Raw genomic sequence first — 72,089 nt, forward strand, 5'->3', positions numbered from 1 at the left:
AGTAATAACACTTGTCCCTGTGAGAACTATAAAATACTAGTATTTTTATCAGTAATAATATTACGAGAATATAAATTTAATAAAATTACGGTCTACTTTGTTCTGATACTATAAATTATAAATAGCACAAAAGATTTATAAAATCAAATTATTTTTATAAAAAAAAGTCATAAATTGACAAAAATCTCTAGCTAAGAATACTAAAATATATGTAGATAAAAAATTAAATAATAATATTTTTAGTTACTATTTTTAAATGAAAAAGTCTAATTTTTTATTAATAATTAATTTTAATATTTATTATCTAAAATTTAAAACAATTTAACGTGTATACTTTTATATTTAATTAGGTGTTAATTATTAAGTCTGTTTCACAAATAAAAATAATTAATTTTTATACTTGCTATTTAAAAATAATATTTTTTTCTCTATGTATATAAAAATATAATTAGATATTAGCATAAAAATTATACTAATAATTATAAAATTAACTCAAAATTAATTTTTTTTAAACTAATTGAATCTTGATTCTAAATTTTAATTATAACATTAGTATTCTCTCAAAATTATATGTAATAAATATTTAAAAAAAAAGAAAAATAAAAATATAGATTAGAAAGATAAGCGGTAAAAATTTAAAACTAAACAAAAAACTAAAAAATTATGTATATAATAACAATAATATTTTTTATTTAAATTATATTATTTTATTAATTGTTTGTGTAGAAAAGAAAGAAAGAAAAGTAGAGAATGAGAGAAAAGAGAGAGAAAGATAAAGATGAAGAATGAAAGTGAGAGTGAGAGTTTGTTAATTTTGAATGAAAAATTTTTATTTTAATTATAAAAAATATCAAATGACATATTTTGATTTGTCAAATTACTAATATATAATATAAATTATATATAGAGTAAAAAATAGAGAGTAATAGAAAAATGGAGAGAGGTAGATGAGAAAATTTAGGAAGAAAGTTTATTAATTTTGATCAAAATATTCTCTCAATTTTAATAAGAGTGTCATGTGACACATTTGATTATTAAATTAGATAGTAATATATGATACATAATATAGGTAATTAGGTATATTTCAATTTCAATTTTAATATTTTAATTTTAATTTTAATGTAATTAAAGAATGTTATATTACACATTTTGATTGTCAAATTAGTAACTAATCATTGATATTGATAATAATATATAAAATAGATAGAGTGGTTGAATGAATGAGAGAAATAGAGAAAGGAAGAGGGAGAAGGGGAGAATTTTTTAATTTTGGAGAAAAATATTTGATTTCAATTGTAATGAGGAAGTGACATGTGATACATTTTGGTTGTAAAATTAGTAAGGAGAAGAAAAGAATTCTTCAATTTTAGAGGAAAGGATTTAATTTTAATTATAATGAGAGAGTGACATGTAGCACATTTTGGTTGTAAAATTAGTAAGAAAGAAAGAAAAATTCCTTAATTTTAAAGAAAAAAATTTCATTTCAATTGTAATAAAAGAGTAATATGTGACATATTTTGACTCTAAAATTAGAGATATATAATAGACTATGCCCATATTTAAAGAAAATTCCTTTCTAAACGTTTATGCCTTATGTTTGGAGCCACCAATTGTTTGTTAAATTATTTTTCTTTACTAATCTAATTATTCACATTTTTACGCAACTCATGATTACGCCAATTCTAGATGAAAAAGTTCTTTTGTATTCCTTTTTATCAAAATCTGAGGTGAGAACTGGAATTGCGTTTGAAAATGGCAGAACGGAGGTGTCCAATGTTTTTTTTTTTGCTAGTGCGTCTTAGAGAACTTATTTTTGGAAAAGTTCATGTTTATCATTTTTGGCATATTTCGTTTCGTTTTTCATCTCGGACTCAGTATTTGGAATGTGTTATGAGAATTTTTGTCTCCTTTGTTAACCTTCTCTTTTACTTTCCTCCAATGAAGCATGATATTTCATTCCAATTGTACTTTTACTTCTATACAGTAAAAACTTTCAATTGACACCCTGATTAAAACCATGAAGGCATTATATATGTTACAATGATTTCGGCAAACAAACTTTCTAGGAATTGCTTTAAGGGAAGTCCATCTTTAAGGTAGCAAAATGGTGCTTTTTAATTTGAATATGGAATCAAAGGAGGTGTTGGACTCGTGTATGGGGAGAAGAGGTGCTTCACCTCGTTATGAGATTAGAGGAACTAGAATTCGGACCCTGCGAGTTGTGTCCTTCAAAATGGACGGTCCGAGTTGCATTTGGCAAAACGCACGGTTCGTGTTGTGACAGGGAGGACATGTGTCGCACAGACGCTTCTCCCCAAACGGTGGTGTTGCACCCAACATAGCCCCACACTCACCATCCGTGTTATTATTTTCACCATTCATTCTGAGCTTAACTTTCACGCTTCTTCTTCTTCTTCATTTCTCCATTCTTCGAAGCTTTGCATGGTGGAAGCAAAGTAAAAATGTCAAAGAAACACAAAATTAAAGATGTAGATCGACCTAAGCTTCATATTATATATTATCTTAGTCATCCTGATTATGTAATTTTTTTTAATTTTTAAATATTTTATATTTATAATTATTATTGTTAGAAATTTAATTAGTATGATTATTGTTAGAAATGCAATTTAAGAATATAAATAGAGTGATTATTAGTATTTTTCAACGTTTGTAAGTTTTTTTTAATTATAATTATTATTTCTAGAAAATTAACTATTATTATTCTTGTTAGTTGTTGAATTTTAAAATGTAAATAGAATGATAGGGATTTTTTATAAAGAACGTAATATTTTTTGTTGAAATTTTTTAATATTTTTTATTATAATTACTATTGAAAACAACGTTAATTTTTTTAAAATTTTTTTAAAATTATTAACTATAATTGTTATGAATGAATTTAAATGTTATTGTTGTTGTGAGAAATTGTTAGTACTGAATGATTAGTAGTATTATCTTCAAAGCATGTTAATTTATTTTGAGAATATTTTAATTTTTTTAATTATAATTATCATTGTTAGAAAGTTAATTGTTATTATTGTTGTTAGAAAATGAATTTAGACATATAATGAGACTTATTATTATTATTTTTTATAATTGAGGAAAATATGTTTAAATAATAGTAAATAACTAATTAATATTAGATATTATTCTAGATGTTGTAATATTGTTGAGAATTTTGATTAGGAATTTATGTATTAGTTATTATTATTATTAGTAGTTAGTTATGAATAATTTTAAGGATTAATAATTAATTTTAGAAGTTAGAGTTATTTGTTTTATAAGGATTTAGTAAAATAATTATGATAGTTGTGTGGTTTCAAGTAATTTGTTTTTTGTTGAGTTAGTTGTGCAAATTTTATAACCATGACAGTTATTTAATTTTGGTAGGAGTTTATTATTTTAGTTGCTGTGGTTAAAAAATTATTATCTTTTAGTAGTAAGTTAGTAATTGTTAATGAGTTGACTAATAATTTGTTATGTTTTTTGTAGAAATTAAGAATGTTGACATGTGACCACCCAGTTCATCTGGATCGGTACAACGATAGGGTGGAGGAGCATTTACAAGTGACTGGTTTTTATCATGCATCTCAGATTGGGATAGTCCAATGTCAAAAAGGACTGGTGAATGCTCTAATCGAACAGTGGCACCCAGACACACATACGTTATACCTTCCCATTGGTTAATGTGTCGTGACTCTTGAAGATGTGGCTCTAATTCTTGGTCTTCTAACGGACGGTCTTCTAGTAACAGGGATGACAATGAGTAGTTTCGAAGCCTTGGAAGCGGAGTATTTGCATCAATTTGGAGTTGCACCACGTAAGTCGGACTGTAGAGGAAGCTGCATAAAACTGACGTGGTTGCGGGATCTAAAAGAAAATTTACAGTTGACTGATGAAAACAGCATACAGAGGTATGTGAAGTGCCACATTATGTTGCTGATCGGGACGATATTGTTTGGGGATAAATCTGGGGCAGGTGTGCATTGGAAGTTTCTACCATTGCTTTATGATTTTGGCAGTATTGGACAGTACAATTGGGGATCGGCATGCCTAGCACACCTCTACAAGGTGTTATGCAGGGCATCTCGTTTTGATTGTAAGAAAATCGATGGTCCACTAACACTTCTGCTCAGTTGGGCTTGGATCCGACTGTCATATCTATCGCCGCTTCCTAGGAAATCCCATAGTTTTTTGCTAGCAAACAGGTAATATTATGTTACAATATACCCGTATCTTGATATTTAGAATCTCAGTTGAGCTAATTAAATATATCGTATTAGGTGGCGTAATTGGGAGCGTGGTGACCGACGATATAGATACTGACGCTAGCTCACTTTAGGAAGGCCTTTGATGAACTTCAGTAAGGCCAGGTGTATTTTCATTAAAGAAGTATTAGTTTCGGGTTTAGGGTCTGGGTAAATCTTATAAAGCATTGTTATTGTTACTATTATGCGGGTTGTAATCATGAGTTTCCTTTATTTTTCCCAGTTTGTGTGGGTTGCCTATGATGTGGATCGCGTGGATCCGAACATCATTCCTGCCGAAATCTACATGCAGTCAGTTGTCTGGAGCACTACAGTGCCGTTGGTGTCATTCGAATGTATTGAGTGGCATGCTACCGATAGGTATAGGCGACAGTTCAGTTTTGTTCAGGGAGTACCTCATCAGGAACGGAATCTGGACAAGGTTCATGGAGGTGTGACTACCATTATACCTCCTTATAACCCAACAGTACTTCCTGCTGATCATGCTAACCCTGATAAGCCAATCACACCCTGACCCATACTGTCTACACTTGGCATAAAATGTCAACGGCTCATACTCATACACCCGGTAGTCTACGCTTCGTCGTATGGTATACTCTTTTATCGCCTTAATAACAGCTTCCCTGGGACTGAATTCCATACCAACGGCAAATTCACCATCTGCGACAATAGAAATTTCTGCCGGGACAGCCACCATACAAAAAAATTAATACACACATATTTAAACACCGAAAATAAAGGTAAATCAATATTTACTGCATTAAGTATGATATAAATCCAAACCTTACATCATGTTATTATATCACTCTAAACAAAATAATCACATTAGCCTCAAATGCAAAAACCGGACCGGACCGGACCGACCAAATCGATCGTCTAACCTATTGAACCGGACCCTAACCGGTCCGGTCCGGTAAATGAACCGTACAAGGCATCGAACCAGTGCAAACAATAATTACAAACTCACTTATTTTTTAATAATCATATCATATCTATTAATATTATTTTCTAATAAATACTTGTAGTATATAACAGTATAAAAGATATAAACTAATTAATAAATTATTAAAATAAAAAAATAGTTACTTTAATATAAAAAGAAAATAAAAACATTCATGACAAGGTAAAAATAATAAAATATTTATTGTTCATGTTTCATATTGGTTTAAAGTCACTTGATATTTTTAAAATGCTAGTAAACAAATGTATTTTGAATTTTGATTTTAAATTTCTGACTATGTTTTATTTTTTATTTACATAGGACCGGGTCAGTCGGTTCAATTACTAACCCAGCGGTTGAACCAGTGACCTAGTGAACTGAACCGTTCGATCACCGGTTCGGTTCTGACAACTATAACATCAACGCATGATTAAATAATGGTTAATAAAACTAATTTATTCTTAACTAAATCGATAACTAACTAAAAAAATTACTATCTTAAACTTAAATAAATAAACATATACACAAAAACAAATACCAATTGAGTATATTCCAGAAACTACGTACCTGCACTCATATATTCCGGAAACTCCGCTACATGCATGGCTTCCAAATCCAAAACTCACATGAATGAAGGCTCCTCAAACGGCTCTTCGTTTGCGAGTGCATTTGCCACCTCTGTCACATTTGGAGCCATAGTTCTGTCACCTTGATTTTCATCTCCGTTTGGTCCAACAACTTCGTAGTTGCTTTCAAACTCTTCTTTACTGTCATTATTATAATCTTCCCATAAAATATTCCGGTCGGCCTCAGATTGTTCAAACTCAACATACAACTCGATGAACGAGATCTAACCCCGGTTTTCAATATACATCGAAAACATCTCTTGCATGCTCGCTTCGTCCGTCACATATTTGGTTTGAAATTGGAAGAATCCACCAAACACCGTTATGGGATATCTGTACAGAATACAAGATATTTTTCTTGTCCTCTCACAGTCAATCTTTTCATAGATCACGCCTTTGAGCTCTTCAAAGGAGATTGTGAAAGGAATAACAACATCTAATGGATTTTCACAAACAAATTTCACTCCTTCAGATGTTTGTAACAAAATCTGACCAAAATAATAACTTTTAATAAAACTTTGTCACTCATTTTTCTCAGTCACTTAAAAAAAATATGAACTTGACTAATAAATTTCTTGGTTTTATGAAACACAGCAAGAAAAAATCAGGAAAAGAAGCCGTTGAAGAAGGAGAAGAAGACGTTGCAGAAGGAGAAGAATACGCGACTAGATCTCTTCTCTAAGTTACACACTTTTATATATGTCCATAAAACAAAATCGGACCGTTCGATTAGCTTAACCGAATTCAAAAAAAATATAAAAAAACCAAATCATACTGTTCGATTTGATCCTCCATAACGTTAAAAAAAATTATCCAAAACAAGTAAAATGGAGGGTCCGAATTCTACGTTTTAGATTGCAAATTTTTCTAGCTGCAAATCGGATCATGCGATTTGTGAAGCAAAATTTTATGACCAAAAAACTCGCATGATCCGAATTATCTACCTTAGACTCAGAAAAAACTATCCCACAATTTTATCTTATACGCCATAAATTTATATTTGAACAGATCACACCTAAACCTTCTATATCCATAAAATTGAGCCGCAAAATGGCTACTTGGAAGAAAAATTGAATGACAAGGACTTGCAGACATTTGTCGAGGTTTAAGCAGAGGAATTGACAAGGAGGACAACTGTGAGCCGAGGTTCAACACCAACATGGGATGCAACGCTTAAATCTGTTACATCTATCATTAAATTAGGCAAAAAAAATTATCTATTTTGTTGTCTAACTTCTTTTGTTTTTATCCTTTTGTAATATTTTTGTATTACTTTATCACGTGATTAAAAATTTAAGTTCAAATTAATTTAATACATGAAAAATTAATTCAGTCAAAACTTTTTTAACAATTAATGATAAGATAGGAATCATAGGATGACAATAATTTAAATTTTAATGTGTTATTTCCTCTATCTATAAATCTGTGGCATCTATCTATAAATTAGGATAAAGTCTAATTTCCTTCTTATGGTCTAATTTCTTTTTTGTTTTTATCCTTTTGAAAACTTTTTTGTATTTTATTTAGGATTTAAAGTATAAGTAGTTCAAATTAATTTAATAATTAATACATAAAAAATAACTTCATAGACCTGGCTTGGGATTGTCTGATGACGTTTTTCTTAATATTTTTTTTTGTTACCGTTAATATTATTTATCTATTACTAATTTGGTTCAGACTTGAGAGATTTCCGGAACGAAAATTAAGGATGGTTGTTCTGGTATTATTACTCTTTCTTTAACAGCCATGCTAACGTAACAATCATTATTACGATTATTTATCTAATTAAATTTATTTTTCAATTCCTATATAAATATTGAAAATATAAATTCTAATTATACAATTGAATAATTGTTATGGGAAGTCAAGAAGGTAGTAACATAGACACATAGTAGTATTAAGGTTGAAATGAATGCAATTAATTAATATCATCAACTTGCTTTGCAAATTGAACTGCATGAAAACTTGTCTTTCCAAACGAACTAAGCCATGTTCATTAGGGATATAAATAAAAGAGAGTTTTTAATTACTACTAACTAAAACGTAAAAACGCACATACAAATGATAGAAGTAATCAATGATTAGTTAGCAGTGATGACCATAGACATTCCCATTCCAAGACAGGGGGCAAAACCGTAACTACAGAGACGCTAAGATAGATCAGAAGAATATTTAACTTAATTTTCAAAATTCAATTTAATTTGATTTGGTGAGTGTTTTTCTAACTAACCACACACAGTGACTATGACAAGGTCGTAGCTATTAGAGGCTGCATGGTTTGCTTCAAAAAAACACACACTAATCACTCTCACAAACACTCATACCATTTTAGCATAACTTTTCCTTCCAATCAGCCATGCCTCGCCGTAGTGCTCCGTCCTCATCATCGCCGCCGAGGCCAACACCTATTCCGGCCAAATTCTGGCGTGCATGTGCTGGAATCTCTGCGCACGCACCAGTAGTGAACTCTAGGGTTTACTACTTTCCACAGGGACACATCGACCAAGCTGCTTCGCAACCGCTTAACCTTTCACCTCTAGTTTACTCCAGGCCGGTCATCCCTTGCCGTGTCGCCGCCGTCAACTTTTTCGCGGACCCTAACACCGACGAGGTCTTCCTCAAGATTCTTCTCCTTCCTGTCACCGATGGATCCGCTCAGGATTTTCTTTCACCTGCCGTCGCCGCCGAAGGCAGCGGCAACGGCAATGGCGACGATGAAAAGGTTGAGTCGTACGCCAAGATTCTCACGCGGTCCGATGCGAACAATGGCGGAGGGTTTTCGGTGCCGAGATTCTGTGCGGACTTGATCTTCCCGCCGTTGAACTTTGAAGAGGACCCGCCGGTGCAGACGCTTCGCATAACCGACCTCCACGGCGCCGTTTGGGAGTTTCGCCACATCTACCGAGGGACGCCGAGACGGCACCTCTTCACTTCTGGCTGGAGCAAGTTCGTTAACAGCAAGAAGATTATCTCTGGCGATACTGTGGTCTTCATGAAGGACTCCGATGGCAGGATGTTTGTCGGAATCCGTCGCAATATGTCACCGGACGACGGTATCTCAGACAGCGGATTGGATTGGTTATCAAAGATCGTTGGGATGGACGAGGGGGAAAAGGAAAAAGAAGAGGAAGATGAAGAGGTGATGATGGAAGGGTTTGCAAGAAACGGGAAGGGGAGGGTGAGTTCGGCTTCAGTGGCGGAGGCGATGGAGCTGGCGGCTCAGAACAAGCCGTTCGAAGTTGTTTACTATCCAAGCGTGGGTTGGGGGGAGTTTGTGGTAAAGGCAGAGGATGTAGACGTGAAGATGAATGGTATTCTCTGCAGTGTTGGGATGAGAGTGAAGATGGCTAGAGAGAACTACGATTCTTCACGGATGACTTGGTTTCAGGGAACAGTTTCTGGTGTTACTATTCCCGGTGAAGCTCAACCATGGAGCGGTTCTCCTTGGCGCATGCTTCAGGTATAACATTTGCCCGCTTTGTGAATTTGATTTGTGTGTTTATATAGTGATATGGAGACTAAATCCTCATTTGTACAAGATTATTCATTTTTTTTCAAAATTTAAAATTATTTATAATGGTCTTTTAGATTTAAGTCCGTACATTAATGTAGTTCATTAATTTTGCGATAACCAGATAAATAGAGTGCTGAGATAGCACTCTTACTGCCACGTTGGATGATGAGTAAAGGAGGTCGTTAGCATCCAAACAAGTTGTTTTATATATGAAAGGAGAAAAAACGATGGAGTCCTAAATCAGTTGTTTTGGTGTCCATACTTAACTTTAGAGGACTACTATAGCTAATTTTAAATTTGGGAATCAAAATGGATAATCACGTTAATTTTAAGGACGGTCGTGATATGGACTTTGAATGAGAATTTGCAAGAAAGAAAAAAGAAAAAGAATGGAATGAAAGAAATAAGGTCGAAAATCAATTGCAGTTAATTTCACGTAAAATTGATAATTGAGAATTAGTACATGATACCAAATTTTTATCTAATGATTTCTTGTGGTGTGTTCTTGTGGTGTGTTCTTGATTTCTCAATCTTAACGTGACAGTTGTTTAATAGTAATTATATAATGATAATAAATAATAATAACAAAAAAATTGGAAAGAAAGCACCATTTTCTTGGTCTGTTATAGTGTGTCAGCAATTTGTTTGTGTATTGTTGTAGTTTGTTACTTGAGTATATACTATATAGCATAATGGATGAATTTTTACTGAGATTGTTTTGGTTGCTAACTAGAAAAAAAAAATACGAGAGAGTTTCTTGGCCTTTTGTGAAGGGAAAAGAAAAAGAAAAAGAAAGGAGAGTTGTTTTGGTCTGTTATGTGAGCGAGTGAGTCATATATATTTAATAGATTTTGATTGAGAATTATTTAATGATAAATAGATCTATTTAATGTTATTTCTTTTGAGATGATAAAATAATATGTCTAAAGAATGAAAATTCGGTCCTAATATTTTTTCTTGAAGCTGATGTTAGCTTTTTTATTTTTTCCTTTTCTGATAATATTATAGATTACATGGGATGAATCTGAAATCTTGAAGAATGTAAGCCCCGTTAGTCCATGGCAGGTGGAGTTTCTTTCTGGCACACCTTCACTTCCTCAAGTATTTCCCCCAACAAAAAAGTTCAGAACTGCAGACGGTTCTAAAATTTTCAGTCATGAAGTGGAAGAATCCTCCTTTTCCATGACAAGACTTGCTATTCCTGATTTAGCAATGGGAGTGCTGAATCAAACATTGTTGATGAGTAGTTATAGCACCCCTTTTCCTGCTAGCATTCAGGGAGCCAGGCATCCTCTACTTTCTGCATCTACATGTCCCATTTTTCCGATTAATCCTCCTCTGTCTATTGCTAACTCCTTTGAGAATAACATTAGACCAAGGTTAAATGCTATGTTGCCAGAGCCTAATATTTACACTCATAAACCTGAAAGCTTATCTCCACATAACAAGTCTAGTTTGACCCCTAACAGCAACTCAACCAAATCTGGGACTGCTTCTTTTCAGCTATTTGGTTGTACTATTCAAACAGATCAAGCTTCTGATGAAATTGATGACCATAGCACCGCTAAAAATGACGCAGGAGAAGACAACGTATAATAGAGGCATTGACAAACCAATTACATAGAATTTGACTTACACTGTTAACATTATTCTGAATTCAAATTGATCACTAGTTAAGGAGAATGAGTATCTTCTACTCAAACTAATCACTGTTAGTGTATGCATATAGTTTATTAGTTCTTAAAAGAATAAATGATTAGTAAAATATAGAAGTGATGATTCTATTTTTTATCATTGTATTCTTTTTTTAACAAAATAATATTCTGTAAAATTTTATGTTTATTTGTGTTGTTTATTAAATAAAATATATTTGTATTTCTACAATTTATATAAATGAACTTGTACTAATATACAAAAAATTAGTAAAAATGAATATAAACAACATAAACTTTGATATTTAATTTATTTAATGCTTTTATTTTGACTACTGAATTAAAAGGCAAGCAGTTCACATTTCGTTTTTAATTTTAAATATTAATCTTTTATGAGCATGCGCAGCACTTATAAACTTCTATTGCTTTTGATCAAATTAAATTCAAAACTCAAAAGTAATATATATATATATATATATATATATATATATATATATATATATATATTACATATTTAAGTTTTTTTTGACAACTAAATCCAATTAAGTTGGCCAAAACTTAACAAAAAACATTTTTATTAGTGGAGCGTGAATACATGCTCCTACTATGTAAATGTTCTCCCGTTTTTTTCTTTCTCCTTTTTTTTCTTCTATTTCTTCTTCTTGATTTTATTCTTCTCAAAAGAGTAAATCAAAAAGAATTTTAAGAAAATAAAATAAAGAGAAGATGAAGAGAAAAAAAGATGAAAAAAGAAGAAGACGAAGCGGAAAATAAGAAGGAGAAATTCAAGTAAAATGAAACTAAACGAACGTAAACTAAACTAGGAAATGAACCAAAATTTATTAAAGAATAAAAAAATTAGTCAATACTTAAAAGCAGCATCAATTGAACCTAAGTTAATTCACAAATAAACCGAAATTAGTTCAGATTTGAACAAAAACTAACTAAACAACCACACATAAACAAGTTCAGCAAATTCAAGCAAAATGAAATCAAATGAACCGAAATTTCTTAAAGAATAAAAAATTTAGTCAATACTTAACATCAACATCAAGTGAACCTTACGTAATTTACAAATGAATCGAAATTAGTTCATATTTGAACAAAAACTAACTAAACAACCACACATAAACAAGTTCAGAAAATTCAAGTGAAACGAAACCAAATGAACCAAATTTTCTTAAGGAATATAAAATTTGATCAATATTTAACAGTAGTATCAAATAAACCTCAATTAATTCACAAATGAACCGAAATTAGTTCATTTGAACAAAAACTAACTAAATCATCGCATATGAACAAGTTCAGCAAATTCAAGCGAGGCAAAAGAAATGAATTGAAATTTCTTAAGGAATAAAAAATTTGGTCAATACTTAACAGTAGTATCAATTGAACCTTAGTTAATTCACAAATGAACCGAAATTAGTTCAGATTTGAACAAGTAGTAAAAACATTCAATTATCAACAAAAAGACACTGGATTCATTTTTGGATCCAAATGAGCCTCAAATAAAATAAGAAATGAACCGAAATTATTTAATAATGACATTAAAGAAAATTAGAACCAATAAAATTGTTAGCAAAATATTGATTTTGTTGGTGATTACAATAACAAGAGAGAAAGATAACGAAAAAGAAGAAAAAGAAGAATAAAAAAGAAAGAAGAAAAATTGGTATGCACAAATTTAAAAAAAGAAACGATGACCATAAACATACACGCGTGAATTTAAAATAATTAATTAAATATAAACTTAATTAGATCATGACTTAAATGTAAAGATTTATTCTAAAGTAGTACTTATTGCTTAGTCTCAAATAATAACTAGGACAAATGTAAGATTTTTAAGGGAGAATAATGGACAATAAAGAGTCCATTGCTAAAGCAATTCTTTTCTCTTTTTTTCCTCCCACAATATTTGAATCTCGTATATTAAAAGAAGATATAAGATAAATTTAAATTATTATCTCCTCTTCTCTTTAACTTGATTTAAAATGGATAGAGATTGTTGCCTCCAAATAATGTGGGTGGAGTCAGCTTATGAATGAATGAATATCATTGCAACTCAGCTAAAAGACAAGTTTCAATATATACACTTTCTGTCTGAGGATAATTTTGTCTCTAAGAGAGTACATAATATTATCTAGTCCATTCTTCTTTCTTTCTTTCTTCAACGATCATAACATCCCATGCCAAAAATAAGAGGTATTACTATTTTGATATTCCACTCCTTATATAACCGTATGCTTTTTTTTTTAATCCATTGAATAATTGTATTGATGTACTGAAGGGAAAAAAAAAAAAACTTAATCACGGGAAGACAAAGCATGTCGTTTAACTAAATGAGTAATAAGTTTCAATTATTTATATGCAAGTAAATGAAATATAGTATATACTCTTAATTTTGTTTACGTTAATATAAGTACAAAAAAACTTCTCTTTCCAAATCAGACCATGTTATAAATGTTGGTGAAGTAAAGAAAGAGGCGGGCTTGGAGGTAGTTCGGGTCTGAGCTTAGAATGTTGCATTCTTCTGCTTGTGGAGCTTGGCTATGGACACTGTTTGCATATAGGCATTGGGCTTGGCTAATAGCAACTCATATTTGAGTGTATCGTTAAGCCCAGCTATGAAGAGTGAGACGATCCAATTCTTGCTGAGTTCACATACATGGTTAGTCAGCTCTTCAAACTCTATTTGGTATCCCTCCACCTTATTGAATGTAAAACTCGATAAAATTATAAAAAAAATAATTAGATAATTAATCATTGAATTAAAATAGTTAAAATGCATTTAGACGGGTCAAAAATTAAAACTTAGGAATTTGAGAATTTAAAGATAATAATTGAATTTAGTGAATTTTTTCGAGTGGGAAGATGTAGATATTTTAAAAAAAATAAACGTGTAAAACGCATATTGGTAAATTAACTGGCAGTATCGGCTTAAATCTGTCCGACACTGTGAGAAAGACTATTAATTATAAGTGAAGAGAGTTAAGAAATTGAAATTTATAATTTGGCGAGATGAAAATAATTAAAATATGAATTATATGCTAATCTTAAATGTTTTGGCATAAAATTAGATCAACGGGCTAAAAAGAGTGAACTGGGCTAAAGTGGGCCTAAGCCCACATGCATATATAATCCCTTAACTCAGCAAAGTTTCAACACTCAAACCCCTTTTCTTGTGAAATTCACGCTGAAATAGAGAAGGGAGGAGAAGAAGAACACAAACCTTAATTCCACAAACTTTAATCCTCTATAACTTTTGATTTGGAGCTCCAATTAACAAGCTGTTTGTGGCCAAACATTCGTATCAGAACTTTTTTCGATTCTATCCGAACAAAGTGGTAAGAAACTCTGTATTTCTCGCCCAATTTCCTATTTTGTCTAGTTTTGCCTTTTTAGTTTGGTTTTTAAAAAAAATCTTGTAATTTTGGTTGTTTAGGAGTGCTCTACTATGAGCTACTGTTGGATTCCATCACTAATCTCAGTGGGCAAGGTAAGGTAACTCTAAATCTTTGTGGTTTGTTGAAATTGTGAGTCCCAATATTGATTTTTAGTAATGTATGATATTTGATTGAAATTGGTGTTGATTGGAGTTGATTTGGCTAATTGGAGTAGTTAGATGTGAGCTTGGTGGCTGAGACTTGGTGTTTTGAGCTTGGGAGAAATCAACCAAGATACGGTTTAAGTTTCATTTAAATACTATGTAATGTGACATGAAGTCCTAGGCTAGATGTCCCTAGGAATAGGATTGAATTGTATGATTTGATGTGTCATAATGATGAAGTGTTGGATTTGATTTTGATTTGGTGATTGGTTGTTATGAGTTGTGAGAATGCGGTATGAATTGTTGATTGAAATTATGAACTATTAAATTGTTGAAATATTGATTTGAATTGAATTAATGAATGTTGGGCCAGAGGCCGTAAATTTGGACTGGAGGCCGTAAAAGATAAGTTGGTGAATGTATTGAATGTTGATTCATGAGCTTGAAATGGTAATTACGGAATCGAATATGTGGAATGCGGTAATGATTTGTTAGAATAGCGGAATTGAGTTAAGATGTTGAAATGAGAATTTAGAGTTGTAATAGGTAATTTAAGTAAGCTTGAACTTGGTTGATATCAAATGAGTGAATTGGGATGATTGAAGACATTATATTGAGTAGAAATTGATATGACTTGTGAATATTTGAAAAAATTGATAAATTTTATTTTTGGGCAAAAACTAATTTTTGGTCAATTTTAGCAGGCCGAAACTCGGTCCTCAGAGTTAAAAATTTAACAAAAAAATATTTTTATGAAAGTTTTTTTATTGATCTTTCCAACGGTTCAAAAATGGTTGAAAAATGATTTTTAACGAAAAATTTATGTGCATTTAAAGTTTTGGTAAAAAATTGCATTTCTGCAGCATATCAACATATCAGCTCTTTATTTATTCATTTTTCAACGGTACTCAACGTTTTTCTTGTAATGGAGTTCCGGCATCGACGACTCACCAACAGAGCTAACAGAGCTTCGGTCAGGTCGTCCAAGTATACTATGGCTTAGCGACCTTCATGAAGACTAAGGCTAGGCTAGTATGTAAAGTGACTGTAATTTTGTTAATAACATAGTTATATTCTTTTGTATATCATTACTAGGTATCCTAATCATATTATTCCAATGCAACATGTGTAGTTAAAGTTATTAGATTGTGAGGCGACATTGGTGGAGACGTTCAAGTACTCAGGACTATTATGTGAGTAAACATAAATCTGATTATCTTCTGCTAAAAAATTATTAGTAATTAATTGTATATCTGTCGTACTAATCACAATAACTTGTGTTAATTACACAGGAGTCCTACACACATAGACTAAAGGCCGCTACTCAACAGTCCCAGCAAAGTAGGGAGGACGCCACCAATGGCTCTGTAGCTTCAGTTGTTGATTCCGATGCGGATTGGCGTGAGACCGCCTCAGCGCCGTACAAGAACTACATATACAAGATGGGGTTGTTCTTCGCTAGCAGCCTCCGTACCTCCATGTTGAGGCCGTTGTCAGGCTCCACCACCAGTCGAGCCCAAGGAAAGCGTGGATTTGATGCTGCAGGTACAGGAGCTCCAACGCAGCCTTCAGCAGCAGGCTCAGGAGTTTAACAATTATCGGGAGAGGTATCAGGAGATCCTCACCTGCGTGACGTCTACGGATGAGCTTAGGCTGGAGTGGAGGGAGTTGCTGGACTGGATGCAGCGTATGGAGGCTCAAATCGAGGTGTACAAAGCCCAGATGCGCGCCGCTGGCATCGACCTTGCTGGTGGCATACGAACATCACCGCCTTCTACGCCGCCGACTTAAGACCGCGGGACTGATGACAACGACGATGACTACTTGGATCTGTAGTTATTAGTTTTTTTTGTTTTATTGGTTCATTGTATTTATTTGATGTACTTGACTTTTAATATATTTGAAAATTGTATTATTTATTTTAAATAAAACTTTTTTATTATTTATGAATTGACCACTAATTATGTGAAAAAATTTAAATTTAAAATTAAAATTGACCATTTATTTCAAATTTAAAAAAAATTGACATTACCGTTCAACGTAGGAATAATCCGACAGTAATAGCGCGTGAAATAACATTTTTTTGCGCCAACAAACTGTCGAAAAAATCTGCCAGTATCGTCGGACAAAAAATTTCTGACAGTAAATATTTACCAGCGAGATTTATACCGTCTGATTTTTTTTCGACGATAATTAACTTACCATCCGATTTTATTCATTTTTTCGATAGTACTCAACATTTTTCTTGTAGTGATTAAAAGTGTAGTGTTCTTTGTATTTGTTGCTTATAAAATTCAACAATATATCTATCGAGTTTTTATATTTTGAATTGTTTAAAGAACGCGACTTGATTTGTATCGTGTTATGCTTAATCTAAGTTTAAATTCATCAAATTTTTATAACCTAATATTAAATGTCACATTTTTGAAAGTTTGAATGATTTTTCTTATGTCATGAAAAATTTTCGTAACGAAGACCCATGTTCAAATTTGTGTCTATGAATTAGAGATATTTTGCTGAGTTGTCATATTTACGTATCTGATATATTTTGGACACGACATTTATTAACATTCGTTGATACATAGGTCTTCTATATCCAACAATATCTTAAGAAAAAATAAAAAATTCTTTTTCGGATATATTTGGACACATCTAAATATTATTATGTGTCAACGTGTCCAGTCTTATTTTTAACGTGTATTTTTAAGACGAGTTTAGAAATAATATATATTATTATTTATTAAAATAAAAATATTTTAAATATTTTATATAATTAAAAAATATTAATAAAATAGTTTAAATTAATCTATATTTTAATATCAATAAATACAATTTATGTAAAAAAATTCTATATATTTTTTATATATACAGTATCCTGAATTTAAAATTTGTGTGTCCGCGCGTCAGTGGTTAAATGCCGTGTGCAATGTCTGTGTTTCTCTACATCATAGTTAAACTTTAATTACCAAAGTTTTGTCTTCTCTATCTCATTATATGTAAGCTATTCGTGTCATACTCTATGTTCAACTAAGAAGGAAAAAATGAAACACTTTTTTGGATGTTTATGGTTTGAGTTATGAGTAGGTTTTGTCACTAAATTAATTGAATTGAATTTCTCCATTAAAGTTGCAAGTAGGTTATAATTTTACAATCTTCATAAAATGCTTAAATCTCAAATGAACTCTTATAGTTACTCCAAAAATAGATCTCCGGGTGAAATTTCTAACCTTTTTTTACCTTGATATTCGATTATGATAGTTCACTGTTCACTGTTCACTTACCTCTCACATGTTGATAGTGTTAATATAATCTAAAGTTGCAAAATGTATTGAGTCAAAATGATAAAGTTTTTCGAGATAATTCAAAACTACAAGGATCAACTCAAGAGATTGTGATAATAAAAAGTGGGGAAGCAAATTGCGTTGGTTAGAATTATGAGAGAGTCATGTGCTTTGAGGTTTATTTAGTGATGATAGTTTTCATCGTGTCTTTGTTCTCAGCTATAATCTCTGCTGAAGATCTGCTTCAATACATCTTGTCACATATCAACAATGCTCATGGTAGCTTGTAAATGGGTCTTTAAGCGATGAAAAGATGCAACTTCTTATGTTAAAACCCTCTATTTTACTCTCACTTCATTTGATAACTCTGGATGGTGAAATTCAAGACAACATTGCAATGAGAATGATTTCATCTGTTATAAAATTAAAAAAGTTAGTGAATATATATATATATATATATATATATTCAAAATTTTCAACCTCCATTTATATATATAGATTTAATATTTATTTTATTTATTTAAAAAAATTCTATAATTACTAGATTTTATTAATGATGATCAGATTTTTAGTTGTGTGTGTTTTTCTGGGTAAGTAATAGTCTAAACTCATGGAGGATTTTGTATTGAAGAATTTTGTTTTCTGCGAAGGCTTTGAATTAAATTCTCTCTCCCATTTTTTTTCGAGAAGTGTTAGGAGTTAGTAGAATTTGTAATATATAGTTATCAATTAGCAATTATCAATATTTTTAATGGTACCAGAAAACATCTAGTAGTGTAAGATTATTCAATTTTTTTATGGTTAAATGTTGGTCAAATTTTAATAAAAGTGTTGGCTCTTTAGAATTTCTCTTCGCTTAATCCCTCTCAAGTGCATATCGATCCAAACTTATGGAGATCAATGCTTCAAATAAACATAACTTCTCTTCTTTGTAAAACACTAAAGGACGATATACATAATAGAGGGGATGAAGTTAGTGTTATAAAGAGCTGCTGCAAAAAAATTTTTCACAAGGATGTTGAATGTATATAATTTTTAATGTACATTATATTATATTTAGGTATTTTGATGCGTACCACATGGACATCAACACTAGTAGAAATCAAAATCTCGACCAAAGATGTATGCAGCCATGCATTAATATTACATGAGTTAACCGTTGCTACAATGACTAATATATTTTCACAAAACTACTACATGACCAAATGATTTTCTTAACCAAATTTCACCAAATTTTTTAAAAATAAGAATATCATTTTTCTTATCCATTTTTTTTGAAAAACACTAAAAAATAGAATTTATTATAGGCTAGGAAAAGAAACAAAAAACAAAACTAAAATACTCAACACAAATAAAAAACAAACCAAAGTACAAAACACAAATAAAGAACAAACTAAAATACTCAATACGTTCTCTACTTTTTCTCCTGTTTCTTATTCTCAAATTCTCTTGTTTCATTCAAATAATCAAATGTTCTTTTTTTTCATTTTTTTTGTTCCATTGAAATTTGCTATTAATTGAGGAATTCATTCAAGCAAACAAGTTTTGAAATTAAATTGTACAGAAATATAATACATCAATTATTTTAAATTATACATATTTTTAATTGAATGCTATAGAAAAATAACACTTAAATTTTAATTAAGAAATAGAAATATAAGCAAACACAACTAGAAAATGGATTAATACAGACAGATTTACAGACGGATTTAGTCTTTATTACAGACGGATTTTTGGTTACCGACAAAATTACCGACAGATTTTGTCCCTCTGTAAAAGCCCCGTCAGAAATTATTTACCGACGGATTTTTTTCTGTCGAAAAATTACAGACGGATTTTTCTCAGTTACCGACAGATTTTCCCTCTATAAATTTTCTATCCATTTCCCAAAGGCGACGAACTTTCCGACGGATTTTTCGTCTGTAATTACAGACGGATTTTCAGACAGATTTTTCGTCTGTAATTACAGACGAATTTTTCGTCTGTAATTTGAACTTTGGAAAATCATCTTACACTCTAATTACAGACAGAAAATCCGTCTGTAAATCCGTCAGTAAGGTAAAATAGATTTTTTTTTATTTTTCTAATTACAAAATAAACTTATTTTCATACAAAATAAATATAAATTTAATAAATACAAATTTTATTGATGGTATAAATAGAAAAACACACCAGTGAGTACAAAACGCTTTCTTTATAATAAGAAGCAATTATTTCCATGCAATAATACAATCTAAATACATTAGATGACAAATAACTACTAGTGGACTCATCGAGATTCAATATCCTAATTTATGGATAGCTTCATTCTTTCTTGAGCTTCTTAGTGATGATGACAATATACTTGCTTCTTGAGATTCTTGGTCCATCAAAATTATTCGATGCTTCCCACTTTCTGAACAGAGGATGTCTACCTTACTATATCCGATCTACACTCAGACAACAAATAAGGCAATTATTAGAAAAAAGAACCAAAAAGCTTATACCTTCCTTTCTTGTCAATTTTTATTCAGTCAACTGTCAAACAAGAACACATTCAAATAATTAGAATAAAGCAACAAAATTTGGTTTAATGAGGAGAAATAAGCTACAAGACATGTCCTAAATATTAAATTAAATTACCTTATCCATTATTATCTAAGAAACCTAAGAATACAACAGATAATGTGTGCACAAGAAAGATAATGGTAGCAGAAGGGGCAAATTCCAATAATGGAAGAAAATGTACTTGGCACGTTGCAAGTGTATCCTTACAGTTCTGAAGGCTGTCAATAACAAGATTCGAAAGAATGAAAGGAAAAAGAAGGGTTAATAGTAACTATACTTAAAGGGAAAAAGGGAAGAAGTCTCATTAGACATTCAAGCCAGTAGCAACTAAGTTGTTTCACTCATTATGACATGACGAGTTGCCCCCTGCTCATTCTAACTAACAGCAAGTTATTTGAAGTTTTCTGTATCTATCTATAAATGCATACTTGTGAAAAGTTTCAGCTTAGGTCTCTCCATTTCTACTAGGGTTACATAAATAACATGGAAAAGATAGACCTACCTCCAGAAGCTGTTTGTTTTGAGGCAAATTCTTTATGCCATCTACCAAGATGTCTCTAGCAGCATCCATGTTGTTTGTACTCTTGAAACCAAGAAAGGAACATGGAAGTAACAGGATTGGTTAACTACACCTCAGATCAGCATACAAAATGAGAATGATCAATATTTACTCTGTTTATGATTATGATATGTTAGCTGCAACAAATTTTCAGGCACTTCATACAGAAAACCTTGTAGCTACTAATTGCTAGTAGTAACCATAGCCTAAAAACTTCATTTACGGCTTTTATAGAATGATGCTTAGCCTTTTAGAATGAAAATTCAACAAAAAATGATAAATATGCCACGTACCATATATTTTAGGTGAGAGAAATGTGCATATAAATTAGGGAGGGCATGCTATAAATTCTCCTCAGCTACAGCCATCTCTATTGCTTCTTTGTATATACCACAAGCTGACTCCAAATTTCCCTGCAAAAAAAATGTAACAGGTAGCACATGTAGTCATCTTTTCTGTATCAGCTTATCATCAAAGAGTAAAATTTATCAAAACCTTCAGAAATTTCAAGTCAAAGATAGCGAAGCTTTAATCTTAGCAAGTAACCTCAAACAAGAAAAGTTTATACCTTCCTTTCTTGTCAATTTTTGTTCAGTCAACTATCAAACAAGAACACATTCAAATAATTAGAATAAAGCAACAAAATTTGGTTTAATGAGGAGAAATAAGCTACAAGACATGTCCTGAATATTAAATTAAATTACCTTATCCATTAAACTCCAAGGAAGTAGTAGTAGTAGTAGTAACAATAAACAAACATAATAAAAGTTGTTGAAGTTGAAGTAAGATATGGCCTAAGAAAATTAAATTACCTTATCCATTAGAGGAACTTTTCCATATGGAGTTGATCTCTCAAAGTATTGGCAATAGAGATGACCTAATCTATCATTAAAATGCAATTGATGAGAATCTTGTTCTACATTATTCATTCCACCTTCTTCTGAGGAACTCCCATCCCATCTCCATAACTTCTCACATTCACTCTCATCGCTCAAGGTATCACTACATGAATCCCTTGTTTCACACTTCCCTGTCTCAAACTCTTCCCTGAAATTCAATATCAATTCATCAATTAACTAACCTACTACTAAATCATTATGCTCACAAACATAATCCCCTAAACCAACAAAAAAAGAAAAAGTTTTTGAGAGAGAGAGAGAAACCTGAATCTGTACTCAACAACTCTTGCACGTTATCAAGTTAAAGCTGAGTCTGTACTCAACAAAACAAAACAGCACTAAATTCTTGTAAATATAAGGTGTAGCAGAATATCAAAGGCTCATAAACAACAGAAAAATTGTGGCATTTCCCTTATAATAGAAAAGGAGCATAAATACCTGAGCATTGGCTTTAAGAGTGAGATTTTCAGAGACGTCGCACTTGACTCTTGCATTGAGCCTTCCATCAGTCAGTATTCTCCCCAACAGCATCAACTAAACCAAGCACAATAATATCATCGTCAATGAGTGTTGGAACTTACAACAACGAAACAAAACTAAGCAAAATCAGCCTTTGTTACAACAGCCAAGGTTCTCAAACCAGTTTTATCCACAGACTGAGCCTTATTAGTACATGAATGAAGCAAAGAAATAGGCTTGTAGTGTTTCTATTTGTGGTATGAGTTGCACTTTTATAATTATGGTGAAAGACACATCATCAGCTTATGATTTTGAGACAAGAAACTTAGCATGACTAATGCACTAGCAAAAATTTGTGGTAACCATCACATTTTTACAATTATATGTAAATACGATATCACATTTTTACAATTATATATACATTTTACATTTAGATTTTATTCCATTTCTACTTCACCTTGTTGTCCTTTCTCTAATTTTAAATCCTTATTTTATTGAGGGAACCAATGGTTGCAATAATACATTAGCCAAACAAGAGAGAAAACAAAGTCAGAGATTCATATAACTCATCTAAAAGAAAACAACGTGGCAATAAGCAAGAGCAGCAAGCAAAGACAAGTTAGAGTAATATAATATTAAGCAGCAGCCAAGAAAAGATCTTCCTACCCAGCCAAGAATATTAAGCAAAAACAAGAATCAATGATCTTCCTACCCAGCCAAAACCAAGCCTACTTGCTAATTAGCTTACAGTCACATGCATTCAACTAAATCAATTAAATAAGAATATCCTACCAGAATGTCAACATGGTTCCAGAGAAAATCAACATGAATCAGAAGCAAAATGAAAAAATGGAAGAGAAACTCACTTTTTCTTCTCCTTTGGAGGCAGAGATCCAAATCCAGAAACAGGGGAAAGATTGAAGCTTCTTGCTGTTGTTCAAAAGCTGCTGCTGCTGCATCATCTTTTAGATTCTGACAAAGAAAAGAAGATAGCTATAACTTCACATCAAATATCAGAGTACACCATATATATATATATATATATATATATATATATATATATATATATATATATATATATATATATATATATAGTAATCTAACTATGGAAAGAAATGCATGCTTTCTTCAAAAATTACCTGAATTTCCACACGAAGGGCTGTGATTTCCTTATCTCTTCCATCCTGTGTTTGTTTGCGAGCCTTGAGAGCACCCTATGACAATAAATAAATAAATAAAAAAGTGAGTATTCCACGAAGTGGGCTGTGATTTCCTCAGTTCATATTTCTGCCACATATGATATGATTAATATCCATTCTTCTGGCATACCTCTCTTTGTCGCAAAGCAGCTTCCTTCCTACATAAATAGCAAACAAGCTAGCTTACCTGCTCAGAAGTTTGGTTTCTAGGGATACACCTTCTCTAAGAGAAGCAACCTGCCAAAATTAAAATGAACAAGGACACGAAAAATCAGCAAAGGCAGCACAAGGTGTAAAGTAGTTTCTATTGGTAAGTATTAAGCAAATGAAAAGTCAAATTCTTTCACGGATGAAAATAGCAAAGTACCTTTGAAAACAAATCTTCTACTTCTCTTTCACGAATATCACCAGGGAGGTTCCCAACGTAGACTATTCTGCTCCCACGCCTACTCATTTTCAATCTGCGGCAATAAAATAATCGAAAAATAAGGAACAACAATAAAACTGAAAGGTGATTAGAAGACTGATGAGCGGATAATTTATACGCTTTTTGGCATTGTTTTTAGTATGTTTTTAGTATGTTTTAGTTAGTTTTTATTATATTTTTATTAGTTTTTAGTTAAAATTCACTTTTCTGGACTTTACTATGAGTTTGTGTGTTTTTCTGTGATTTCAGGTATTTTCTGGCTGAAATTGAGGGACTTGAGCAAAAATTTGATTCAGAGACTGAAAAGGACTGCAGATGCTGTTGGATTCTGACCTCCCTGCACTCAAAGTGGATTTTTTGGAGCTACAGAAGCCCAATTGGCGCGCTCTCAACGGCGTTGGAAAGTAGACATCCTGGGCTTTCCAGAAATGTATAATAGTCCATACTTTGCTCGAGATTTGATGGCCCAAACCGGCGTTCCAAATTAGCTCAAAACTGCCCAGCGTTAAACGCCGGAACTGGCACAAGAATGGGAGTTAAACGCCCAAACTGGCACAAAAGCTGGCTTTTAACTCCAAGAAAAGTCTCTACACATGAAAGCTTCAATGCTCAGCCCAAGCACACACCAAGTGGGCCCGGAAGTGGATTTTTACGTCATTTACTCATCTCTGTAAACCCTAGCTACTAGTTCTCTACAAATAGGACCTTTTACTATTGTATTTTAATCTTGGTTCTTCTGGTTCCCTCTTTGGGGCCGAAGCCAATGATCACTTTTGTTCTTATGTATTTTCAATGGTGGAGTTTCTACACACCATAGATTAATGTGTGGAGCTCTGCTGTACCTCGAGTATTAATGCAATTACTATTGTTCTTCTATTCAATTCAACTTGTTCTTATTCCAAGATATTCATTCGCACTCAAGAACTTGATGAATGTGATGATTATGTGACGCTCATCATCATTCTCACTTATGAACGCGTGCCTGACAACCACTCCCGTTCTACAAGCAAACAAGGCTTGAATGTTTATCTCTTGGATTCCTTAATCGGAATCTTCGTGGTATAAGCTAGAATTGATGGCGGCATTCAAGAGAATCCGGAAGGTCTAAACCTTGTCTGTGGTATTCTGAGTAGGATTCAATGATTGAATGACTGTGACGAGCTTCAAACTCCTGAAGGCTGGGCGTTAGTGACAGACGCAAAAGAATCAATGGATTCTACTCCAACCTGATTGAGAACCGACAGATGATTAGACGTGCCGTGACAGGGTGCGTTGAACATTTTCACTGAGAGGACGGGATTGTAGCCACTGACAACGGTGATGCCCAACATACAGCTTGCCATGGAAAGGAGTAAGAAGGATTGGATGAAGACAGTAGGAAAGCAGAGAGACGGAAGGGACAAAGCATCTCCATTCGCTTATCTGAAGTTCTCATCAATGAAATAATTTATGTTTTATTCATATATCATCTATAACCATTTGAATCTGCCTGACTGAGATTTACAAGGTGACCATAGCTTGCTTCATACCAACAATCTCCGTGGGATCGACCCTTACTCGCGTAAGGTTTATTACTTGGACGACTCAGTGCACTTGCTGGTTAGTTGTGCGAAGTTGTGAAATTATGTTTAGACCATGGTATTGAGCACCAAGTTTTGGAGCTATTACCGGGGAATGTTGAGTTGTGAAAAGAATGAATCACAATTTCGTGCACCAAAGACCTAAAATTAAGCTAATTCGGCCAGCAATTTCAATTCTCAGCAGAATAAAAATAGAACATCGAAAGGGAGAGAATAAAGAGGAAAATAAAATTGTACAATTGAATTAGAGAGAGTATATAGAGACTGTTGGGGGCGGAGAAGGGTTGAAATGGGCGAAAGGGATTTTATTTTACCTCTGATGATGAGACGGAATTAGGGATCGGTAGGTTTGCAGTGGAAGGCCTCCAGGTTAGGGTTTTTCAATTTTGTTTGGAGGAAGGTGAAGCCACGGCGGCCATTGTTGAATTGATTCGAATTGGTGAAGCCACTGAGGGGTTCACCTTGTCGAGATCCTCACGAGAACGAGAGGTTCTCATAGTTCTTGTACTGCTTCAATCGACTCTCGCGGTACTTCTGTAGCTGTGGTTAAGCTTCACCCATGGAGGAAGGAGCGACGTTTGAAGGCTTACGACAGAGTGAGCACGACGGAGGCTTTGAGACGGAGGGAGCGTCGACGGAGGGAGCAGCGAAGCAGGGGTTGGAAGCGCGACGAAGTTCTGGGATTAGGGTTGGAGGCGCGACGAAGCTCTGGGGTTAGGGTTGGATGCGGCGGCGAAGGGAGCCCGTACGACGCAAAGGACGACGGAGAGGGATCTGTGACGCCAGCGGCGGAGGAAACTGGTGCGATGGAGAGAAGAACCAACTCGGTGACGGCAATTAAAATGACATTTGATATGGGTGGAGTGTAAATGGATCGAGTGGATAGAGATAAGATTAGTGTTATCTCAATATTTACGGACGGAAAATTTAAATTACAGACGGATTTTTCGTCTGTAATAATTTAATAAAATGTAGCGTTTTGTCTATTTAATTACAGACGGATTTTCCGTCTGTAACCATTTTTCACGGAAAAAAAATTAATTTTTCCGACGGAATTATCGACGGATTCTATTTTCCGTCTGTAATTTATGCTAATCTATTTTTTTTGTTTTCCGACAAAAAATCCCTCTGAAATTCCCTCTGTATTTCAGTGGGATAAAATCCGTCGGAAATATCTATCTATAATAACTAGTTTTCTAGTAGTAAAAATAATATAAAAATTATTTTGAATGATGCCGCTTTTTTAATTATTGAATAACACAAATAAAAAAATCAAATGAAAAAGCATATAAACATTAGTTGGATAATGCAAAAACGTAGCTTGAACAACACAAACTATTTCGTGTTTATCGTCATAAAATTATGTATTTGCTTACAATGTTTCTCTTAAAAGATTTATGTGTCTACATTTAAAAAATTTATGTGATTATCACTAATAAATTTCGGTATTTATTTCTTTTTCTCTTAAAAGATTTGTGTGTTTACATTGAAGATTGTAGTGTTTTCTTATGTTTTTCTGTGTGGTTGCTTTAAAAATTTTGTCTTTATCATTAAAATTTTTTTGAATTTATTGTCAATAAATTTGTGTTTTTTCCCCTATGTTTCTTTTAAAAAAATTTGTTGTGTTTACTTTTAAAATTTTCTATGTTTATTGTAAAAAAATTTATACGTTTATCATTAATAAATTTCTACGTTTGCTTCTTATATTTCTCTTCAAAAAGTTGTGTGTTTACTTTTAAATTTTTTATTTATTTATCGTCATAAAAGTTTTGTATTTATTATAGACAAAAGTTGTGTTTATTTTTTATATTTCTCTTAAAAATTTATCTTTAAAAAATTTATGTATTTATCATCACAAAATTTATATATTATTATCTCTAATAAATTTATACGTTTGTTTTATATGTTTCTCTTAAAATATTTGTGTTTATTTAAAAAAAATTGTAGTGTTACAAATTTTTTTTTAAAAAAATGCATTTTTTCTTTTTTTTTTTTGTTACCTCTTATTTATTCTTTTTCTCATAAAATTTTTAAAATACATAAAGAAATAAAAAAAAAAGTAAAAGAGTAGAAGACAACGATACACAAAGAAAAAAATGCGCAAAAGAAAGAAGACGACAAAAGCAATATATCGTAGAAGAAAAAAAAAGAGTGGCGCATATAACAAGTATAACAAGATTTGATAACTCAAAAGTTCTCATTTTTATTAGAGTGATCCATACATATATAAAATTTTAGATTTACTGTACATTCAAGTTTTACTGTCATTTAAATCTAATAAAATAGGTCTAATACCAATGAAAATCGTTCTTACTAAAAGAGCGTGGAATATGCACCCAAAACCCCAAACATACGTTACCTCTTGCTTCGAATTCTAATATGAAAAATCGTTTATATCTTCTACTCAAAATTGCAATAAAGGAATTTGAAATCTCTCTCAAAATCTCTCAAAAAATTCTTTCAAAAAACTACAGGAAAATCCAGTGTTGCGTTTGAGATCATCAACAAAAAAACACAAAAATAGAATAATATAGATTCCTTAAGGTACTAACAAAACTAATTGTTCATTATGTTCAATTTTTTCCTTCACATTTCTTGCATTTCTCGCATTTCTACTAGTTTGGTTTAGGATTTAGTGGATTGAGTTCGTTTATTTAGTAGATCGAGTTTCTCTGATTTAATTTTTTCTTGTTTTTCTCTATAACTATGACATCGAAGCAGTAGTTATGGTGCATTTTAATTAAGGTTCATTTGGTTTCGTTTCATGAAGTCATTTCGGTTTATTAAGTAATTTCGGTTCATTTCTTAGTTTAATTGAGGTTCATTTGGTTTTGTTTTGCTTGAATTTGCTGAACTTGTTCATGTGTGCTTGTTTAGTTAGTTATAACTCTGATATTTGTCAGCTGTATACACTTGAATAATTTATAATAAGATGCAATTTTTTCTTACAGTGTATGTGTAACACCCTACCTACAGAGTCTTATGCTTAAGTCATAATTCAGAGATGGCAAGGCATTACGACCTCTAAAATAAAAATTAGTACGTACAGTAGTATGAATAATTGATTATAACTAGGAGCCTTTGTAGAAAAAGGGGTAAACAAAAATCGCAACTCGAAAGTGCAACACTCCGATCGATAACGCAACGAACAAGGATAACCAACGCGAGATTATATATATACAAAGGAGTGTCAAAAACAGGAATATCAAGACTCAAAATCCGGCTGCGAAGAAAACCGGTCCGAGCATAGCAATATATACATATGATAAAATAAGGAAAACCCCAAAGGAAACCCAAAGGGACACAAATACATAAAACCTATTCTCCAAAATCTCCCATAAGAGGAGTCATCACAGTTTGTATTATTTAATGGAGATAAAAGTATCTAAACAAAACATATAAACCAAAACATAGCCCCGAGAACAAAGGATCTTCGCAAATCTAGAAGTCTCCAGCATGCCTCAGCGGGAAACCACACGTCCTGCATCTGAAAACCACAAAATCCGCATGGGTGAGAACCAGATGTCCCCAGCATGGTAGCAGCTTCCACATATATAATACATAATAATAGAGGAAAATCGAAGGCAATCCTAGAACTTCCCCCAGATAATATCAAAGCTTATAAACAGGCTAAACCATAAAAGGGCATCTGACTAAAGATTCTTCAGTCTAACTAATACTTCCCTTTCCAATTCCTTCAAACCTCCCAACCACCAGCAGGAGTATAATGTAGCAAACACAGTTATATCAAACAAGGAATATACAAATAGGAGCAGTTAAGGCATTTAGACAATTAGCAAGTAATATGCAGTCAAATAGGCAATCTCAAACAATTCACATAGTATGCATATGATGAATGCCTGTCCCTAGTGGTTGATGATATCATCTGTCGGTTATAGAGCCAACCCGACAAGTCCTGGCAGTTAACCATTGGACTGTCCCTCTGTCACGCATCCCCAACTCGAGTTATACTCATCATAAACTTGATCATAATCATGATCTATATCCATCACCTTTACTGGTGAATATTTACGGGGGCGAGCTCATCCGGGTCTTTCACAGTGCCCGGCCACACTTATGACATAGGGTCAAAAGAGCTTCGAGTCTCAACCTGGAGCATGTGGTGGCTAGCCACTGCTACTACCCAGGGAAACTCGTATCTCCGATAGTGGAAGTGCAAATCACAATTATTAATAATTCAGCATAAACATGCATGAATCCTTATCCATGGATCAACATCCATATCAGCCATCCGGCTCACGGTTAAATCCATAACCAGCCAATATTCATAGCATACACAGCTATTCCGGCTCACGGTTCAATCCAGAACCAGCCAATATTCATAAACAATTACGGCCCTTCGGCCAATGGCATACAAGCACTTCCACCACCATCCTCCACATCTCACATAATCATCAATGATCCTCATTGATCATTCATTTTCCCCTTGCTTCTCTCGCAAGTTACCACATTCACTAGCCTTTCTTCTCATAGCTAGACATATCATAATGATTTAAGATATAAGTGGTGAGATCAGAGGCTTAGAAGTATGAGATTTGGCTTTTAAAACTTAAAAATCAACTTTGGGATGAAAACAGGTCCACGCGTACGCGCACCCCACGCGCACGTGTGGATGGCCTCAAAAACTCATCGACGCGCAAGCGTCATGCATGCTAACGCGTGGATTAAAAATTTGCCAATCGACGCGCACGCGTCAACCACGCGTACGCGTGGGTGTTCTCGTGCCCCAGGCACAACACTGGCACAGTTCTGGCATAACTCTCTGGAAAATGGCTGGGCATTGGGTGCAGCACAATCGGCGCGCCCGCGCACATCACGCGCACGCGTGGATGGCATTTTCTGGAAGATCGGCGCGTACGCGCCAGGTGCACCTACGCGCAAGGGGTCATTCTGCTAAAAAATTTCTAAGTTAAAAGCTGCAGAATTTACAGATTTGGACCCCAATCTTCCGACGGACATAACTTCCTCATTTTAAATCATTTTTCACCCGTTCTTCGAACGGCACGGACATCCCGGATCCAATTTCATTTCTAAATATATTTTGCACAAAACAAAGATCCGTAGTCCAAGTTATGTCCCGTCAAAGTATACCCAAAAACCATATTTTTCATAAAAAACCACAAAGTGCCATTTTCAAAACAAGCCATTTCCAACTCTTTTCAAAATCAATCAAAACATGTCATTTTCATCCCTTTCCTTTGAAATCAATCAAAATATATCAATTTCAATATCAAGCCTCCTCAACTCATACATTGACACTTTACCACAAATTACAAAATCACTATCTCATCATTTTAACCCACTTCACCTAAGTGGCTCAAACTCAAACATATTGACATATCATATACTCTTCCTCATGCCAATTCCAACAACACCAATCCCAATAAATCATTATTGTACACAATCAACATCATACTCACCATAAACATGGTTCAACCCACAATTCAACCATAACCAATCATCAAGCATATATCACAACATGCATATTTCTCATACATCATACCACCAAGGCATCATTAATCATCATCACATATATGACCACATCATATATATCAACAATTCAATAACATCAACCATTCAATGCCTATCTTAGGGCCTCTAGCCTAAGTATTTCCTACCACATTACATATTAGATACGGGAAACCGAAACCATACCTTAGCCGATTTTTCCAAGCTCCACCGGAGCACTTCCAAATCACTTATCCACAAGCTCTCAAGGCCTCAACACCTCCAAGAACAGATTTTTCACCACCAAATCCCTTTTTCAAGCTTTTCAAAATCACCAATCAAGCTCCAATACTCACATATACACAACCTAAGCCACAATCATCATACCCATACACAACATCTCAATACCCAAACATCATAGAACAACAAATCACACTAGGGTTGAGAATCTTACCACACCCAAGGTCCAAGAAGACAAGATTAACCTTCTCCTTCAAGAGAGTTGGGTCCTATAACATCAAAGAACCCAAAATCTCAACATTTCACCCATGAAACTCGAAAATAAGGGCTGGAATTTCGAACAGAAACTTGTGGCTTACCTCAAGATTGATTGTATGGGTTTTGTAGAGCTCTCTGTGGTGAACGCGTGGCCGCAAACGGAGCGACAATCGGAGCTCTAGATCAAAAGTTATGGTGGTTTGAAGATCAACCAAGGGAGAGAACTTGAGAGAGTGTTCTTCCTCCCTTTCTCTCTAATTTCAGCGTGTTTGAGTGTGTTGTGAGGAGAGAGAGTGCTGAAAAATAGGGTTTTGGTTTAGTTTAGTTGGGCCAAGGGCCCACTTTGGGTCTGGTTGGCCCGGTTTGGCCCGTTCGGTCCAATCTTGGTCCGAATTCTATAAAATTGGTACCGAAATTCTCGTCTCAATCTCCTCTATCACATTTAGCCATAAAAATCACATTTTAGGCTTTCTAGAATAAATTCTCATTTATGGATTAATTAGACGTTAATTAACCGGGTTTTACAGTATGTGTTAGTTATGATTTTCTTATCACTCATTAGTCATTACTCTAATCGTGTTTTGTCAAGGGATGTGTTTAGTACTTGATAACTATTTTTGTTCTCTTTTTTAATGAATGTTAGGATATAATTTTTTTTTCACTGCAACATTTTACTAACATTTTTATTGGTTTTGATTTTCTTTGCACTACAAGAAAATATTGATTTTGCCATACTTTTAAAGCGTGGCAAAAGGTTGAAAAAAGCGTGGCAATAGTTTTTCGCCACGCTTTTTGAGCTACTGGAACGTTTTTAAAAGGGTCACATGTGCAAGCGTACCGGTTGCACTATCGCCATGCTTTACTTTTTGCCACACTTTTAAAGATCGCCACGCATAAATGCATGGCATATATGCCAGATATGGCCACACTTTCAAAGCGTGTCAAGAGAGAAATATGGCCACGCTTTTAAAGCGTGCCAAGATTGAGAGATATGGCCACGCTTTTAAAGCGTGCCAGGAGTGGAAAATATGGCCACACTTTTAAGGCGTAACTTGCCCGCTAGAACCTTTTGCCACGCTTTCAAAGCGTGACCTATTCCTTTGTCAAATTAATAAAAAATGGAGAAAATAAGAAAATATAAAAAGAATTGCTTTTTTTATTAATTTTCATGAATTATTTGCATGATATTATAATCGGTGAAACATCTTAAAAAATGACTCTGAAACTTCATTCTTAATGCAAACCCTTCCTAAAGCAGCTGCAAGTTCTTCCATCACCGTTCACACTTCATCCGGCCTTATATCTATCTTCCCAGTCAATATTGTCTTCCTGAATCTGAACTCTTCACACCTCTTTGGTTTCCCTTTGAATATCCCCGTCGATGAGTACTCGTGAGCCCAAAATACAAATTCCATATCTTGCACTCGAAACAACAAAATTTCAAAACCAAAACCACACAAATATATAAGAAATATAGAGCCAAATCCATCAACTTATAAGATAATATGATATCATTTTGCAGTTTTAATAAATGAAATATGTCACTCTCCCTAGTCACAACCATTGAAAGTTTTAGATATTCTAAATTGAAATTAAATTATGCAGTGATTAAGGTATTCTAAATTTTTCTGCAGGAGTCTCCACTAGTCAAAATTGAGTGAAAAATTAAGGCAGCTTTTTAACTGAAAAAAAAAAGAAAAAAAAGAAAAAAGAGAGTAATGAGGGTACTAAAACTTCTAATAATAGATGAAAATCAAGTAACATAATTACATTTCAGTATCGAATGGCCAATCTAATAATAATAAAGTGTCATTTTTTTAGAAAATGTGGTCAATGTTAATAAAGAGCTAATCTTTCTGGCACACTCAAGAGAAGTGACACTAAAGCAATATTTCTCATATCGAACAGGTGATATAAAAGAAATTACCACTCACTTGGTTAGGCAATGCACCCTCTTGCACCTTCTTTCCCATTCTTTTTACTACTACAGCTGAACCATGAACATTGTTAATACTGAAACATAAAAAAGAATCCTTTGTCCATGCATAAATTTAATAAAATGCTAGGTAGGTTTCCTCCTATAGAACTATTAGAGGGTATGCTAATGCAACTATGCATCATGGTATAGTCACCAGGCAGACAATCATACCTTTAAATCTTCTTTTCTTGTTAGCTTTCATTCTCTTCCTTTCTTCCTTTGTAAGCTCTGTTTCTTCTTTAATATCTCCCTTGCCTTCGAACACCTCCTCAGGTGCCAGCATAGCTGTATCTGAGGCAGCCACAAGTGCAATATGTCCATGAAAAGTGTATCACCTTGTAAGACACTATTTGCTGGAAGAAGCAGAAATTAAATTGATATTGCAAGATAATAACTCTTTACTTCTTCCATTGTCAGAGCAGGCACATTAATTCGAATAGACATGTCCTCTATAACCTGTCAAGTTCAACATAAGCAAATTTAGAAGGCGGAATAGCTAGTGATGTGCATATCTATCAAGGGCAACCTGTAGTATGATATAATACCAATTTTGGAGCAAAATTGAAATGAGCAAGGCATCCAATTCTAGTCCAAGTTTCTTGAATAATACGCTTGCATGATCACAAATAAAAGGCATTCAATAGAATACATCAAAATTCAGAAAAAAAAAGAAAAAATTACAAAGTAATGGAAGCAGAAAATAATGTAAAGCAATTGAGACTTTCACTCATAGTTGTAAGAACCGGACCGGACCGGCCGGTTCGATCGGAAAACCGGTGAACCGGACCCAGAACCGGTCCGGTTGAGTGATGTAACCGGATAAGGAATAGAACCGTTTTGAACCGGGTTGAACCGGCCGATTTTGATAAAAATCAGAAAACCAGCGGTTTCTGGTTAACCGACCGATTCAGGAAAATTTTTTTTATTCTTTTTCCAAAACGACGTCGTTTTGGTTTATTTAAAAAAAAAAAGAAAAGCCCTACGGGCTACCACCCCCACGCCCCACCCGATCCCAGTTTGCAGTTCCAATTTCCCTCCCCTTTTGGCTATTCCCCCCAACCCTAACGGCGAAATGGCGAAACCCTACTAGCCCTCCTCCAGTCCGCCGCCCTCACCTCACTCACCCAGCCCCCAGCCCGTCATCCTCTTCGTCTCACCGGCGGTCTGAGCTCTGAAAAAACCAACTCAACCAACTCAGCCCGTCATCCTCTCCGAACAGCAGACCCGCCACCCACAAACTCGCCGGTCGGCCATTGCGCGCAGTCGAACTCGCCATTCCAGCGCCGTCGCCCTCGCCCAGTCGCCCTCCCCGTTGCCCTTCTGCTCTAGTGCTACTGCTCTGTGACTCTGTCAACAGGTAAGCTCCACTGCTCCAGTTCTGTAATCTGCTTCTGCTCTGTTCTGCACTTGAAGTTTAATGATTGTTGTGTGAAATACATTACACTCTGCTCTGTTCTGTTACTGTAAGTTCTGTTAAGCTGAATTTTCTTGTTGAATATGCTTGTTGAAATTTGAAACTGTTGAATACATTACACTTGAATATGCTTGTTGAATTTCCTTGTTGAATATGCTTGTTGAATTTCCTTGTAAATTTACTGTTGGATTAGGACATGAAATATGAAACTGTTGGCTGTTGCATTTTTCATGTTATGTAAATCAAATTTTTCATGTAAATCAATTTATGTTTTGTTGATTTGTACTGGAAATATGAAACTGTTGGATTATATGCTTGATTTGAATCTATGAAATATGAATTTGCTTGTCTTGCTGAATAGGGAATTTAACTATTTAAGAATTTAAGGTTGCTGTCTTGCTGAATAGGGAATAGGAACTAGGGAATTTAGGATTGCTATTGTTTTATAATTTTGCGGTTTTGCTACTCTATATTCTTTTAGAATGGCTTCTGCGAATACACCATTAGAAACACCATCTTCGCAAGAACAAGGATCAACTCCTGATGCATCAATCGCAACCCAAAAAAACAATAATAGAGCAAAAACCGATCCTGCATGGGGTCATTGTAAACAAGTTGTGGAGTCTGAAAAAATAATTCTGCTATGCATATATTGTGAGAAGCTTATTAGGGGTGGAGGAATTCATCGGTTTAAACTTCATTTGGCTGGAAAAGGAGGAGATATTGAGTCTTGTCGAAAGGTGCCAGTTGCAGTGAGACACCAATTCCATGAAAGTATTGAAGAGCTTCGAAGCAAGAAAAGAAAAACTCAAGAACAATATGCCAAAAGTTATAATGCTTGTGATGATGTTGAAAGAGAATTTGACGAGATCGAACGTAATGAGATGCAACAGCAACAAAAATCCAGGGTTCCAACACCTATCTCTAGAAAAGGAAAACAAGTCAAAGATTTACAATCCTATTTTCCATCGGCAACAACACCCGGAGCTCAACCAACTATCAAAAGCGTTCTTCAAAGCAAAGAAATTGTGGAGAAGTGTGATATTGCTATTGCGAAATGGATGGTGGATGCCTCTGTTCCATTTAATGCGGTTAATTCAGCTTACTATCAGCCAATGATTGATGCTATTGCAAGCATGGGTGCAGGGTATAAAGGGCCAAGTTATCCAAGAGTCCGTGGGTATTTGTTGAGTAAATTAGTTGAGGATGTGAGGAAGATGATTGATGGTTATCGTGAGATTTGGAAGCAAACTGGATGCACTATTATGGCCGATGGATGGACTGATCGTTGTAGGCGTACTTTGATTAATTTTTTAGTTTATTGTCCTAAAGGAACTGTTTTTCTAAAGTCAGTTGATGCTTCTAATATCTCAAAAACTGCTGAAAATTTGTTTAAGTTGTTTAGGGATGTTCTATTGTTTGTTGGTCCTGAGAATGTTGTGCATATTGTAACGGACAATGCTGCAAACTATGTTGCTACGGGAAGATTGTTGGAGGCTGAGTTTCCTAAATTGTATTGGTCCCCTTGTGCAGCTCATTGTGTTAATCTGATGTTTCAAGATATTGGGAAGTTACAAGAAGTGAGTCAAACTGTGTCACAAGCTTCACTGATCACTAAGTATATCTATAATCATTGCTATCCACTGTTCTTGATGAGAAAGTTTACAGGTGGGCGGAAAATACTTCGTCCAACTCCAACTCGGTTTGCTACTAATTTCATTGCTTTGCAAAGTATTTTAGCTCAAAAGGATCCTCTGAGAGCTATGGTGACTTCTAAAGAATTTACAAGCTCAGCTTACTCCAAAGAAGCCAAAGCTAAGAAATTTGTGGATCAAGTCTTGGATTCTAAATTTTGGAGTCAATGCACTGATATTGTTAAGCTTACTTCGCCACTTGTTCATGTTTTACGTATTGTGGATAGTGAAGACAGACTTGCCATGGGTTATCTTTATCAAGCTATTTATAAGGCTAGAGAAGAAATGGTGAGGAGGTTTTAGAAAAGAAAGAAGGTTGTTGATCCTTATCTGAAGATTTTGGATACCCGTTGGGATGCACAACTTAAGAGAAATCTTCATGCCGCTGGTTATTGGTTAAATCCAGCTTTTCGATTTAATGCTGGAGAATTTGAAAATCACAAAGAAACGATTTCTGGCTTGTTGGATGTCATTGAGAAATATGCTTATGATGATCCTGTATTGAATTCTAAGCTGACAAGTGAGAAGAGGATCTTTAAGAATGCTGAGAAAGATTTTGGAAGACCCTCTGCAATACGTGAATGAACCACTGTTATGCCAGGTGAAATTTCTTCATAAATTTGGTCTTTTACTATTGTGATGAATTTATTATGTGATATTTATGATTGTGATAAATTATTTATCTGTTTTTTATGTTAAGATCAATGATGGGAATCTTATGGTTGTGGAGCACCAAATTTGCAAAAGTTGGCTATTCGTGTTTTGAGCCAGACTTGTAGCTCTTCAGGTTGTGAGCGTAACTGGAGTATTTTTGAACACATTCACTCAAAGAAGAGGAATCGGCTAGAGCATCAAAAACTTAATGATCTTGTTTATGTTCACACTACAAAAAATGAAGTTTAAAATGGCATTTATATTATGGCGGTTCTTTAAAACCGCCATAATATTTAAATATTATGGCATTTTATAATGCTGCCATAATTAATTTGAATAAAATAGCAATTTTTGATAATTTTGGCGGTTGAAACCGCCATTATCAGAGCACAATGTAAAAAAAATAAGGCCCAAACGAAGGAAAACTGAAAAGCAAAGAAAACCCAAATATCTTAAATCCAATTCCCAACAAGGAAAACCCTAACACGCGTTGCCACCACTGTCAAATCCAAAACCGACAATCTGTGCTCTGCTCCGGCAACGTTCTGCACCAGGGACTGCTCCGGCAACGATCTGCTCCAGCGAATGCTCCAGCGACGATCTGCTCCAGCGAATGATCCGACGACGATATGCTCCGGCGATGATATGCTCCAGCGAATGCTCCGGCAACGATTTTCTCGGCGTTCACCTCCGACGAGATTTTGTGCTGTGAACTGAAACGCTGTCTCCAGCGACGATCTCCTCTGGCGGCGCGTTCTCCTCCTTCAGCGAGCTTCTATGATTTGGATTTGATATGAAGATTGTCACTCATCTCATCACCGTCATTCATCTCTGCGCCATCGCAAGTAACACCGTTTTCAATCTGGCTCATCTCCTCACCGTGGCAAGCAACGCCGTTGTTGCTGCCTTCAGCAAGCTTCTAAAGTTTGGTTTCGCAATCCTATCACTTCTAATAGGTAACTCTTCGTTCTTTTAGATCTACTTCATGCTCTAGTAGGAAGAAACAAAGAATGCTGGTTCTGTTTTTATTATTGTGTTTTAACTTTCATTGATCTTTTGTGATGTTGTTGTTAGCTTGTTACTGCTGCATTTTCTGTTGTGTTGTTATTTTTTTGCTTTTGATTTTATTTAGTTTGAGACCTAATCTGTTTTATTGAACTGATTCATTTGCATCATTTGTCCGAAATTAGTACAAAACATGGCATGTGTGTATTTTCTGATGTAAGTGTTTGAATGATGGATAAATGCAATAATGAAGAGACACAAAGCACTGCTAATCTGTTCCATGAATGTTGTGCTAATGTTTGAATGATGTAAGTGTGTATTTTGGCTTTCAATTTTTAATTTTCTTGCTGATGCAGAGGTATATAAAAGATCATAAAGGTGTTTGAACAATTTTTCTTTTGGATTGGAAGCTTTTGCCCCTCAGAAATTCTAAAGGTGATGCTTACTATCTAGTTAAATAAAAGATGTTGAGAAAAAGCTTCCTCATTGTGAATGAGAGCACCAGCTTTGCATGTAAATGGTGATATGATGCATTATTAATAATAAAAAAAACTGTTTTGATTGCAGATTTTGGTCCCTAGGATTGAAACCATGACAGATTCTGTTTTGACATTTTCACAGCCTTTGCTTCACGTGACAAAATATTTCTCAAGGGCAGGGATAATTCTGAGCTTGCTGTAGTCTATTCATCTTACATATCAAAACTGTTATCTAGATATAGAGGGTCCAATAATATTGGAGCATTGATTATGGAACCAGGCAAGAATTTTATGAGCTTGCATAATTTGAAGTCCTCATTTTAATTCCAAACTCTCCTCCTTTCCCTCTAATGATCTTATCTGTTGATATTACTTTCTCCAATGAATAAATATGAATGAGAAAAACAGAACAAGAATCAGTTACTCACTTAACACACATCAATGTGATAATATATTAGAGCTATGCTCACAGTAATGCAACTTTCTGTGTAAGGAAAATATTGCATATGGTCTCTACTCTCTAGATCTTCCAAGAAGAAAATGTTTCTTGCTTTTCTGTCTTGGTTTCTTAAGACATTTTCATTCTTTAGTTGTTCCATTGTCTATTGAGATTTCTAAATTAAAATAGTTGCACCTATTTCCCTAAATTTCTATAATCTCATTTGGACCTGAACTTTTCTTTAGTTATACAAGGTGCTGGAGGAATGCATATGGTTGATCCATTGTTTCAGCGAGTACTTGTTAATGAGTGTTGGAGTAGAAATATTCTGGTTATCTTTGATGAGATTTTATAGTCAATGTTTTATTTTTATGCTACTAGGATTTATAGTTAATTTAAAATTTAATATTTAGGTTTAAAACGTTGATAAGTATTAGTTAAAAAATATTATAAATATAAAGTAAATATTGATTTTGTAAGTTTTTATGTATTTAATGTATTGAGAAAACTAAAATTTTCTTTGTTTAATTTACTTCCTTTACTAATACTCTTAATTCACTTTTTAGTCAAATGATAGATAATTATACAGCAAATTTGTGAGGAAAAAAATAAAAAACTTTGGGTTATTAGCTAACCTTTATAATTATATACGCACAACTATATTTAAGTTACTAAAATCTTTATTGACAACTATAATTTTCCTATACCAGGAGAGTATGATAAAGCTGATTCATTTTTCCCCACATTCTTTTTATATATTTTTTTATTATTTTTATTTTTCAGTGCTTCTCGATGCAACAAATAATGGCTTTTCTAATTTTAAGTTCCAAATTTTATAAATATTTGATATTTGATTTAGCCATTTAGCTTTTAGTGCTAGTATTTTGTGTTTATGGAAAGCCATGTTCCTCAACAGTGTCTTGATGTCATATTAATGTGATATGTCCTCTTGTTTTGGTTAGCTCAAGGCTCTCTTGCATGGACATTCTAACTCTGCACATGCTTTGGGTTGCATGGCTGCTGTTAAATCAATCCAATGGTTTAAAGATCCTTGTTCCAATATGTTGTTCCTGTTCATGCGGAAGTTGCCCAGAGGAAAAAGAAAAATTGGTCAGAACTTGAGGAACCACACTTCGGTGAATATCTTAGTTTCAATATTCTGTTATTTAAACCTGGTGTTTTGATGGCTTTTACCAAGTTATTAGTGTGTGTTTCTGTTCTATCATAGGTGAGGGTGGTCTTATGGATGTGGATCATGAGGACATTATGCTTATTGTGCCTCCACTTTTTGCTCTGAAGCATATGCCAGAAAATTTAGTGTTAGTTTCTCTCACTTTCTTAAATTGAATTTTTTAAATTCTCATATCTTAATATCTTTTCTCAACTGGTGGAGTGGGAGGTGCCAATGAGGTTCTTAGTTCAGCTATGTTTTTCCTAGCACTATGCTATATTTAACGGTCCTGCAGCTATCATCATGGCCTCACATTGTCATCGAATTTTGTTGTTCTGCAGGTAAATAACCTCACTGCTATACAAGTAAATAACAGGTGTTGCAGGAGAGAGCTGTGAGCACATCACGGCATGGACGAGCTACATTCTCTGCCTAACTTTTTCAGGTTACTTTATAGTTTGTAGCTTGGCTATATATCTAGAGACTGCGGGAAATTATCTATTTATTAGCTATAATATGAGAATGAAACTCATCGAATCTTGCATAGGTACTTGCATATATTGGAAATAATGATGGGAGAAAATTTTTATATGATGGTGAGGTGACTGTTGACAATATTAAGGTACGCTTCTTTCTACTTGTCAGGGGCTCTGTTCATTTTGTTATCATGTTAATGAATATGCATGAATTCTATCTTCTATCTTAGTCGTGTTTGAAATTTTGGTTGTGGCTGAAAATTCCATGTATGCTTTTTTTCTTAGGCATTTGGTGAAGATTTTCTTCATGACAAGTTAAAACCTTTCCTCAAGTCAGATCCAGTTCCAGAAACCGAGTTATTTTCATTTTCCATAAATGTTCTTTTGGCCTGGTATTTTAACCACTGATCTAACATGTATGCTAACTTGGCAGAATGATGGTGACGTAAAAATTGTTGTCGGGGATAACTTCGATGACATTGTCTTGGATGAGTCAAAGGATGTTCTCCTTGAGGTAAAATAATACTTGTTCCATAGCTTGCAAGAGTCATTTTTGCTTGTAAACATTGATCATATTAATAAGTTGTCATCGTAATATTAGGTTTATGCTCCTTGGTGTGGCCATTGCCAAGCACTGGAACCAACATACATGGTATATTAGGTTAATACTCTAATCTTTGCAAAAAGTACATAACACATGCTTTCTACATCTATTATTAGTGTTAACTGTTTAGGTTTATCTGCTTCTCTAACAAATCAAGGAAATAAAGTATATTGAGAAACAAAGTATTTAGAGATGTAAGTCGGTATATACTGCAAAGGTTTGAAAACTTCCATTTTCTTGTTATGCATAGATTTCATCAGCAGTCCCTGAAGGGAAAGAAAGGTGTATCATCTTCCAATAATTTGTTGCCCAAAAACAAAATGATCAACAGAATTCTGAGTGCACAAAATCTTCAAGGAAAACTCCCTCCAGAACCTGTCAAGCTGCCACACCTTCAAGAGATGCATGTAATAAATGTCTTATTTGAAGTAGGAGACCATACTTAAGAGGATATATATTTGAAGTAGTAAAAACAGCACTTATTAGATAGTTTAAATACATTATTAGATATTAAGATAGTTTGGGGAACTGGATGGTAGATTTGACTAATTAGTGCTTATTACAATGCTTGTATTTTGGTAAGTTTAGTAAGACAAATTTTTATATAGGAGTTATTACTTTTGATTTCCAATAATAAAAAATTATATATTATATTAATACTTTGTTTATGAGTTATAATATTTCATTTATGGATTATGATTTTTTGTTATTGTGAAATTTTAATCACAAAATTATTTATTTAACGCGATAAAAACATCGGTAAAAACTGCTTTTTTAAACGATAAAAAATGTTACTGTCAGGGTAAAACGGCGGTTCAAAATGTCATTTTAACCAACCAAAACGCTACTGTCAGGGTAAAAATGGTGGTTTAAAAATGTCGTTTTAATCAACCAAAACGTCATTCTGTCAGGGTAATAATGGCGGTTCAAACCGCCGTTTTAACCTATCAAAAATCGCCGTTTTAACCTTGGAAATAACGGCAGTTTGAACTGCCGTTTTAACCTATCAGAAACTGCCGTTTTAACCTATCAGAAACCGCCGTTTTAACCCCTGGAAATAACGGCGTTTTGAACCGCCGTTTTAACCTATTCAAAAACCGCCGTTTTTAACCAAGGGAATTGTGGCGGTTTTTAAAAAACCGCCGTAATAACCAGAATGGCGCCCAGAATTACGTCGTTTTACAAAACCGCCATTCTTGGTAATAATGGCGGTTCAAACCGCCGTAAATACCCAAAAAACCGCCATTTTTACCAAAATTTTTTGTAGTGTCATTACAACTTAAGGTTACAACAAAGGTACTTTCTTGATTGTTTTAAGTTGAAACTTGAAAGCATTATTTTAAAATCTTAATCATCACATGAGTAACGAAATATATTGATAACATAGGAACCAAATGAGAAACCAAGTTTATGATCCAATTTGTCTTGATGCATTTGAGGATCATTCGGAATGGATACTGGAAGATTCACCACCATTTTTAACTCCTAAAGAAATTGATGCTTTACGAAATGATCTTGCAAATATGTCTCTTCAATCACCTTTAGATGATTTAGGTATGCTTTTATTTATTTATGAATTTTGATCAACTATGATTTTCGTATGCCTTATAATGTGTTTTATATTATTTTTTATCTTGATTTGTGAAACATTATCTATAATGCTAGATCAATTGGATTTGGAAGATGATCGGGAGGATGATGGAGCTAATAATTCTGTGGAAAATGCAAATCAAAATGAAACCAATCAGGATGTAGCTCCACATTTGTCAGATGAAGAGCAACTTGCCGACTTCGAAATCACTCCTTGGATTTAGTTTATGAATTGTTATCCATATTGTGTTTAATTAAGATACTAATGTACTAGTACTAAGTACTAACTACTTTCATGTTTATCTTTGTATTAGTTATATTTAGACTTTGAAATTTTGTTGTTTTTAAAATGTTGGTGAAGAACTAACGATATGTATTTTGAATTTATTAAGTTTATGACTATTTTTAGTATTTTATATTTTTTATTCATGTGAAACCGGTTTTACCGGTTCAACCAACGGTTTATCGGTTGAACCAATAAACCAGTAAACCAGTAACCTGACCGGTTCGATCACCGGTCCGATTCTTACAAGTATGCTTTCACTTGTTGTACTGTTCTGTTCATCTCTAAATGACAAAGGTGTAGAAGTGAAGTCTTTCTTCTCAACATACTCTTGCTGTCCATAAGCAAAAACAGTAACTAATGGTCAATTTTTTATGTCAAGACATTAAGAATCGAAAATAGCAAAAGCAATACATACCTCATAAATTTCTACAAGATCCTTCTTACTTTTATTGTCATCCTGTAATCATTACCAAAATGATTTGCTAAGCACATATCCATAAATATACAACCAAAATGTTTTATACATCTATTTAGTTAAACCAAAAATGAAATTCCATGAAACTCACCAAGTGAATCAACAAAATCTCTTCCAGTTGTGCCTCAATTTCTCTCTTTTATCATCAAAACTTTCCAAATAAACTTAGTCATGTCACTTTGCAAACTATATCAACATCATGTTCGTTATATGGGTTTAAATTAATTAAATCATTTAACTCTGATCGATGCATTTTCGCAAAAAGTTTGAGTATAGATTTTTTAAGTAAAATTACTTTTTGCAAAGGTAAAGACAACCGATAGTTATATTTGGATTATATATAGTAAAATTATTTTTTTGATTAAATCATATTTTAGAAATCCAGTGATGCTACTTGTATAAGCAGTTTTAATAATTAAGTATAATTAAGTTGGTTCAAGTCAAACAAAAATCATTCACATAACATTTGTATACTTATTTTCTTTTCTTCCGTGTTTTTTTTTTTGTCGACATAACACAAAAAGTTTTATTAAAATATACAAAAAATTATTAATAGAACATAAAAATTTTTGCACATAGCATAAAAACTTATGAATATAGTACAAAAAATTTTTACTACACAATTCAAAATTTTCTTTTATTACAATTTGTAACACCCTACCACACAGAGTCTTATGCTTAAGTCATAAAATTGAGGTGGCAAGGTATTACGACCTCTAAAAGTAAAATATATATAATAATAATAATAATAAGAGATAATATACTAGGAGACTTGAAAGATAGGTAAAACAAAATCGCAAAATCAAAAAGTGCAACCCTCAGAAAATGTGGTTACTTGCATGAGAAGAAAACTAAAGCTCAACAACAAATATATACAGATTGTAGAACCTATGCACAATTACTCAAGAGGGGGGGTGAATTGAGTAATGCAACAACAATGAATCTTTTTGCGAAAGTTAAAGACAATATACAAAAGTGTTATTGTACTAGTATTTTTCCAAGAGCTTAACTCAATTGCTAAGCATTTATAAGGAGCTTTTACTTTCCAATAGACACCAACTCAAATAAATTGATCAAGCTTTTCACCAATCGGACTTAAGCCACTCCTTAAGTACTTACGAAGCTACTTTTCGATCACAATTTATTTGCTCAAAAGTAAAAGACAATAATATTGAAAAGATGAGTTTGGAAGGATGCAAACGCTATTTAGAGTGGTTCGGCACAATCCTTGTCCTACGTCCACTTTCTTTCTCAATCGCAATTGAGAAGTTCCACTATTGCCAAGCTTCAAGGTGCTCGCGCAAAACCTTTTACAATCCGAGTCCTTAGTTTCTAACACCTCACGGTATATGATCACCACTCGTATACTAACCCACTCCACTTAGAGATACCTTCTCTAAGATTTGCCTTGAGTACTTAGTATACCTCTTTGGTATCCTCACCGACTATAGTGTTTATAACTCTTGACTCAACCTTGGAGATCACACTCCAATTTACAAGGTGTACAAGAAAACAATTCTCAGAGAATTGTTGAGATGAAATGAGTACTCTCTAGAAGAGTGTATGATTACAAGTTTAGCACTATTGAACCAATTGATATTGCTCTCTCAAATTGTGTATTATATTACTTTAAAAATGTGTAGAATGAAAGAATATGAACAAGATAGTTTCCAAATACTCAAAATTGTGAAATAAGGCTTCAATCCATCCATTTATAGATTTCCCAAACCTTAGAAACGTTGGGGAATTAATGGGATAGAGCATTTATGTCAAAACTAGCCGTTTTTTGTGTTTTTGAATTATTTGCATCGATGCATAACACTTTGCATCGATGCAAATATGCCTTTGATGCTGAAATTTGAATTTTCAGCTAGGTTGCATCGATGCAAACATCTTTGCATCGATGCAAAAAGTCGTTGCATGCTTTGCATCGATGCAAGATGAGTGTGCATCGATGCAAACCTTAAAGAATGGCTTAAAATCACTTTAAAATACTTAGGATTGATCTCAAACTTGTTGGAGTCAATTCCTATGCTTTTGTACCTTTGAAAACAAGTTTTTAAACTATTTGGCTAGCATTGAATTGTAAGATATGCATCAAAACATTTTGTGAGTGTGTGTTGAGAGATTTAGCAATTGGTTCTTAACAAGAAGTTACCTAAGTCCTAAGACACTATACTTGTCTTCAAATGTTGTGGACTTGAGTTTCTTGTTGTTGTTGTGTTGCTTTCAACTCTTCATTCCTCAACGTTGAATGTTGGTTGATCTTTCAATCATGCTTGTTCATTCAAGTTGTTTGTTGGTTTGTCTTTCATGTCGTTTGTTTGGTTTGTCATTCATCAAAACCTACGAATACAAACTTCGCATACAAGCAACATGATTTACACAGATGACACGAGTAGAGGGTCAATAATACAAAATAACAAGCTCCTAATCCAGCTTGCGAAGCTAAGGCTGGCAGGAGAACATATAGTACATATATATACATAATAATAACCCAAAAGAACATGTTCAAAACCCTAGTTCTCCAAAAAACCTTTAAGAGGTACATAAACAAAGTATTCTTACATACAAGAGGAGAAACTATACATACATACATACATACATACATACATACACACACACACACACACACACACACACACACACACACACACACACATATATATATATATATATATATATATATATATACAGATCAAAGTAACAAAAGGGGATCCCAAAGTAAACCACTTCGCCGCAGAAACTTCAGACGCTTACCGAGATGCCGCTCGACCTGCATCTGAAAACAACAACACAGTATGGGATGAGAACCGGAGGTTCTCAGCATGGTAAAGGTGCCACGCACATAATATATAAGGTCATGGGAATGCCAGAGGCAATCCTAGAACGCCGACTCTCAAATTATAAAGCTTAAATTACTAAACAAAAATAATAAAAAGGGTGGTCTTCTAGGGAATTCTAAACCTAGCTTAAACTTTAACCTTAACTCTAACCTTTCCATCTTTCCTCCGTACCTACATCTCTGATGATTCGCATAAACAAAACAAACAGACAAGGCAAGCACAGGTAGAAAACAAGTAGTTTAAGTAACAACTACAACAATTAGCAGAATATAATCAATTAGGTATTCCCAATTAAGGCATAGCAATCAAAGCACACATATGCATATGATGAATGTCTATCCTATTGGCCGTGAGCTCACGTGTTGGTTACTTTGCCAGAACCTGACAAATCTAGTAGCTAACCCAGACATTGGTCTCTAGGTTGCACATCTCTAGGAGGATCATAAACGAAGGAGAGTACCTTTCCATCTACTTCTGGAGGTTTCACGAAGGAGAGTGCCTTTCCACATTGAAGGAGTGTTCCTTTCCACCTTGCAACTAGAGAAGAATGTGGGGGAAACAATACGAAGGAGAGTGCCTTTCTACCTTCCCCACATCTACATCACGACAAGAGAGGGAACTTCCGTCCTCAACTTGTCATATTGACCATTTCAGCCACACACAATCATTCTCAAATCTCATCACTTATCATCATCATTTCCTTACATTCGTTCTTTATAGCCATAGCAATATGTATTCATTTAGCTTTCAAATCATTCTCTTATAATTCAACACGTTTACCCTTTCCAGGTCTCGACCAAACCAATTCTTATAACATCCTCACTACCAGAATGTCACGCTTTCGGCTATGCCACTCTGATAGCAAGGAGTATTACGGCTACTTTATATATTTAATATTAAAATAAGAGCCTGTGACTCGACACTGTATCGCTGATTTCTTTTAAAACTAAAAAATAAATACTTTATCTTAAAAAAAACAAGCGGGCATAGATTCATATACAAGACTCCTTACATAATATCTTATAATGTAATATATACATATAAAACATACAACTCCTATCCCTCTTACAAAATTGTAATAACAAAGACGAGGGAAGAAAATAATCTAATTAATACAACAACATATAAACCAAACACATGATAACTCTTCATAATGCTTCTTCATCCGGTTCCTGAAAAGGTAAAGCTGTAGGGGGTGAGAACCTAACCACACGGTCTCACCACGGAGTTTCAAAGTTGTCATAAGAAGATATTTAATAAGAAAACTGTTTTCAAACTTAGTGATTATCATTGCCTTATGAATCTTTTAAAAACCAATAGGTAATCGTTCAAAACCTTTTCAAAGAAACAATGTTTAATCTTTCAGAAATTCGAAACCTTTCCTTCTTTATAAGAAAATCTCAATCAGAAACAAGCCACACAATCAAACAACACAATCATTAATTCAGAACCAAAGTTCATTCTCAAATGTGGCACGCCAGGACAAACACAGGCAAGACAGACAAGGAAAGCACATGTTTAGGTAGCAGTTACAGCAAATAGTTCAAGTAGCAGTTAAGAACAGTTTAGCAATTAGGCAAACCAAAACAAGTTCAAACCCAAACAAAGCATACAAATGCATATGATGCATGCCTGTCCTATGGCTGATGAGGCTCATCTGTCGGTTATCCAGCCAACCAGATAAGTCTGAATTGAACTTAGACTGTTCCTCGACGTGCATCCCCAAGAGTCTATGCATAGTTTTTTCTCAAATAATCAATATTGCTCAATGGGGGTTACATTCTCGGGAAATTATATAGTGTCCGGTCACACTTACGTCGTAGGGTCAACAGAGTATCTCAACATTCTCAACATCATAATCATTCGTTCAAAAACTATATTTCAAAGAAAATCTTCATCGTTCTTCTTTCCATTCCGTTCACTAACAATTCCCAATCCAAAACATAACTCTTCCTTTGATAAATGAAGTAATCTTAAATCATGTAATACTTAAAATTAAATCTTTTAAAATAACTACTTCAAATGAAACTTCTAATTTTATAAAATTTCGGCAGCATCTCCTCTAAAACTCGGATTCTGCCACCCTTTTCGGGTCCCATCCAAACATTTCTCAAACCTTTTTCTCAACCATTCCCAAATCTCATTCATTTCCAAGATTCAACCAGTTCCAATATCAAATTGTTTTCAAAGCGAATCAGTGCCAATAATAAATCTCTTTTTAGAGTCAAACCAGCTCAAATACTAAATCATTTATAAAGTCAGACTAACTCAAAATTAAACCGTTTCCAAAATTAATTCAGTTTCATATTCCAAATCATTTCCAAAGACGATTCGTTTACATTATCAAAAATAGCTTCAAAACCAAGAAAGCCATTTTTTCATAATAATCAACTAAATAACCTTTCAAGCTAATTTCTTTTCAGCAATCACAAACTACTCAAACAATCAAGCAATCAGTCATTCAGTCCAGCAAACAACTACATTTATAAGACAATCGTAATCACAAGTATATATTTCTCACATTAATATCTATTTATAAGAACTCTGTAATGTAAAATAAATTTTAGGAAAAACCCCTACCTCGATGTCTCAATCGCATAATTTAACTCAATAATCCCCTTTATCCCCAATTCATGGCAGCAGCAGCGATCTTAGCAGCTCCATTATCAATTATAACTTTGCAATAGATAAATCAACAGTGGCTAGAATGGAAACATATTTCTGTAATTAGAGTAAGGGTAGCACAAGAAAACCAAATAGCAGTAGGATAAAGGCAAAAACATTATAAATTTCAGAATTAAAGGAGTTGAAATCAAAATAGGAAGAATAGTGCTACCGGAGACAACAACACTCAGTAGTTCCAAACAAGGGCGGCAGCACCGAGATATGACAATAGTGACTCTGGTAAATAAAACGGATCAAAACTAGCTGCATAAATAAAATGGCACAAAGAAGAATCAAAGCGACCTTACCCATAACTTACCAAGATGAAAAGTAATGGCTATAACGTCTCTCACTACAATCAATCAGCAACAAGGACACAACCAGGTTCATCACTAAAAATGGCAGTAACTACAAGCTCCGGAACACCGATAGTAACAGCAGCAGCAGCGGAGGTATCCATCGCCACCTTCTTCCTTTTCTTGCTCGGACTCCTTCCTACGGCAAATCCAACAGCAGCAACAACTCTCACGATAAGGTAAACTTAATAGATGAAGAAGCTGAAGTAGGGTTAGGGCTTACCAACAGATACAGGCTTGAAAGGCGGTTTCCGGCGCTAGCAGCGGCGGCGAGGAGCTCCGACACGCAGCAGCCGCGCGAGCTGAATGACGGCGAGCCTATCAACACGGCGGCAACGGCAGCTCCGCGATGGTTTCCTTCGCGCGCGTTCCCCTATTCACGACTCAAACGGCGGCGCGTCGGTGGCCATGGAAGCACCGTGACAACAAGGCGTCACCTCCTTCTTGCGCGACGCTCCTCCTGGTTCTCCCTCTCTCAGACGCGACTCTTCCTCTCCAAACGACGTGATGGCAGCGGTGGCACCAAGTCCCGCGGCACCGTTCCTCCCTTTCTCTTCTCCCTCATCCTCTGTCTCCCTCTCTGTTCTCCATTTTTCCTTGAGCTCCCTCAACGTTTTCTTTCTTTCTTTTTGTTTGAGGTTGCTGTTGTATAGTGTTTGTGTTTGCGGAAGGGAAGGAGAAGGATAGGGCCTAGGGTTTTCATTTGGGTGCAGGGAGTGATTTTGAGTATAATTGGGTTAGGGTTAGACTTTTTGGGAATTTTAGGATTAATTTAGGTTTATTTTAATTAAATTAAAACTTAGCGTCGTAATTTGAAATTCAATTAAATCTTTAAAATTGTTTTAAAATATTATTTGTTGTATAATAATACTAATTGATTCTCAATCAATTACTCTAATTGAAAATACATGGTAATATAATTAATTTTCTTTACCTTTAACTTAGAGTATTAAATGATATAAATATAAAGCATCTAAAATCGAATCATATAAAATTTTTATTATTTCCTAACTACCAACTTTATAATTTAAATATAGAAAATAATTAAATAATTATAAAATTAAAAAAATTCTAATTTAAATAGCCAAACCTCATTATTTTCAAATTTCTAGAACTTTAAATCATAAATAGAAAAATAATCCATAGGTATAGAGTTTGGCTAAAAACCTTAATTTGTTTCAAATCCAATTAATTGCCTTTAATTATTTTCAATAAGAATAATTTCTAAAATTAAAACTATAAATAAATATATAATTTGGGATTAGTTCAAAATAAGACTTTTCAAAAGTCTTGGGTCTTACAATTCTAACATTAAATCAATCACATAACACGAAGATTAATCTTTGACTTTCGGACCCATGACTATCAGTAAGACATCCTCGACACTCTATTTTCTTTTCTGTTTTTAATATAACAAATGAACTCGGAATTGGGAAAAATTTATATCCAGACGTTCAACTCGAAATAAGATTTCTAAAAACCCAAAAATCATAATTTTCTGATTTAACTAGCCTCAGGAACAGAGGAGAATTACTGACTACTCTGCAGTGCTTTGAAACCAGAAAACAGCAGCAGCATATGATATCTAAAATTCCATATAAAATAATTAAATTCAATAGCCTTAAAAATTAATATGGTTCAACTTAACATATCCAGGTTTCTTTTCCAATTGGGTTCAGGTCAAAACCATTTTTAATAAAGGAGTTATGTAACTTGGAAGTTGAGTAACTTTCTGCAAAATTCTGTTTTAAAAGCCAATGAACATGTCCTCTTCCAAGTCCCATAACTCACTCATTAAAATATGGACAGCCCTGAAATTTAAATCACATATGATAAACATAATTAATTTTCACCTCCAATTGGTTGCACCTGAATATCCATCCATAATCAGAAGTTATAAACTCTCAAAGTTGCTGATCTAAGAAAACAGAATCTGGCTTTTATTGCATAACGCATCGTATTTCAAAAATTCATATCTTTAAAACCATAAGTCCAACCACTCTGAAATTTTACGACATTAAAATAATAGGACTAAATTATTTAAAATTGGTTCCATTTCAAAATTCATTTTAAAACATTTGTAGCAGAGCCAACAAATTACAACATATGCAATACCACTACAACACAACTCTACATCCTTTCATCATCCATCATACCTCAATTCTAAATAATTCTCATGCATAATTCCACAACTATATCATGAAGACCTTCAACAATTCATCATCTATACACATTCATTAATATCATTTTATCAACCATCATTAAATCATCATTTAACATTCAAATTTCCATTCTCAATATTAAAGAACAAATTCATACTCAACTTGGTTCATAGTTATCAACAAGGCACTAAGCAATTTACACCCTCATACATTCATTCTTATCCTATGGTCATCTAGCCTAAGTTTTCGTAGAACATTATATATTAAATACGCGAAACCTAAAGCATACCTTGGCCGATTTTCGCGTGTTGTCCAAAGCGAAACAACAACCAACACAGCCCCTCAAGCCCCCAAAATCATCAAAGCTCAAATATGTAGCAACCCTCAATTTTAAAAATATAAATATAAATAAGTTATAATTTATTTTATAAAATTAGAATTTCTTATTTTTAAAAAAATTATTTTTATTATCAGTAATTGAACTAATTTTATAATAATTTAAATTTAATCAAATCTTTAATATTATTATTATTATTATTATTATTATTATAAACATTACATACAATTGTTATGAGTATTATATGTATTATAAGTTTATATAGTTTTAAACCCTAGTATTATGTATTCATTATTGTTATTATATTCACTACGTTGTTGTTGTTATTATTATTATTATTATTATTATTATTATTATTATTATTATTATTATTATTATTATTATTATTATTATTATTACTATTACATGATCATCATTGCTATTGCTAGTACTATTATTACTATTATTAATTATAAAGGATGGAGATCAAAGACGGTTTACATTTTGGATTAAGTTACATATATATATTATCACTATTATTATGCATATATACATACATATAAATATATAATAATAATAAAGAAAGCTAAGGCGGCTTATATATAAGCCTTCATAAGTCATACGTATACATATATATATATATATATATATATATATAGATGAACATCATAAGAAAGAAAAAAAAAAGAGAGAATAGCGTAACAAAGAAAAAAAAAAGGAAAGAACGTAAATTCCTTCGAACTTCCGGCTTCGATTTCTTGCAATCCGTAACTCCAATCAAAAATCTAATCCGGTAAGAGTATTCGTAACCTCTTCTTCTACACGTTGGCACCATTTTTGATTAGTGAAAGTTGACAGTGACATAGCTCATCTTTTCTTTGGGTTTGGCCAACGGGAATTTTAGGAGGCATAGACGATTCTGGACATTTTCTTCTTCGATAGCTCAGTCAGAAAGCTTCTCCGAAGCTTTGAATATTTTGATTCCGTACGAAGGTATGGTTTTGGTTTCTCGTAGTTAATATTTAATGTCACGTGAAAACTTAGGCTAGAAGACCTTAAGATAGGAATGAACTGAGTGAATAATTGATGGATTGTGTATATGGTATAAAATGTGAGGTTTAGCTGTTGTCAATAATTTGTTGTTGAAGTTGGTCGGTTTGGAAAAAGATTTAATATTAGTATTTGTTTGATTATGAAATAATTTGTTACTGGACATGATTTGAGTGACTGAGAGGTGTTTGGTTGATAGTTGGGACCCTTGAAGGGTGGCAGAAATTTGAGTCTTAGAGGAGATATTGCCAAAATTTCTTTAAGAATTGGAGTTTGATTTGAGGTAATATTTTAAAAGGAAAAGAGATTATTATGTGGCTTGTGTATTTGAAACTATTTGTTGACCCTCTGTCGCAAGATGTGACCGGGCACTTTAACTCCCCGGATTCCCCCATGGGCATGCATATATATATAAATATTGAATATTATATTGAGCTTGGAGTTCGTCTCCATGGAATACTATATTATTGAGCTTGGAGTTTAACTCCATGGAATACTATACTATTGAGCTTGGAGTGTGACTCCATGGAACATTATATTTGAGCTTGGAGTTTGACTCCATGGAATATTATTGAGCTTGGGGATGCGCGCACAGAGGGACTGTCCAATGGTTAACTACCAGGACTTGTCGGGTTGGCTGTATAACCGACAGATGAGACTCATCAGCCATAGGACAGGCATACATCATATGCATTTGTTTGCTTTGTTTGGGTGTACATTGCTTTAGTTTGTTTAACTGTTAAATTCTACTTATCTGCTACTTGTTCTACTTGCTGTAAATGCTTCTCTATCTGTGTTTTCTTTGCTTGAATTGTATGTGTATATTTTTTGGGAAATTCCTCTTGACGAAGGTGTGAGGAGAGAGGATTGTCCCACCAATGATTCGGAGGATTAGAGGAGACAGAACGTGAATTATTAGGTTAAAGTTAGATTCAGAATTAGAATACCTTAGATAGCTTACCTAACTTTTGGTTTAGTTTATTTTCCTTAAGAATGATTCTGAGTGTCGAAGTTTTAGGAATGCCTCTGGCTTTCCCGAGACCTTTTATATTAACTATGCGGGCACCTTTACCATACTGAGAACCTCCGGTTCTCATCCCATACTATGTTGTTGTTTTTCAGATGCAGGTCGAGAGACACCTCGTTGAGCATTTGGGTATCCTCTTTACGAGCGAAGAACTGTCTTTTGGACTGTCATATTTTGTTTTAGGCTATGTATATATGTTTATAGAATCTCCGCATGTATATTTTGTGTTTTGTCCCTCCTAGAGGTCGACTTGGAGATACAGGGGTTTATTTTGTGGTTTGAGTTTTATTTTGGGTTGTATATAAACATAATTATATACTCTGGTCGGCCTTAGCTTCGCAGGTCGAGTCTGGAGCTTGCTATCTGAGTTTTGGAACTCTGATATGTATATATATGTGTTCAGTTATCTTTCGATTTTACCTGTCCGTTTTACGAATATCCATGCGAGTGTGTCACGATTTTCTGTTTATCAATTTGTTTAGCTTGTTCTTCAAGGCTCCTAGATATGATTTCACCTAACTATATCTATGTAGATATCATTTTCTTTTAGAGGTCGTAATACCTTGCCACCTCTGCTTTACGACTTAAGCGTAAGGTCCTGTGTGGTAGGGTGTTACATTATGGTATCAGAGCAGTTCGTTCCTGTAGAGCCTGAGGGGTGGACTGATTATGCTTTTGGGCATACTCTGGGTGTGTGTATGTGCTATTAGGATATCTGATTGATATATGTGGCATAAACGTTCATGAGCATGCATTTGGAACTTGAAGCATTAGACTTGCGATATTGAGACTGATCAACTTAATATCACTTGTTTGGTGTGAACAGGGACCAGATGTCGTCTCGTGGATCCGAACGAGGTATACGGAAAGAAAATCCCGAGGTTGAACCAAAGCAAGGACGTCGAGGTGGAAACGCTAGTGCTAGTACGAGTAACGTAAGTCGATACTATAGGTCAATGACCCTTACTGACTTCCTCAAGAATGGTCCACCTCGGTTTAACGGAAACGCCAATGCCCTGGAGGCTGATCAGTGGTTTCGAGAAGTGGAGAGGTTTTTGTACACTCAGCATGTTCCTGAAGTACAGTCAGTAGAGATAGTGACTCATATGTTGGAAGGAGATGCTCAAAATTGGTGGCAAGAATTGTGTCATACCTTGCAGGTGGAGTTAACGGATGTCTCTTGGCATAGATTCAAGACAGAGTTTTATGGGAGATATTTCTTGCATGCGTTTCGCATTGCAAAGAAATTGGAGTTAATGCAGCTGAAGCAAAAGGATATGTCCGTTGCCGACTATACCCGTGAATTCGACAACCTGTGCCGTTTCTCAAAAACTTGTCAAGGAAATCCAGCTGATTATGAGGAATGGAAGTGTGCTCAGTATGAGAAAGGACTAAGGAGAGATATCTTTAATTACGTGTATCCACAAAAGCTAACAAATTTCACTAAGTTGGTTAAGAAGAGCCAGCTCGCTGAGGATTGCTCCATGAAGTGGACACTACTACAGGAAGGCTTTGGTGAGACCACTCCAGAAGAGCCGCGCAGGTACGGACTGGGAATGTGTTTTCGATGTGGAGCACCGAGACATATGTCTAGGGATTGTTCGCGTGGGAGAGCCGCAGATACGGGTTGGCCACGACAGGATCGAGGTAAGTATGATACCGAATGCGTAGAAAGGATTTGTTCTGTATAGAGCTAGGACCCCGCTTTCGTTTAGGTTACATAATCGAATATGAAAGTTTAGGACTAGAAAGACTGGACGTAGTTTTGGACTTAGATACATACTAGAAAATTAGGCCGATAGAAATATCTCTTTAATAACCGATTAGGTGTCAAGAGAAAAAGTAAGTTGTGATAGATTTAGTGTCAGAGGCTGAACCAGTTTCGAAAGTATTACGTATGATGACACCATTAGAATCGGCAGAATTTAGGAACTAGATGAAGCAAGTATTAAAAGCGATAAACCCGTCATTCTAATACCAGCCTGCCTTATAACCTTTCTGCATCGAGTTTATCTTGTATATTCCGCTTTGCGTAGATTTTTAAGCCATAAGAATATCCTGAATTTGTAAACTAAACATGTCAAATCTTTCTGTTTTTCTTTGACATGTTTAAGAAAGGAAGTTACATTAGTATGAGTCTCTTCCATTTTATATCAATTTTCGAGGGCGAAAATTTTTATAAGGTGGATAGGATGTAGCAACCCTCAATTTTAAAAATATAAATATAAATAAGTTATAATTTATTTTATAAAATTAGAATTTCTTATTTTTAAAAAAATTATTTTTATTATCAGTAATTGAACTAATTTTATAATAATTTAAATTTAATCAAATCTTTAATATTATTATTATTATTATTATTATAAACATTACATACAATTGTTATGAGTATTATATGTATTATAAGTTTATATAGTTTTAAACCCTAGTATTATGTATTCATTATTGTTATTATATTCACTACGTTGTTGTTGTTGTTATTATTATTATTATTATTATTATTATTATTATTATTATTATTATTATTATTACTATTACATGATCATCATTGCTATTGCTAGTACTATTATTACTATTATTAATTATAAAGGATGGAGATCAAAGACGGTTTACATTTTGGATTAAGTTACATATATATTATCACTATTATTATGCATATATACATACATATAAATATAATAATAATAATAAAGAAAGCTAAGGCGGCTTATATATAAGCCTTCATAAGTCATACGTATACATATATATATATATATATATATATATATATATATATATATATATATATATATATATATATATCATAAGAAAGAGAGAATAGCGTAACGAAGAAAAAAAAAAAGGAAAGAACGTAAATTCCTTCGAACTTCCGGCTTCGATTTCTTGCAATCCGTAACTCCAATCAAAAATCTAATCCGGTAAGAGTATTCGTAACCTCTTCTTCTACACGTTGGCACCATTTTTGATTAGTGAAAGTTGACAGTGACATAGCTCATCTTTTCTTTGGGTTTGGCCAACGGGAATTTTAGGAGGCATAGACGATTCTGGACATTTTCTTCTTCGATAGCTCAGTCAGAAAGCTTCTCCGAAGCTTTGAATATTTTGATTCCGTACGAAGGTATGGTTTTGGTTTCTCGTAGTTAATATTTAATGTCACGTGAAAACTTAGGCTAGAAGACCTTAAGATAGGAATGAACTGAGTGAATAATTGATGGATTGTGTATATGGTATAAAATGTGAGGTTTAGCTGTTGTCAATAATTTGTTGTTGAAGTTGGTCGGTTTGGAAAAAGATTTAATATTAGTATTTGTTTGATTATGAAATAATTTGTTACTGGACATGATTTGAGTGACTGAGAGGTGTTTGGTTGATAGTTGGGACCCTTGAAGGGTGGCAGAAATTTGAGTCTTAGAGGAGATATTGCCAAAATTTCTTTAAGAATTGGAGTTTGATTTGAGGTAATATTTTAAAAGGAAAAGAGATTATTATGTGGCTTGTGTATTTGAAACTATTTGTTGACCCTCTGTCGCAAGATGTGACCGGGCACTTTAACTCCCCGGATTCCCCCATGGGCATGCATATATATAAATATTGAATATTATTGAGCTTGGAGTTCGTCTCCATGGAATATATTATTGAGCTTGGAGTTTAACTCCATGGAATACTATACTATTGAGCTTGGAGTGTGACTCCATGGAACATTATATTTGAGCTTGGAGTTTGACTCCATGGAATATATTGAGCTTGGGGATGCGCGCACAGAGGGACTGTCCAATGGTTAACTACCAGGACTTGTCGGGTTGGCTGTATAACCGACAGATGAGACTCATCAGCCATAGGACAGGCATACATCATATGCATTTGTTTGCTTTGTTTGGGTGTACATTGCTTTAGTTTGTTTAACTGTTAAATTCTACTTATCTGCTACTTGTTCTACTTGCTGTAAATGCTTCTCTATCTGTGTTTTCTTTTCTTGAATTGTATGTATATTTTTTGGGAAATTCCTCTTGACGAAGGTGTGAGGAGAGAGGATTGTCCCACCAATGATTCGGAGGATTAGAGGAGACAGAACGTGAATTATTAGGTTAAAGTTAGATTCAGAATTAGAATACCTTAGATAGCTTACCTAACTTTTGGTTTAGTTTATTTTCCTTAAGAATGATTCTGAGTGTCGAAGTTTTAGGAATGCCTCTGGCTTTCCCGAGACCTTTTATATTAACTATGCGGGCACCTTTACCATACTGAGAACCTCCGGTTCTCATCCCATACTATGTTGTTGTTTTTCAGATGCAGGTCGAGAGACACCTCGTTGAGCATTTGGGTATCCTCTTTACGAGCGAAGAACTGTCTTTGGACTGTATTTTGTTTTAGGCTATGTATATATGTTTATAGAATCTCCGCATGTATATTTTGTGTTTTGTCCCTCCTAGAGGTCGACTTGGAGATACAGGGGTTTATTTTGTGGTTTGAGTTTTATTTTGGGTTGTATATAAACATAATTATATACTCTGGTCGGCCTTAGCTTCGCAGGTCGAGTCTGGAGCTTGCTATCTGAGTTTTGGAACTCTGATATGTATATATATGTGTTCAGTTATCTTTCGATTTTACCTGTCCGTTTTACGAATATCCATGCGAGTGTGTCACGATTTTCTGTTTATCAATTTGTTTAGCTTGTTCTTCAAGGCTCCTAGATATGATTTCACCCAACTATATCTATGTAGATATCATTTTCTTTTAGAGGTCGTAATACCTTGCCACCTCTGCTTTACGACTTAAGCGTAAGGTCCTGTGTGGTAGGGTGTTACAAAATATCCAACCTCCACAAAGTTCCAATGCTCACAATTCAAGCTCTAACATATACACTTATACACCTAATTTCACATATATCACCATACATACTCAAAATTCACAATCTAACATACTAGAACTGAAATTGGCTAGGGTTGATGAACCTTACCTTGTATGTGCCTCAATCAAACCAAAGCCCACCAATTCCTCAAGTCAATTTGATCCTATAACATCAATTTAACCAAAATCTTACCACACCAAAAACCTTAACATTTCAGATTTAAAGAATAGAGAATAGAAGCTGAGTTTATGATTTCCTTACCTTGAAAGGTACCGGGCTTTGTAGAGTTCGTCGCTGCGGACGCATGGCTACAAACGTTGCGGCGATCGGAGCTCCGGATCAAAAGTTATTGGAATTTAATCAAAGCCAATGGTTTGTGAACTTAATACATGTTCTTCCCCCTTTGCTGAAATGTTTCAGCGTGAATGAAGTTGAAGGGAGAAGGGGCTGTCTTCCTTTAAGGCATAATGGGCTAAATTAGGCCTTGGGCTCATTTTGGGCCCAGTTCAACCGGTTCGATCCGTTCGGCTCAATCTTGGGCCAATTCTTTGAAATTGGTGTCAAAATTCTCGTTTTGAAGAGTTCTATCCTATTTTAATATTAGATTTACATTTTTAATTTCCTAATTAAAATTTAATTTTTTAGTTAATTATTTGCCAATTTTGCGGGGTTTACATCCTACCCACCTAATTAAGAATTTTGTCCTCAAAATTCAGATTCAGTTATCTGAAAAGAGGTGTGGGTAGTCATCTCTTTTCGAATCAATACTCCTTGGTTTTAGTCACTTGGTCTCAATTGCTCACCGCTCCTAACCTCGTCGAGATAATTTCTATAAAAGTGCAACTTCTCTTTTTCTAACTATCTATGTCTTCACTTCCAATTAAATCATTTGGTTAGGATCACGTAGTTAAAATCTTAGTTTGAATTTCACTAACCTTTTCTCTATTATTTCGATTTTCAATTTAGATCCTAGGTTGTCAAATCTTTCGGAGTTGGGTTAATACCGAAGTGACTAACGTACCGCGCCACCTTAATGTATAACCTGGTCATTGTTCCTCTGATAGGTGAAAGGTGGATAGATTTTCGTCATTCGATTCACAATTACCTAACGGTATTAAATCCCTCAATTACTGCTAAAAGTCTTTCTACCGGGGCGTTGTCATGGCACCATAAGGTTGCATCCCCCCGCATCCTAAATCCTTGGTTAGTGTATCATTAGGTTCAGATATGATGAAACTCGACACAAAGGTCGCTTTCTTCTCTCAAAGATCAAAAACTTGTTATATTGGGGCATCTAAGTAATCAGTACGTCTTAACGCGTCGATTAAACCACAGATAGTATGGTAGGCAAAATTAAAGTTCCAGATCTCTTCTTCTTGTGGTATACTACACATTCCATCTTCCGTATTTTAAAAGCTTTGCTCTCAATGAGTCATCGCCTAGACGTCTATATTTAGAAACAATACTAGATGTTTACCAAGCTCGAGGAAATTTCTGAGAAGACATCAACTAAAAAACGTTCACACCGCCTAAACGGCGTTTACAAGGAATGAAAAAGGGCATTTGGTATAATATGATTAAATTTTTGGGGGTTACTTATATCTGTTTTGTATGGCTAAATGATGAAAGCTGATAAGGTTGGGAATTAGCGAATAGGCTCGGGATAAGATTGGTTCTGGTTTGTTTTATGGCATTGTAAGGGGCAAATTCGTGATTGATCGTGGTGAAAGTTGGCCGTGTGTGAGTCAAGAGCAAGCACACAGTTGTATTTAAGTTAAAATGTGTAGTAAAGCATGGAGGGCTTGAGTAATCTAAAAGAATTATCAACTCTAATTGTTAACAGGGCTTCCAAATTTAAACAAAACTATGAACTAAGAAGTAGAATCGGGAGAGCTACCAAATAACCAACTATAGTGTTGAAATAAGCTCGAGTAATGAGTATGTGAATGCTTGGGCTGCTGACTTGTGATGTAACCATAGTACACGAATGATTTGACAAAAGTGATATTGTAATTGTCTTTTAGATTGAACGGTATTAAGTTGATTATCGAAAGTCTTTCTGTTGTTATCTTCCTCTTCCTTCTTGTAACCCACCGTTACCTTGGGCCCTCTTACGTGGACAAACTATCGCTCTATGCCTCTGATTCACTTATCTTTAGGATTCTTGATCATTCATCCAACACCAACCAAAAACTTCACTGAACTCTGCAAATTTTGACGGTAATACCCTACTCGGAACGATTTGGTTTGGTTCTAAGTCCTACACTAAGCTTGACATTTCACTTTTCCTATTCTAGGCTATAAGTAATTATGATACCCCAGAATGTTACATTGCTCCTTAAATTCAATCATTGCAATTACCTTAACCTGGTGATTGTGATCTATCTGCATCATGAGTTTCCACCACGTGGACTAAGACAGTCCTTAACTAGATGCCCGGGTGATTCGCACCGGTAACACAGACCTTGCTTGTTTTTATGCTGCCTATTGGGTCGGTAGTTCTCAGTCCTCTTGAATTCTTGACTCCTTGGTGCCAAATTCTGATGGTGATCTCTTCGGTAGACTCCTGATTATCATTCTTTGCCACGGATGTGATCCTCACACATTCTTCAGCTATTCAACTCTTGTTCACAAGTTCAGAAAACACCCTGATCTCCATCGGTGCAACAAAGCTCAGAATATCACTCCGAAGGCCTCCCTTATACTTGATACATTTCCACTCAGCAAAATCTTCAGGAGTGCCTTGACAAATCCGTAAAAAATTACACAATTCCTCAAACCTTCTAGTGTACTCGGTAACAGTCATCTGGCCTTGTTTTAGCTGAAGCAGTTCAAGTTTTTTAGCATTTCTGACTGAACTAGGAAAGTACTTCTTATAAAATTCTGTTTGGAACAAGTCCCAAAAAATTACAACTCCATCAGGCTGCAGAATACAACTCATGCCCTGCCACCAATGCTGAGCCTCACCCTGCAGCTGGTAGGTTCCAAACTCAACCACTATTTTTCAGGAACCTGCTGAGCCTGTAATGCTCTCTCAATGGCTTGAATCCATTTATCCGCATCGATAGGGTTCGAGGTTCCTCTGAAGGTCGGAGGATGAACTTTCAGGAAGGAAGAAAGCGTAATAGGACCCTCATCGCCGTTGTTGCCATTATTCCCATTATTTATTTGGTTGCCCAGGACTTCGGCTGTCGCTTGCATTGCCGCGACCATATTCCCTAGGGCAGCCATGAAGTCTACAGGGTTAGGATTATTCCCTATTGCTTCTGGCATAGCATTTCCTATTCTTCCTCTACCTCGCCCGTGTCCGCGTCTGTGAGTCGACATCTGGTCCCTATACACACCAAACAAGTGATATCAAGTTGATCAGTCTCAATATCACAAGTTTAGTGCTTTAAGTCCCAAATACATGCTCATGAATATTTATGCCACATATATCAGTTAGATATCCTAATAGTACATGGACACATACACAGAGAATGCACAGAAGTACAATCAGTCCGTCCTCAGGCTCTATAGGAACGAACTGCTCTGATACCATAATGTAACACCCTACCACACAGAATCTTATGCTTTATCATAAAGCTGAAGTGACAAGATATTACGACCTTTAAAAGTAATATATATATATATATATATATATATATATATAATAATAATAATAATAATAATAATAAGATATAATATACTAGGAGTCTTAAAAGATAGGTAAAACAAAATCACAAAATCAAAAAGTGCAACCCTCAGAAAATGTGGTTACTTGCATGAGAAGAAAAGTAACCTCAACAACAAATATATACAGATGACACGAGTAGAGGGTCAATAATATAAAATAACAAGCTCCTAACCCAGACTGCAAAGCTAAGGCTGGCCCGAGAACATATACGTACATATATATACATAATAATAACCCAAAAGAACATGTTCAAAACTCTAGTTCTCCAAAAAACCTCTAAGAGGTACATAAACAAAGTATTCTTACATACAAGAGGAGAAACTATACATATATATACATCAAAGTAACAAAAGGGGATCCCAAAGTAAACTACTCCGCCGCAGAAACTTCAGACGCTTACCGAGATGCGCTCGACCTGCATCTGAAAATAACAACACAGTATGGGATGAGAACCGGAGGTTCTTAGCATGGTAAAGGTGCCACGCACATAATATATAAGGTCCTGGGAATGCCAGAGGCAATCCTAGAATGCCGACTCTCAAATTATAAAGCTTAAATTACTAAACAAAAATCATAAAAATGGTGGTCTTCTAGGGAATTCTAAACCTAGCTTAAACTTTAACCTTAACTCTAACCTGTCCATCTTTCCTCCGTACCTACATTTTCGATGATTCACATAAACAAAATAAATAGACAAGGCAAGCACAGGTAGAAAACAAGTAGTTCAAGTAACAATTACAATAATTAGCAGAATATAATCAATTAGGCATTCCCAATTAAGGCAGCAAACAAAGCACACATATGCATATAATGAATGTCTATCCTATTGGCCGTGAGCTCACGTGTTGGTTACTTTGTCAGAACCCGACACATCTGGTAGCTAACCCAGACATTGGTCTCTAGGTTGCGCATCTCTAGGAGGATCATAAACGAAGGAGAGTGCCTTTTCACCATCTCCTGGAGGTTTCACGAAGGAGAGTGCCTTTCCACATCGAAGGAGTGTACCTTTCCACCGTGCAACTAGAGAAGAATGTGGGAGAAATAATACGAAGAAGAGTGCCTTTCCACCTTTCCCACATCTGCATCACGACAAGAGTGGAAACTTTCGTCTTCAACTTGCCATATCGACCATTTCGGCCACACAGTCATTCCCAAATCTCATCATTTATCGTCATCAATTCCTTACATTCGTTCTTTATAGCCATAGCAATATGTATTCATTAGCTTTCACATTATTCTCTAATAATGCATCACGTTTACCCTTTCCGGGTCCCGACCAAACCAATTCTAATATTAATTCAATCATATAACACGAAGATTAATCTTTGACTTTCGGACCCATGACTATCACTAAGACATTCTCGACACTCTATTTTATTTTCTGTTTTTATTATAACAAATGAACTTGGAATTGAGCAAACTTTATATCCAGACATTCAGCTTGGAATAAGCTTTCTAAAAAAAGCAAAAATCACAATTTTCTGATTTAACTAGCCTCAGAAACATAGGAGAAACTCTGACTACTCTGTAGTGCTTAGAAACCAGAAAACAGCAACAGCATATGATATCTAAAATTCCATATAAAATTCAAATTTAATCTAATAGCCTTAAAAATTAATATGGTTCAACTTAACATATCTAGGTTTCTTTTCCAATTGGTTTTAGGTCAAAATCATTTTTAATGAAGGAGTTATGTAACTTGAAAATTGAGTAACTTTCTGCAGAATTCTGTTTTAAAAGCCAATGAACATGTCCTCTTCCAAGACCCATAACTCACTCATTAAAACATGGACAGTCCTGAAATTTAAATCACATCTGATAAACATAATTAAGTTTCACCTCCAATTGGTTGAAATTGAATATCCATCCATAATCAAAAGTTATAAACTCTCAAAGTTGCTGATGTACGAAAACAGAATCTGGCTTTTATTCCATAACGCATCGTATTTCAAAAATTCATATCTTTAAAACCACAAGTCCAACCATTCTGAAATTTTACGACGTTAAATAATAGGACTAAAGCTTTATTTAAAATTGTATCTATTTCAAAATTCAATTTGAAACAGTCGCAGAAGAGCCAACAAATTACCGCTGTTCTAAACATGCTGCAGTAAAATCAGATTCCACGACTAAAATTTAAAAATTCACCGTAAATCATATATTTACCAAAAAGATCCCAAATTCTCTAGTTCAATTCCAAATATTTCGAAGTTTAACCAGGACTTGGTTCCATGCAATTTCGATCATCACAGAATTAGTTACAACATATGCAATACCACCACAACACAACTCTACATCCTTCCATCATCCATCATACCTCAATTCTAAATAATTATCATGTATAATTCCACAACTATATCATGAAGACCTTCAACAATTCATCATCTATACACATTCATTAATATTATTTTATCAACCATCATTAAATCATCATTTAACATTCAAATTTCCATTCTCAATATTAAATAACAAATCCATACTCAACTTGGTTCATAGTTATCAACAAGGCACTAAGCAATTTACACCCTCATACATTCATTCTTATCCTATGGTCATCTAGCCTAAGTTTTTGCAGAACATTATATATTAAATACGCAAAACATAAAGTATACCTTGGCCGATTTTTGCGTGTTGTCCAAGACGAAACACCAACCAACACAGCCCCTCAAGTCCCCAAAATCATCAAAGCTCAAATATCCAACCTCCACAAAGTTTCAATGCTCACAATTCAAGCTCCAACATATACACTTATACATCTAATTTCACATATATCACCATATATACTCAAAATTCACAATCTAACATACTAGAACCAAAATTGGCTAGGGTTGATGAACCTTACTTTGTATGTGCCTCAATCAAACCAAAGCCCACCAATTTCTCAAGTCAATTTGATCTTATAACATTAATTTAACTAAAATCTTACCACACTAAAAACCCTAACATTTCAGATGTGAAGAAGAGAGAATAGGAGCTGAGTTTATGATTTTCTTACCTTAAAAGGTATCGAGCTTTGTAGAGCTCGTCACTGCGGACATGTGACCGCAAACGATGCGGCGATCGGAGCTCCGGATCAAAAGTTATTGGAATTTAATCAAAGCCAAGGGTTGTGAACTTAATACATGTTCTTCCCCCTTTGCTGAAATGTTTCCGCATGAATGAAGTTGAAGGGAGAAGAGGCTGTCTTCCTTTAAGGCTTAATGGGCTGAATTGGCCTTGGGTCCATTTTAGGCCCGGTTCAATTGGTTTGGCCCGTTCGATCCAATCTTAAACCAAATTTTTTAAAATTGGTGTCAAAATTCTCGTTTTGAAGAGTTCTATCCTATTTTAATATTAGATTTATATTTTTATTTTTCCTAATTAAACATTAATTTTTTAGTTAAGTATTTGCTAATTTTACAGGGTTTACACAATTGCTTTTTTAATTATTTTCTATACTAATTTTTTATTTTTAATCTAATAATTTTGTCTTAAGTTCTGATAATATTTGATATCTTGAATGTATTTTGTTGGTTCGATTTTAATATTTTGAGTTTGTGATACTTAAAAAATTTATGTGCTGATGATCATAAAATTTTAATGTTTTATGCCAAAATTTCTATGCTGTGAACCAAAATTCTTATATTCAATAGTTTGGTTATTAACATATGTAGAAGAAGAAGATAATGATGATAATGGTGGTGGTAGTGATTGAAGACGAGGAGGACAAAAAAAGAGAAAAAGAAGAAGAAGAAATAAAAAAAAAAAAAAGAGAAAGGGGAGAAAAAAAAGGAGATGACGATAATGATGATAAAAGAGGACGATAAAAAAAATCAAACAAAAAAAAACAAAAAATATGTGTACATATTTACATGACTTGATTAAGAATATGCTTGACTATTTATCATTTCTAATATTCTGTTATATATGTTAAAATATAAAATATAAATTAAGATTAAATTAAACTATATATATATATATATATATATAAAATACTTGGTGAGTGTTTTTTTGTGCGTATAGCATTTTTTATTTTTTGCATTAGAAAAACTTTAATTTAAAACTATTGTTTCAGAATTAGAAGTTTTCAAATGGAAAATAATTATTTGCTCCTTACCTTCTTATTTTTAATACTTTAAAAAAGTTTTTGCATTATAAAATTTAAGTTTAATTATCATATAAGTTTTTATAATCTCAACAAACTTATAATAACAATATTATATACATACAAAAAATAATTACCAAATCAATTAACATATATTTTTATATAAATATATGTATTATTTTACACAATTTTTAATATATATTTTATATTTTAAATTTTCAAGTAGCATGTATTTTTTATGGATGATTATTTTTTGTTTATATGTTTTTTATTAGGTTCTTAAAATTAAAATTTTATAAATAAATTCTTTCAATAGATAAATATCTTAATTAAATTATTATTAATTATTCTCTTTCAAAAAAGGTATAACAATTATAAATCATTTTCTAATTAAATATTCCATAATTTATTAAACACAAAATCAAATATTTAAAAATATTTCATAATTCTTTTTAACAAAAAAATAGTTAATGGTTAACAATAACTTAATTGGATTTTTTATCTGATATAAGAATTTAATTATAAATTGTAAAGATTTAATTAGAAAATTTATAAAACTAAAAAATAGAGCTTATTTAAATCTAAAATTTAGCAAAAATACTATTTGCATAAAAAAGTTAAGCACTAAATTAGTCCCATATATTTGTGTATTTACATGTTGTGTTGTTTTTTTTAATTAAAGATAGCATTACAAGAAAATGAAACATTTGTAACAAAAGTTTTATAAAAAATTTAAAATTATTACAAAAAATTATTTTTTTTGTAACAAAAATTAGTAATTGTTACATAATAATAATGTTTTGTAACAACAATACAATTTGTTACAAAACGTTTTGATATTTTGGAACGACTTGATTTTTTTATTACAAATTATATTGGCTTTCGTAACGAACTAGTGATTTGTTGCAAAATTTTAAAAATTTTGTAACAAAAGATAAAGTTGTTGCAAAAATTTAAAATATTTTGTAACAAAATATCCATTTATTTCAAAAGCCCCAATTATTTTGTAACAAAAAATTAATTTGTCACAAAATTCAATATTGTTTGTAACAAGTTATTTGTTTGTCACAAAATACAAAAATTTTTGTAACTAAAAAAATTATTTTAAAATGTTAAAATCTTTAAGATGATTTTATTTTATTTTAAAAATTTTATTTTTAAAATATTATTTGTGTTAATTATTTATTTTTTATTAAAAAATTAAATATTAAATTATTTATTTTTAAAAATGGTATATATTATTTTATATTTTTTATAAAATTCATATATAATTTTACTAATAATTAAGTCTTAAATGTTCATTAAAAATTAATTTTTTAAATTAAAAAAATTAATTGTTAAACATAAACAAAAATAGTTAAAATTTAAAAATAAAAACAAATATAAAAAGTAAAAATCATAATTCTAACCCTCACCTTTATTTTTTATTATGCTGTTTGTCGTCCTCGTCCATTTAAATAAAATTTTGAAAAACTTCCTTAAGAATAAAATATAGAGCTCTGATTTTTTTTTCTCTCTCTACTAGTCCTAAATCTACCATAACCCAACACTCATCGTTAAGCCGGTAAAACTTTCGATTGTTAGAAAATATATAATAAATTATTTATATTGTGATGTATTATAGTTATTTATGGTTTTATTTTCAAAAAATTATTTACCAAAAAGTAATTAAAACAAAGTTATGAGACTTTGAGTTTAAAATTAATTATAACTCATATAAATTTCATAAATATTAGATATTTTTTATTTAGAATTTGAAACTTTAGTAATTTAATTACTCCTAATTTTATTAAAACTACCTACTCTATGCTCTAATTTTATTAAAATTCTCAAATAAAAATCTAATTTACACACACTCTCCAAAATAATTTAAACTAAAAATAATTTAAATTAGAAAAATAATTGTTTGAGCCCATTGATAAATTGGTAAATAAAATTATATGTGTTTCGAAATTAACTTTTACCGTATTATATTTGAATTCTAAATTGTTATTCTATCATAAATATTTTGTAAAATTATTATATTATTCGTATATATTTTACCTTAACTCTAGAAGTACCAAATAAAACCCTAATTTCACTACCTTCCTAAATTTATACCCAAAATCCCTAAACCTACGTTCAGAAAAGGGAAAGAAAGGAAACAGGGGAAGCTCGAAGGAGAAGGGGAAAAACGAAGAACGAGATAAAGAAAGAAAAGGAAAGAGCATGAGGGAGAAAGGAGGGCCGCCTCCATCGCGGCCAAGCCGTCGCGGTTGAGGTCGCCATCATGTCTGTCGAGTTCCTTCGAGAAGAAGAGAACGACGCGCGAGAGAGAAAGTGAGAGGAGACGCGACGAGAAGAAGATGAGAAGGCCGTTTCGGTTACCACTGAAGCCTCCGTCGCTGCTGCTGCCACCGTAGACGTCACCTCAGCTGCGAAGAAGAGGAGGAGGGGCGTTGTTTGTACCGTCGTCACTATTCCACGTAGTTGCTGTCGAGAAGCAGAACAAAATAGAGAGAGAAGCGAAGGAGGATGATGGAGGCCACCACCGCTGCTATTGTCGTCGCTGGGCTAGTCGGAAGTCGCCGTGACCACCACTGAACTCTACGCTGATGTTAGAGTCACTAATGGAGGTATCTTTGCTGCCTCTATTTTGGTTTAGGTCCTTCACTTCCTTAAACTTGTTCTAATTCCACTTTTACTCTACTATTATCCTATTTTCTGCTACAATTAGGTTGAATATTGATGCTAGTGTTACCGTGGGACTGTTGAAGTTACTGCTAGTTCTAATTCGGTTACCTTGGTATTCATCTTATCTTTCCCTTAGGTTTGGACTGTCATTGCTATGGTTATCATGTTCTGGTTTTAATTCAATTTTAGTCCTTGCTTTGAATTTCAGTAGATTGTTGATATTGCCAAAACTCTGCCATTGTTCATGGATCTTCAAACTTTAGGTGACAGGACGTAAAGAACCATGCTCTGCAAAGTATCTTGTTTTCAATGTTGCAGGTCTCATTTAATTTGAGTTGAACCATTTGGTTATGTTGGCTGTGTGATTTGCTTAAATGTTTGTACTGACTGAACAATTTGAAACTATAGGTACTAGAGAAAGTAAAGCTCAAATTTTCTAGCCAAATTTTTTTAAGATTGCATTAATTGACATCATCTTGTTATTGATCTTGTCCTAGATATTAATTGCTAATTTCATTTTATAACTATCTTTTGATCTTATAGGTACTTTACATCAACAAAGTGTTGGTGCTGATGGTTTGAAAAATGTTTTAAAGCTTAGGAGGAATGGCTCTGCTGCATCTAATATAAGTAGTGTTGCTTCTTATTGTGTTGCAATATTATGCTTACTATTTCAGATTTTGTTTGTAGCTCCTTTAAAGCGAATGAGTAGCTTATGGTTCGATGAAAAACTATTTGTTTAGTCACTTTACAAGGTAATTTAATTTTCTTAAACTTCTATTATCTCATATTTAATAACAACCTACTCTGTTCCATAGATTTTGGAAAAAGAAGTTCTAAGAATATTTTCTTTGTGCAGGTCTTGGTATCTATCTCAGAAACTGCTCCCATCATTTTATACATTAGAGATGTTGAGAGGCTTGTTCTACAATCACCAAGGTTATACAACTTGATACATAATGCTTCACTGCTTTTAAAAATTGGTAGGCATTTATCCTTTTCCGTGCTCTTATTGACAAAGAATCTAAGTTATAATTAGTGTTATATCTTGTTTCTAATTTTTGTTTTGGTTTTTTATATCTTTTTTTACACTACTAGAAAACTAGTTATTACAGACGGAAAAGAGAATTTGTCAATAATTTTGTCGAAAAAATTAATTTTTTTTCGTGAAAAATAGTTACAGACAGAAAATTCATCTGAAAATAAATGAACAAAAACGCTGCGTTTTATTAAATTATTATAGACAGAAAATTCGTCTGTAATTTAAAATTTTTCGTCGAAAAATTTTAATTTAAATCTAACTTCATCCCCACCCTATCGAGCTCCTTTCACACACATAAAATCACAGATCAAATGAGTTGTTCCTCTCTCCTTCAACGAGCTTCTCCGTCGCACGAGCTTCTTCTTCTCCTTTCCTCACTCACAGCGCCACCGCCGCCACCCTAACCACCGCAACTACCTTCTCCTTCTTCTCCTCTCTTTTAAACACTGAACCAGTAGAACACAGCCCATGGCTTTCTCGTTTTTTCTCGTTCGCAGAACAAATCAAGCTCAACCTCCTGTTCTCTTCGTATCAAGTGAGCTCCAGCACACCGATGCCACCTGTAGCAGCGTCTGTCCCCACCACCGCCGTGCCTCTCTCTCTCTCCTTTTATGCCCACTCAGTTCTGGCTCGCATATCTTCTCAGCGCCGCAGCCATCATCTCCTCCAGTCAATGCTTCCAGGTTTTGGTTTCAAATTTTTTTTAATTTTTGTTAAATTCAATTAATTTTGTTTAGTTAGTTTAATTTTAGTAATTAGTTTAGTTAGATTTATTTTCTTATTAGTGGATTTTTAGGTTTTGATTAGATTAGGTTTAGTTAGATTTGTTTTTTTTATTTTAGTAATTAGTTTGATTTAAAATTTGTTGTTGAAACTATTTTCCTCATGGTTTTTCAATTTTTAGTGTTTCCTTTCACTGCACTATTTTTTTTCTTTTGCTGCTGCTTCTTGCTGTAGTGTGATAGTGATCCTTCTAAGAGAATACGATTATGGATTATGCTTTACAAGGGTTGAACTTAGTGATCTGCTTAGAGCTCTGTTAGCTGTAATTCTTCTATTCTATATGTCTTACTAATGAATCACCCACAATTTTTCTATTGGTGATAAAGCCATCAGAAGAAAGGCAAATTTTGTTACTGATGATAAAGCTAACCAAGACAAACTTGTCTCTGCTTAAATCCTCCTGCATATATACGATAGAATAATATTTGGTTTGGATAGTAACCAAATTTCAAATAAGTCCATATAGTTAAAAAATTTGTAATCGTGTGGTTTTTATTGTTGTGTGTGGAGGAAGGCATTATTACTGAAATAAGAATACAGCATGGAACAAAGCAGATTGGTTTCATGGCTGTTATGTTCACTTTTTCTGTTGATGATGGAGATTTTTGCTACTGTTCTTTCTCCTTCTGGCATAAACTATGAAGGTTAGCCTTTTCTTTAATTTTCTTCCCCGCTTCCCTTTTTCATTTTGATCTTTGGTCAAGTTAATTATGCTGGAAAATACTAGGAATGATAGCTGAAAGATTGATGATGATGCTATTCTGTGACTTGTTATTTACTTTTCTTTTTTGCCTTGAGAATCTTAACTCTTAAGTACTTCTTAATTACCTGTTA

General features: G+C 33.7%; 3 protein-coding genes and 1 long non-coding RNA gene across 4 annotated transcripts in view; all 4 read left to right on the plus strand.

The window, feature by feature from the left end:
- The first annotated feature begins 8,187 nt into the window (after window positions 1-8,187).
- Window positions 8,188-16,335, plus strand: LOC130963278 (auxin response factor 17-like). Its single transcript, XM_057889409.1, has 4 exons — window positions 8,188-9,291; window positions 10,354-10,935; window positions 15,837-16,001; window positions 16,090-16,335. The coding sequence occupies exons 1-4, from the start codon at window positions 8,188-8,190 to the stop codon at window positions 16,333-16,335; spliced, it is 2,097 nt and encodes a 698-aa protein (XP_057745392.1).
- A 19,001-nt stretch (window positions 16,336-35,336) lies between these two features.
- On the plus strand, window positions 35,337-37,133 carry LOC130963279 (uncharacterized). Its single transcript, XM_057889410.1, has 2 exons — window positions 35,337-36,836; window positions 36,885-37,133. The coding sequence occupies exons 1-2, from the start codon at window positions 35,337-35,339 to the stop codon at window positions 37,131-37,133; spliced, it is 1,749 nt and encodes a 582-aa protein (XP_057745393.1).
- A 17,848-nt stretch (window positions 37,134-54,981) lies between these two features.
- LOC130963280 (uncharacterized) lies at window positions 54,982-55,839 on the plus strand. Its single transcript, XM_057889411.1, has one exon. It carries the CDS (start codon window positions 54,982-54,984, stop codon window positions 55,837-55,839), a length of 858 nt encoding a protein of 285 aa, XP_057745394.1.
- A 15,925-nt stretch (window positions 55,840-71,764) lies between these two features.
- Window positions 71,765-72,089, plus strand: part of LOC130960166 (uncharacterized) — a 1,020-nt gene continuing 695 nt past the window's right edge. The window contains exon 1 of the long non-coding RNA XR_009079025.1: window positions 71,765-71,899. This is a non-coding gene — a long non-coding RNA (uncharacterized LOC130960166). The remainder of the gene's footprint in view (window positions 71,900-72,089) is intronic.

This window comes from Arachis stenosperma, chromosome 2, assembly GCF_014773155.1.
Source record: "Arachis stenosperma cultivar V10309 chromosome 2, arast.V10309.gnm1.PFL2, whole genome shotgun sequence".
Classification (NCBI taxonomy): Eukaryota; Viridiplantae; Streptophyta; class Magnoliopsida; order Fabales; family Fabaceae; genus Arachis; species Arachis stenosperma.

Coding starts and splice junctions, on each gene's coding strand:
- LOC130963278 (XM_057889409.1), top strand. CDS start 8,188: ATGCCTCGCCGTAGTGCTCCGTCCTCATCATCGCCGCCGAGGCCAACA. Junction 10,936..15,836: donor ATGACGCAGGAGAAGACAAC/GTATAATAGAGG, acceptor TTAATTACACAG/GAGTCCTACACACATAGACT. Junction 16,002..16,089: donor ACAAGATGGGGTTGTTCTTC/GCTAGCAGCCTC, acceptor TTGATGCTGCAG/GTACAGGAGCTCCAACGCAG.
- LOC130963279 (XM_057889410.1), top strand. CDS start 35,337: ATGGCTTCTGCGAATACACCATTAGAAACACCATCTTCGCAAGAACAA. Junction 36,837..36,884: donor ATAAGGCTAGAGAAGAAATG/GTGAGGAGGTTT, acceptor CCTTATCTGAAG/ATTTTGGATACCCGTTGGGA.
- LOC130963280 (XM_057889411.1), top strand. CDS start 54,982: ATGTCGTCTCGTGGATCCGAACGAGGTATACGGAAAGAAAATCCCGAG.